Source organism: Cryptomeria japonica, chromosome 1, assembly GCF_030272615.1.
Source record: "Cryptomeria japonica chromosome 1, Sugi_1.0, whole genome shotgun sequence".
Taxonomy (NCBI): domain Eukaryota; kingdom Viridiplantae; phylum Streptophyta; class Pinopsida; order Cupressales; family Cupressaceae; genus Cryptomeria; species Cryptomeria japonica.
In genome coordinates, this window is record NC_081405.1 from 410241166 (window position 1) to 410313254 (window position 72089).

Genomic DNA, 72089 nt, shown 5'->3' on the forward strand with positions numbered 1-72089 from the left:
AAATCCAGGTTAGTTTTGAAGTCCTCGCATCCATGCTGAAGGATGTTAAAATGAAATAGGTGAAGATTCTAGATGCAATTTCTCGCGTCCAAGTCATCACAATTTCTACCTCGATGTTGAATGAAGCACAGATGAAAGCCATCCTTGCTAAATTTGAAGATTTCCAGAAATCCAATGAATACAAGAATCAAGAATGAAGTACCCCCTTTTGGAACCTTTTCTTCATGCAGTTGCATCAATAGATGTTGTCAATTTTTGTGCAGCTGCACATTTTCTTTATGTAGTAGTTATAGTAAAATGGGACTATGCAGTTGAATAAGTCAACTATGCTCACCTTTTTCTCAACTTCTTTTCCTATATAAGGAGGACGTCTTTTGTAAATATTTTATCTTTTTCATGCTTAGCAAAACTCTACAAAAATTTTATCCCAACTAAGACTTTGGGCTTTTTGTGGTGAAAATCCTATCAAACGAATAAAGAAAATAGTTTTGTTGATCACAAACTTTGTGTTGTATCAAGAAAATTGTTTATATAATTTAATATTCCTATGTCCATTGAATATATATTATCTTTACTTATTTGATATTTAAGATATTGCTATGTGGTTAGAGAGATCTCAAATATTGCAAAGTAGAATTTGTGCTTTTAGCATACTTGAGAAATCTACTGATAAATTAAGTAACTTGTGGTAAGCTTTGTATTGTTGCAGTTATTTGTAGTTTAATAGATTAGAAATCTATACTTGAAGACTTTGAGATTTAAGCTAAGTTTATAATTGTTTAATTTGTAGCGATCAGTGTGAATTAGTGTTACCTTAAAGGAGACTTTGTGCTACTTAATAGTAACTCTTGGTGTAGTTTATTAGATTAATAGTTCTTTTCTTTAAGTATCTGAAGAGGTAGAGAAATTGTAACTAGGTGAAGGGAGAATACATAAACTCTGAAAAAAAAGAGTTATATGCACAACACCAACCCACAAATTTAATTTCTTATTAATTAGAGGAGAAATTTCATATGGAACCTCCCCTTGATGAGAGGGGAGATTAATTTCTCAGCATAGCATTGTGTGAATTATATATTTTGTCATTAGTACGTTGGTGACAAAATATTCACCCAACAGTTTTTTGGCAACTTTGCTGGGGAGTGACATGCAACCAATTTGTCTTTTGGGTTGCAATGCGCTTCATTTTAATTTCCATATTGTTGTTTTTCTTCAAATCATAATATGGCTGATCAAAGTTACACTTGTGGGCAGCGATTAGCAAGAATTGTTGATCCTACTTTTGAAGTATTGTAGCAATTTAATTTTCCTTTTGTGACACCTCCATGGATATTTTCTCCTTTGTAGTGGACACAAAGTTTTCCTCCATCTGCACGGCAATCTCCCGTACCAAGTGAGGTGTCAAGTTTTCAAGTTTTAGTTGTTCCACTTGCAAATTATTTTGTAATACCACCCTATAATCTATTAAGGATGGCTGCTCCTAGACCTTGGGGTACTGCTTTTGGTCCTTTGAACTTGACCACACCTTTGCATGAACTTCCCAAAGGTACGTGGAAAAATTTACCCAAATTTTTGGGTGATGGTTCTCAACACCCGGATGAACACATTGCTGCCTTCTACATCATATGTGGAGTCCTAGGTGTTGAGCATGAAAATGTTTTGGTGAGACTATTCATTGAGACTTTGCATGGAGCTACTATTGATTGGTTCTATCATCTTACGAACGCTTGTATCACAAATTGGGCAACTCTCAGAACATTGTTTGAAGCAAGGTTCAAATCTGTCGAAGATGATCACACATTGCTAGCTCAGTTAATGCAAATGAAGAAATAACCCCAGGAAGCTACGCGTGAATTTGTCACAAATTTCAAAAGATTGCACAATCGATTCCAGTTGCTTCAAGACCCACTACTGGAAACTTGAAATGTTTTTTTATCAACGCTCAATTGCCATAAGTGAGTTTTCTTTTGTGAAGGAATAATCCTACAGATTTGGCCACTGCTAAACAAATGGCTATATCGGTTGAAGATGATCTTATCCTTGTGGGTAAGATAAGGAGAGACCCTAACAAAGTTAGGAGTAATCAAGTTGTCGATACATCTTTCTCTTTAACTAGTTCTACTGATCCCATGATATAGAAGCTAGCAAATGAGTTGTTGGCACTTAAGAAGCAAATTTCCTCACAAGGAAATACTTCTTATCATGATGTTCCAAGAAGGACTTATCCAAACAATGCTTCCAATTATGCAATGCGTAACCAGAATAAATTACCTCCTACTCCAAAGAGGCTTGCATTGGAAGCACCACCCCAAAGTTCAGCTACAGGGTATTATGAAGCTGAACAGAATGATTTCCCCCCCTTTTGGTGAATAAGATGCCAATTCACATCAAGAAGGTGATGCAGAGTTGGCTGGTGACTCTAATATCAGGTTTATGCAATATCAAGAAGATGATACACTAGATATGCATGATGGAGATGTCTTTGCAGTATTCACCCATTCGCAAGCAGAGGCAACTTAGCCACCTATCATTGCAAAGAGTGATGATTCTACTCAAATTAAGGACTCTCAATGTTTTCCAATTTCTATTGTGAAGCGTGGGACTCCCATACCAAATCCTGCAAAAAACAATGCTATCTCAATGGATGTCGTGAAGGATAAAAGTGTAAGTGATTCTTCAACTACTGTCAATTCTTCTACACATGCATCGAAGACTAGTGTACCAAATCTTTTAAATTCTCAAAATGAGAATCCAAATCCATCTTTGATGACGAATTCCTTTTAGTCATTTGATATTTTAGATCATGCTAAGAAAACCAAAATACAAATGTCTAAAGTTGAATTTTTGAGATCTAATCCAGATCAATTTGACCATTTTGTCAAATTTGTTAAAGAAAAAGATACTACCCCTAGTAATCTTCCTAAGTCAAATTCACTTCAAAACAACTTAGTAACTTCCCCTTCTCTTGTAGAGAAAATAGAACCATTCTACATCTCTTTGTTGATAAATGGTTATAAGCTTAGTAACTGTGTAATTGATTCTGGGGCATCTGATAATGTTATGCCTTAAGAAGTTGTTGATGCCCTTGGCTTAACTTTGACCAAAACATTTGGAAGGTGTTTCTCTATGGATAACAAGCAAGTTCCCTTGATTGGTCAAATCAGACACATAGTTTGCTTTTGCTTCATTCCCAAAAAAGAAAATTAAGATGATAGTAGTGGTAGCCGATGTACCGGCCTCCTATGGTCAATTGTTGGGAAGAAATTTTTGTAGAGATGTTGGGGGTGAGTTAAACATGGATATGACTAAGGCTCATATTCCTCTTAAAGGAGTTGTCCAAAGGTTACTTCCAGAAAAAGAATCAACATATACCGTTGTCAAGTCTGACGATCAGCGGGCCCAAATTCTTTTTGAATCATTGGGTATGGGTAATTATTTCATGCATGTTGATGATGGTTTAAAGGTGACTCCTAAGAGTGAAGGTGTCATTCCACTCAATAATGTTCCAGTTGATTGTGAAAGTAGTTGTGAAAGTAGTGTTATGGAATCAAAAAGATCTTCAACTTCATAACAAGCAATTCTCAATTTTGATATCGTCAGCATTGGTAGTCCAGATGATGTTTGGACACTAGATTTTGATGGTGGTTGTTCTTCTACCAGATCAGGAGCCAGTATTGTTATGGTTTCCCCTGAGGGTAATCTTTTCCCTTTTTCCTTCAAATTGCAGTTCGATAAAACAAATAAAAGTGTTGAGTATGAATCACTCCTTTCGGGAATGAATGTCACTCAGAAGAAGGGAATCAAGAACTTGCATGCTCGAGGAGATGCTGAGTTAATATTCTGTCAAGTTAGGAACATATATCAAATAAGGAGAAAAAGGTTGCGGCACTATTGCAACCTTGTATGGGATCTAATAGAGGCTTTTGATGCTTTTGATATATCTATGGTTTCCTATGAATTCAATGACAAGGCTAACTCATTAGCAATATCAGCAACTTCTTTGGTTCCTCACAAATATTTTTTCAGGCTCAACTTATGTTGTTGAGTTAGTTTTCCGACCAAGTGTTCCTAACAACTCTGATCATTGGCAAGTATTTAATGATGATCATCATGTAATAAATTTTTTGCAGACCACTGACAATTTTGATGATCTATACTTGAAGGTAGTCACTACCATTCAAAGGATGCAATTGAAAGTATTGATGTAGAAATGAGAGAAAAAAATCTGCAATTAAAAGGAAACAAGATCCCCAAGGGTCTAGTTTCGCTAGAAAATCTTTTTGACAAGCATGATCGCTATGTTAAGAAGCAACAAAGATCAGCTACAGGATCAATGGAATATGAACAAGTAAACATTGGGACTGAAGACAATCCAAAAATGATCAACATTAGAAAGTGTTGTTCACAAGGAGAAAGGAAAAATGATGAATACTAAGAGGGGGGGTGAATTAGTATGCCAAAAATCTTTGCACTTAAACACTTTGCAAGACTGACAGTAAACCGGTAAAACAATTTAGCAGACAAATCGGTTAACAAACATGCAAACCAAATAGCTAATAATGCATTCACCCACGGAAGCACAAACACCATAACACAAGATTTTTTGACATGGAAACCCAAATGGGAAAAACAACAGTGAGATGGAACTCATAAGTAACTATCTGCAGAATAGGAACCAGACCGGTTAAGGTCTTACAATGTTCTTTACCAGAACAGATCCTGTTAGGAATCTCAATCTCTGTTAGGAGATAAGTCTGATTAAAGACTACCTTGCTAGAGGATTTTAGATCCACAGATGTGAACCACCTTGTTAGAGGATTTACAAAAGGCTTTTGGGCCTACCTGGTTAAGGGCTATATACTTGTCAAAGATGTGAGTAATCAACAAGTGTTTGATCTAGCTAGTAGCATAGACTACTTGGTTAGATCCTTGGTAGCTCATTCCTAATGCACTCTAGCATTACTTGAATCTTCTACACATTCATATTCTCTCCAACTCCTCAGTCACCTTAAACCCTAGCAACAACATAAAATTTCACTATATCCACATCAACAACCTAAAACCCTGGACATGATGTCCTTTTAAAGGAATCTAATTGCATGTCGGTCCAATAGGATTACATAACAATTTCCTAGGTTCAATGAACTTGGACATACTTGGTACCATGACACAAAAAGCACCGTTAATGTGTCGACACCGTCAAACAATCAGTGGATGGTAACTCATCACAAAATGTTGGTTGGTAACTCATCACAAAGTATTACTGGTTCATACAAATTGTCGATTGCCGGTTTGACAAAAATGAAGACTGGTAAAAATGTGTTATGTCGCTTTAATCCCTCATACCACTTGGGTTCCACGAACCGCTTGGGGTCAATATGCCACTTCAGATCGGGAAACACATTCTACAAAACATCAATAGTCTAAAGACTATAATACAACATATCGGTTGGAACAACTACCGGTTGTGCTCTAACTCATACATATAAAGAGGATCTTAATGCAAGTGTGTGTCCATCAATGACAATCACAACATAAACATCAAAAATGCCAACAATCTCCCCCTTTGGCATTGATGGCAACACTTAGGAAAATAAAATTTTGACATCTAAGTGTTTTACAACAAAATCATGCCATTTGCAAAATTGCTCCCCCTAAGCATATACGCTATCCCTTTGACAATACAATGTATAACAATTTTGCATAAAGAGCATAAACATTGAGATATTTAGAGCATATAATCAAAATTTTGATTACCAGATACTTCTCCCAAATATAATTCTTCTTCCCCTTTGCCAACAATGACAAAGTACAACCCTGTTTCCATTTGATATTAGAATAATAAAAGTTTATGACAATAAGGAATGATACTTGTCAAAAACAGATTTAAAATCTTGCAAGAATTGTTTCATTGACAAAGACCAGGACTCAAGTAGGGAGATGGCTATTTCTTGCTCTGTCTACATCTAGGAGACTTGTTCTTCCATGGCATCAATTATTCTCATCTCCTGTGTAACTATTAAGGCATCCAGGTTCAGATAGCACTTCTGAAGAATTTGCAGTCATGGGAGTAGAACTTGTTGTAGCTCCTGCAAATCTCTAGACTGGGTGTTGATCTTTTGCTCCATTTTTGTTGACTGGATGTGAAACTAGTGAATGGTTTGCCCATAAGTTGTAAAGGAATCATAAGGTGGCTTGAATGTGCTCATGTAGGACTACAGGTCTATTTGAAGCTTTTGCTTCTAAGCTAGCACATCATCATAGAACAGATGGGGTTGGCAGATCTTGCTGAGTAGTAGATTCCCCTCATCTAGAGCATCCCTTATATCCTTTTGTTCTTTCTTTAGTTCAAACTGAAGCTCATTTAACTTCTTCACCAGAGCTATATTAAGAGCTTTTTGATGCTCCTTCTTGAAATTTGCCTTTGTTGCCTCTTCTAGGCTCTGCACCTGATCATCCACTACTATGCATAGGAGCTTTAGTTTGGCCAGTGGTGAATCAGTGTGGGGAATATTTGTACTAGGTATCAAACCAGTAAGAGTGTCTACAGCCGCTTCAATTAGATCCTGCTCCTTCTTCCTTCGAATAATTTCAAGGTGCTCTTGAGCAACCTTGATGCTCTGCATTAGCTCTGTTTCACTTGCAGACTAGAGATCGATAGGACTGGTGAGATCAGTTAGTTTGGCTTGACTCCTAGTTGCCTTCGGAGTCTCCATCTGGGTGCTCTTCTCCGCTTCTCCTACCTTGTCTTCTTCCACTTTCTTCTTCTACGCTTCTCTCCTCTTCTCCGCTTCCTTATCCTCCTCAGCCTTTTTCTTTTCTACTTCCTTCTTCTTCTCCTATTCCTTATCTTCCTCTTCCTTCTTCTTACTCTCTGCTTCCTTCTTTTTCTCTTGTTCCTTCTCTTCCTCTTCTTTCTTTTTATTTTCATCTTCTTGCTTCTTTCTCTCTTCTTCATCCCTCTTCTTCTTCTCCTCTTCGTCTTTCTTTTTCTTCTCCTCTTCATCCTTTTTCTTCTTCTCTTCTTCATCTTTCTTCTTCTTCTCCTCTTCATCTTTCTTTTCTTTCTCCTCTTCATCCTTTTTCCGCTTCTCTTCTTCATCCTTTTTCCTCTGCTCAACCTCTTCCTTTGCTACTTCCTGTCTATCCTCGGCTTGCTTATCAACCTATTTAGCCTATTGCTCCTATCTTGTTCCCTCAGATGGTGTTTCCTAGGTAACATCTTCTATGTCCATAACATCGACAGCAATGGTGTTGATCGGTTCAACAACTAGATTTCCTTCATCATCAAATACTTCATCCGGTTTGGATATAACTGGTTCTTTTTCAGCTTGCCGGTTAGCTAGACGCGCTTTGTGAGACTGGAAAATAGTTGTCATATAGTGATGAGTGTCTTTTTCAACATCATCAACTCTTCCTTTTAATAAACAGAGTCTTCTTCTTCTAGTGAAGAAGAGTCCTTTATTTTGGTCAATAACATCAAATAATTCAGAATTTGACAGGTAGGGAAAGTATTGTGGAAACACTTTCTCCCTAATTTCCTGTTCCTTTTCTATCGCAATGTGCCATCTATTATCTAATGACATATATAAAGAATCTGGTGTCTGAGATTTAATCTCTGATGGTGACCGGTCATTAGCACATAAATACTAAATTATTTCCTTTTCAACCGCTTCCTTTTCATCATCATTAAAGTCATCAAAACACTTAATTAAGTCATGTAGCACTTTTCTCCTAATATTCTTTATTGTTCTTTGACAATGTGTCAAAGGTTTATAGGAAGAGATGTCTATATTTACCGGTGCAGATGATGTTGGTTCATTCTTTGGCTTTCTCTTTGCTTGACGTGTTTTCTTTGGTTTTTCTCAGACATAGTTTCTTCTAAGTCTGGAGAGGTATTCCTTGTCTTCCTCTTTCTCTCGAACACTTTAGCTAGTGCTACTTTTGGTTTCTTCTTGGCTAGTGACCGCTTGCTCACTTTTGGAGTTACAGTAGTAACTAGTGTTGATGCTGCAGGCACTGCCTTTGCCTTCTTTACTACCGGTTCTTTTCCTTTCTTTGCTGGTGGTTCCTCAACTGGTGTCATCCTTTCTAGGTAGGTGCTGGTTCTCTTTGCTTGAGGATCAAGAGGTGAGGCAATAAGGGTAGAGGCATACCCTTCCAGCATATCGTATATCACCTCATAGCCCATTGGCTCCACTTCTTCTTGTCTAGGCTCAACAGCCTCCATTATGCATTGATCCACCTTGATGGTGAAATAGATATCATTCTCATATTTCTTGATGATGTCACCTGATATTCTCATTCTTTGGCTCATTTTTCTTCTGAACTCATCAAAATACTTGTTCAGAATATCAAGGTAATCAGTTCCAATTGCTTCAATGCTTTCCTTGATTTGCTTGGTCACCAGTTGGTCAGCAGACCACTGGACATCTCCTACTCCTGGAAAGTAGCCTTGGAAATAGAAGAACAACCCAACCAGTAGTTGCCCAAACTTGAACCTTAGTGCATTATCCTATTTGATCAACTTTAGATTCAATAGGAGTTGTCTCTGCATACCAGTGCACAGATCAAATGGTGCATCCTCCATTATCATTCGATAAGAAGCATTTACCATTGCAATAGATATATAGTTAATTCTACTGGCTAAGAATGTCTGGTATCCAATCACCATACATACATACTTCACCAGATCATCCTTGATAGAATTGACTGCCATGCCACGTGAGTCGTTCACTGAACCGGTGAGCTTGGACATTTCAGTTTTTCTTACTGTCCTTAGGGCTGGCACTTCCCCTATGTTGTAGAATCCAGTGACTGCATGAATTACCTGTAGAGTGATATCATGTTTTCTCTCTAGGTACATCTTATCACCATGGACTCTGCTCAAAACTATCCTTATATGATCCTCCATGAAATCTTCCAGGAAGTAAACACCATTATGGAGCTTCTTTTTCTCCAAAATATTAAACTCCAATTTGATCTTCTTATCCTTTCTTCAAAATAAACCTAACTGGGAGTGGATAGCTAGATACCCTAGGTCTTCAATTTTGCAATCTATATAGTCAGAAATTCCCTCTTCTACTATCACACCAGCCAGAACTTGTGATAGGGCATTATACTTAGACTTTCATTGAATAAAACTGGCTGACTCGACAGATGCACTAGAACTGGTATGAGATGCGGAAGCCATGATAGAAATTTTAAGAACTCAAGAAATACCTCTTGAAATATGTGAATTCAGGGCTTGTCGATTCTCCTTCACTTCACACTCTGATGGTTGCTGAATCACCGCTTTGTGTTCACCACTAGACTATTTGCAGTTTGAATTTGAATCTCCTTCGCAGTTTCTCAATTTCTCAAAATCTCTGCTTGAATCACCTCTTTGTCACTCTGCTCTTTGAAAAACTTCTCTTCGCTCAAAAAATGATAGTGAGAAATGATTTGAAAAATGCTTTTAAACATATTCCTCACCTACCATCATTAATGCTCCTCCATTAGGGCGTAAACCCTAATTTGCCTTTTTACCATTTCTGGTCTTCTGCCAAATGACAGGTATCACATATCGGTTAAGGTCTTTTACCAGTGTAAATCGGGTTCAAAACATTTCTCCATTTGCTCCCCCTAATATTTTCTGAAGCTTAGTTTGTTGGTTCTGTGATTTCCACAGTAGGTGCAGAAACTAGTTCCTCTTGTAACACCACTGGTTTCTCCTTCCAGATTTTGTTCATGTCTACTTGAATAGTGTCAACATCAATGTTACCTTCTGGAGTGACCAATATATCATCAAATATGCTCTTTCTTGATCTACAGAGTCTGGCAATGTGACCCGGTTTGTTGTAGTGATAGCAGACCAATCCAGGTGCTCTCCAAGGTCGATTGTTCATGTTTCCATTCTTCCTTTAGCATGTTGTAGTAGTGTGACCATGACCATGATAGATCATACAATTTTCTCTCCATCCGGTTGCCACTTGATAGCCACCGCTTCTTTGCTGATAATTGAAGGCATTAAACTGGTTGTGATTTCGGTTCACATAAGGTTCAGGACCAGCTCCTTGGGTCCTCTAAGGATATCTTCCAGTGTTATTCATAATAGACCTGCATTCAGATGCTCTATGCCCATACTTGTTGCATGCATAATAGTTACCATCAAATCTATAGGATCTAGGCTTATCATTTGGGAAATAAGGAAAATTGTTGTAAGCCTTACTCCTACAGACATTTGCAGTATGTCCTTCTTTAAGATAGTTAAAGAAAACAGGTTTAAACTTTTGCTTATGTTTATCCTTTGATGCCAGTTGTTTCTTTGATGTTCCAGCATTTTTACTAGAGGTCTCACCTTCCTCATGATCGGAATAACCAAGTCCATTGGTATTCTTGACCGGTTGGCAAATTCAAGCTTTTTCTCTAGCTTGACAGTGCTCTTGTTGAACTTAGCAAGTATTTCCTTTGACTCAGAGAGTTCTTTGGAAATAGTAGCATTTGTTTCCAACAAGTTTTCATTCTCAGAGATGGCAATATTTAGTTCTCCTTGCATGTCTTCCTTTTCCACTTTGCTTGCATGGATTTGAGTAGTTAGGGCACTGATCTCTTGTTTCATCTTGGAGATCTCATGATCTCTTTCTCTCACTAGATCTTCAACTTTCCTCCGGTTCTCAAGCTCTTGACAAATCTGGATATTCAGTCCTTCCAATTCCTTTCTCAGGTTGGAGTTTGATTCATTCAACTTATTTACTTTTGCAATTAGGGCTTCCATGTCTACTTCATCTGAAGAACTATTTTCAGATAGCTCCATCATCTTTTCTGCATGTTCTCTCCTTTTTACTTGAGATGCCTTGTATTTGACCATAAGATCATCATAGGATTTCTCAGACTAAGTAAGTCGATGAGTAAGCTCCCTCAAAGTGTATTCCCCCATATCTCTTTCCAAGTGGTTAAACTTATAGAAAGGTAGGCTTTGATACCAATTGATGAATACTAAGTTGGGGGGGTGAATTAGTATGCCAAAAATCTTTGCACTTAAACACTTTGCAAGACTGACAGTAAACCAATAAAACAATTTAGTAGACAAACTAGTTAACAAACATGCAAACCAAACAGATAATAATGCATTCACCCACAGAAGCACAAACACCATAACACAAGAGATTTTGACATTGAAACCCAAATGGAAAAAACCACAGTGAGATGGAACTCACAAGTAACTATCTACAGAATAGGAACTAGACCAGTTAAGGTCAGACCAGTTAAGGTCTTACAATGTTCTTTACCAGAATAGATCCTGTTAGGAATCTCAATCTTTGTTAGGAGATAAGTCTGATTAAAGACTACCTTGCTAGAGGATTTTAGATCCACAGATGTGAACCACCTTGTTAGAGGATTTACAAAAGGCTTTTGGGCCTACCCGGTTAAGGGCTATAGACTTGTCAAAGATGTGAGTAATCAACAAGTGTTTGATCTAGCTAGTAGCACAGACTGCTTGGTTAGATCCTTGGTAGCTTGTTCCTAATGCACTCTAGCATTACTTCAGTCTTCTACACATTCATATTCTCTCCAACTCCTCAATCACCTTAAACCCTAGCAATAACATAAACTTTCTCTATATCCACATCAACGACCTAAAACCCTAGACATGATGTCCTTATAAAGGAATCTGATTTCATGTCGGTCCAATAGGATTGCATAACAATTTCCTAGGTTCAATGAACCTGGACATACTTAGTACCACGACATAAAAAAACACCATTAATGTGTCGGCACTATCAAACAATCGGTGGATGGTAACTCATCACAAAATGTCAGTTGGTAACTCATCACAGAGTATTACCGGTTCATACAAAATGTCGGTTTCCAGTTTGACAAAAATGAAGACTGGTAAAAATGTGTTATGCTGCTTTAATCCCTCATACTGCTTGGGTTTCATGAACCGCTTGGGGTCAACATGTCACTTCAAACCAGGAAACACGTTCTGCAAAACATCAATACTCTAAAGACTATAATACAACATACCGGTTGGAACAAATACCGGTTGTTCTCTAACTCATACATATAAAGAGGATCTTAATGCAAGTGTGTGTTCATCAATGACAATCACAACATAAACATAAAAAATGCCAACAAAAAATTGTTGTATTATTGCAGTAGTATGTTGACGTCTTGGCATACTCCTATGAAGATCTAAAGTATTTTTGTCCCAAAGAGCTCTGCCATGACATCCCATTGAAACTAGGTATTATGCCTTTCCGTCAGAAGCAAAGGCAATACAACCCAAAGATCTCTGATACTATCTTTGCTGAAGTACAAAAGATGTTGAAAGCAAGGATAATCTTCCCCATCCACCATTCTTCTTGGATAGCCAATATTGTACTTGTACATAAGAAGAATGGCGAAATTCGGATATGTGTAGATTTCTGAAACTTGAATCAGGCATCCTTGAAGGATAATTATCCTTTACCTGTCATGGATCATGTCCTACAAGCTGTTACTGGAGCACAGATCATGTCCATGTTGGACATATTTTCAGGTTATAACCAAGTAGAAGTTCTGGAGCAAGATCAGCATAAGACCACATTTACTACACCTTGGGGTACCTTTGCATATCGCAGGATGCCTTTTGGATTAATAAATGTGGGAGCAACTTTCCAACGTGCAATGGACTTGGCCTTCCAAAATTTTCTTGGTAAGTTCATTGTGGTCTATTTGGATGATTTGACAGTTTATTCTGAGGAACGTCAAGATCATTTTTCCCACCTGCAATGAGTCTTAGAAAAATGTCGTTAGCATGGAATTTCTCTCAATCCCAAGAAATTTGTTTTAGGTGTCACTGAAGGCAAGTTGCTTGGGCATATTGTTTCAAAGGAAGGTATAAAAATTGATGTGGAAAGGGTAAAATCTATTCGTGACCTTTCCTTGCCAACAAGTAAGACTATTGTTCATTCTTTCTTTGGTAAATTAAATTTCCTGCGAAGATTCATTCCAGACTTTGTTGAACAGACTCGTCATATAGTTAATATGATGAAAGGTAATTCTCTCTTCAAATAGACTCTTGAAGGAAAGAAAGTTTTCCATCAGATCAAGGAAGCCATGGCAAATATTCTAGTTTTAGTATGCCCAGATTATACCAAAGAGTTTGTTATGTATAGCTATGCATCAGATCATACTTGTTTGGCTATACTAATGTAGAGAAATAATGAAGGTGTGGAATCACCTATTGCATTCATGAGCTATCCATTGAAGGCTCATGAGTTGAAATACTCAGAAATGGAGAAGCATGCTTTTGTCATGGTGAAAGCGGTTAAACATTTCAGGTTTTATATTCTGAATTTGCATGTCATTGCTCTTGTTCCTGATGTTGTTGTCAAGTTGATTCTGACATAACAAGAGTTTGGAACTAAAAGGGGCAACTGGGTTGCCAAGATTCAAGAATATGATATGGAAATCAAGCCCGCTAAGTTTGTTCATGGAAAAGGTCTATGTCAGTTGATAGATGACAACAAACTAATAGATCAAGTGGTGCTTGAAAACAAAGGTATTAATCAAGATCTTCCTCTTGTTCTATTTGTTAGCACTACTAATGAGTGGTATTCTGACCTGACATATCTCTTAACATATGGAACTTGTCCTGCACACCTATCAAGGAAAGAAAAGTGAACCTTAAATCTTAAAGTAGTGAATTTTGTCCTATGGGACAATGGTTTGTATAAGAAGGGTCTGGATGGCAATTTACTACGCTGTGTGGACAGACAACAACAAGTAAGATTGCTTCAAGCTTTTCATGATCTTGCTTGTGGAGGACATTTTTCTGCCCCTGTTACTACACACAAAATATTGCATGCTAGATATTACTGGCCAACATTGTTTAAAGATACATATAGTTGGGTTGGCAAGTGTGAGCAATGTCAACAATTTGTTGGTAAGACTAAATTAGTTGCACTCTCACTAAAGCCAGTAACAATTGAAGAGCCTTTCCAACAGTGGGGATTGGACTTTATTGGACCTGTCAATCCAACATCAAGTGTAGGTCATATATATATCCTCATAGCAATGGATTACTTCACCAAATGGGTGGAGGCAATCCCAACTAAGAAATCTACCTCAACGGTGGTTTGTCAATTCCTGAAGGAAAACATCATCTCAAGGTTTGGCGTCCCTCATAAGATAGTAGCTAATAATGCTTCATGTTTTTCATCTTATGAGATAATTAACTTTTTCTTTGATCACGGTATTACTCTTTCACACTCATCTGACTATTATCTGCAAGGAAATGGTCAGGCTGAGTCAAGCAACAAAAATTTGGTTACTATCATGAGGAAACTTGTTGATGAGAAACAACGGACTTGGCATAAATCTCTTTATGATGTGCTATGGGTGGATCATATAACTCCAAAAAGAGCAATTGATATGTCACCTTTTCAACCTTTTAATGCGTTGAATACCGAGATTCCAGTCACTACCAGCATTAAAGCTCGCCAAGGCCATTAAGGATGAAACATATCAAGATTCACTGGATAAATGGATTATGTTTCTTTCTCAGCTAGAAGAAATAAGAGTTAAAGTGGTAGATAGGATTGCTGCCCATCAAAGCCAAGTGAAGGCATTGTTTGATAGGAAAACAACTTCCCGTGAGTTTTCAATCAGTGATCAAGTCTTGTTATCGGAAAAGAGGAGGGAACCAAAGGGTTTGCATGGAAATTTTCACTCCTTATGGAGAGGTCCCTTCACTTTTCATGAAGTATGTGGCAAGCATAGCTACTTGCTTGCATATGCAGATGGTACCCTGTTCTCGCTACCTCATAGTGGATAACATTTGAAGCTCTTTACTCAATAGAGAGCAATGTAAAGGAATTTGTACTTTTTATAAAAATATGTATAGTCTTTTCTTTTTAGTCTTTTTGTCATCTGACTCCATAGCCCAATGGATACATGCACTCAGAGTTCTAGATTCTACAAGCTTCAAGTGGTGCAGCTTGTTCCCCAGTGAGAGCCAACTGTTGTCCTTGATTTCAGGACAGCCAAAATTATGAGGCAACCCTATGAAACTAGTCTGTTTCGTACCTTACGGTCTCTGGGAGAGCTTAATCAACTTCATCGATTAGTTCGTTTTGTTTCTTGTTTTCTATTTTTAATGTTTTTCTAGTTCCCTTAAGTTTGCAGTTCGGACTTTAAAGTCCGAACTGCAAGGTCTTTTCTTTATTAACTGCACATCAGACTTTAAAGTCCAATGTGTGTTTATCTTGGTCTAAACCTTCAGTTCGGACTTTAAAGTCCTACTTGTAGGTGGTCTTTGCCTGCACTTGAAAGTCCGACATGCAAAAGTTCCTAGCCTGCATGTCAGACTTTAAAGTCTGACATGCAACTGCGAGTTGTAATTAATGCCACATTAATTGATTAATTAGGGTTTTGTTTAATTTCTTTTTAAGTTATTTTTGCATTTTTTGTTCTTCATTGTGGTTTGTCTTCTTCTTCGTGCGCCCTCCTCTACTTTTTCTCATCGTGATTCAGATTTTCCTTGCTCCATTGTCAGATTTTTTTCCATCAACAGTGAAGCAAAAGAGGTAAGGTTTGTGTTTCTTTTGTCTTTCTAGGTTTCTCTTTTAGGTTTGCATTTTTGTTGTCCTTCTTTTTGTTCTTGTTTTTCTTTTTGGGTCTTGTTTTAAGAGGGAATCGAACTTTGTAGTCCAATTATCTCCCTTGTTTCAAAGGACAATCAGACTTCAAAACCTGATTCCCCTCTGAAGTCCCCCTTCTCCAACCGCATACCAGACTTTAAAATACAATGTGTAGCTGGATTGAAGAATCTCCCCATATCAGATTTAAAATTCTGATATGCGGGATCATAACCTTCGCATATCGGACTTTAAAATATGATATGTGGAGAAGGATAGGTTGATGTGTTGGGTTTTAAAACCCCACATGTTAACCAATTGTTTTTCCCTTTGTAAGCACATCGAACTTTAAAGTCTGATGTGCCTTTAATCCTTCCCAGGTTTCACATCGGACTTTAAAGTCTGATGTGCTTTTTTTCACCCCCAACACATCGGACTTTAAAGTTCGATGTGTTGATGACCCATCTCGGATTTGCACATCAAACATTAAAGTCTGATGTGCTAATCAAGGTATTTTTAATTTCACTTCAGACTTTAAAGTCCGATGTGCAATTTTTGTTTTCAAAAGAGCATGTCGGACTTTTTTCCCCGACCTACTGTTTTTGGCAGTTTTACTCCCAAGCCTGTTTTGAGTCCCATTTTTTGATCTGTTTCAGAAAATTGATTTTGATAAGGATCAATAGATAATCATTAGTGTTGAATGTAGTCATCATGAATGTCAAAGCTTCCTCACAACAAGCCCGGGTCATCTTTAGGTCAATTAGAATCTTCTCCAATTAAAGCATCATCAAGAAAGATGAAATACAAGTATGACAAGTACTTGAATCTGTATCTAGAGAGTTCAATAGACTCAAATATCAAGGAAATTAGAGACACTAAAATTGGTCATGTAAATATGCAAGAATTTGTTGACCGGGTTCAGAAGGCACCTGCTCATCTAACCAATTTAATCAAATCTGAGCTGCATAAGTATGCATCTTTCCCTCTTGTGGCTCATGATCCTGAATTTGTACTGGAAATAGTTGATCACTTTGATCCAAACACAAGGCAAGTAAAAGATAAAGATCACAATGTCATCATGACCCTAGACAATGTATTCTTCAATAGTGTTTTCAAAGGTTCATCAGTTGAAGAAGTAGCTGATATTTCTCAAGAGAATTCTCAAGAGTACTATGAGAAACATGAGGATAAATGCAAAAAGGTGATCAATACTATTTATCTCTCTGTTGTAAGGAGTTCCCTCACCTCACGATGACCTAAGTCCTTCCATAGGAGCAGTTTTAATGAGGAATATAACAACATGGTCACCATGTTATCCAGAGTGAGGGGGTTAAAAGACATTATTTTCAAAACTCGATGTCTTATTACATAAATATAATCAAAAAGGGGGCCACAAGAATCGATTGGGGAGAGTAGATCAGTGATGTGCTTTGTGCTCAATTGAAGGAGGTCAAGGTGACACTAAAGTTTTACTTGACCTTGTACCTAGTCTACGCAGCTGCTTCAATGAGGCAATATCTAGGCTTGTCTACCAAGGGTGACAAGAGAGTGGTGCCCATCTGGGAGTATTATGATCAACTTACCCTCAAGAATCAAGGTAACCACTATAGGAGAGTTAATGATGCTTTCTTTACTATGTGGAAATGTATGTTTGATAAGGGCCTTCAAAAGCAGAGATTATCAGAGGCCGCTTACAATAGGGTATCTCATTATGGCTATGATTTTCTTCAATTTCCTACATTTACCTACATCTGAATCGGATGTTTTTCAGGAGAGCCCTTTATTATACCAAGGTTCCCTTCAGCCAAGATCATTATTATGGAGTTGTGCAGGCAATTGATTACTATGCATAAGAAACAATCACAAGCATATAAGACTGGGCTGAAGTTTCTAGAATCAATTGGTAGGTACTCAGTACTAACCAACCCTAAAGACAAGAACATGGAAGAAGAAATGCAATAGAATACCATGCAAAGATTCAAGGCAAGAAACAATTTTGAATTTTGTGGCATAAAGAGAAAACTCAGGAAGAGTTATACTCATGTCTATAGGTTTGAGGATGTTTGGGTAGATTGTCAAAATCAGGACGACATAAGAAGGATGGATGTTAGTTGTCTTACTTTGGAACAAATTGAAAATTTGGATCTAGCTAAGATCCCAATGACCATGGAAGACACAAATGACATAGTGGACCCTGTTTATTATGAGAAGAAGATTGTTGACTCCCCACTTCCACTTGTGTAATGGTCAAAGAAAGAAAGCGAATCTATTACTCAGAGGATCTCTCCTATCTTAGAAAACACCAATGCTTGGTTGCTGAAAAAGAATCTCAGGATGAAACAACTTTCTGCTAGTTAAGGAGATGATGACAACAGTGATGGCCCATTAGGCAAGACAACTATAGCTAAAACAAGAACAAAGAGCAGGGCAGACCCAGAAAATCTGCATCACAAGAAGAAGTAGCAAAAGAGCCAGAACAACCGCTTGCTAGTGAAGTTGGAAAAGGAAAAGAGATTGAAGAAGGTGAAATTCCTCAACAAGAGGAAATACAGGCAAAAGAAGTATCACACCCAGCTGAAGTTGATGCCCTAATTACCTCACAAGTAATTGTCCACTCTATTGAATCTAACTTAGACTCTGACCAAGAGGATGAGGATTTTTGAGAAGATGGAGATCTAAGTATGGGCATGACGCAATCAGAGACCGTTGGTCAGTTTTTCACAATAACCAACTTCTCTAATTTAGATGATATCCCTTCATCTACTTTTGAATCCACAATGATGGATTTTAATGAAACCTTGGAAGATGCACTTGCAGAACAGGTTTTAGTAGACTTACCCATCACTACCACCACCACCATAGCAATTCCTCCATTGGTAAGTGTTGAAGTTACATTCATGGCACCCTTAATCTCCCATCTATAACTAAAGAGGTAGCAGCAACAAATGCCCTGCTAGATACCTCAATATCAGCACCATCAGTAACACTCACAACTACTCCAAGCTCTAGTCAACCTACTCCCAAAGCTTCAACTCAAAATCAACAAGCAGCTACTACTCCATTAGCCAATCTAGAGCTACCCCCTTTGATGGAAGTAGTGGCCCCTAAAAGGAAAAAATAGGTGATCTCTTCAGATGAGTTTGACTTTTAACTTTTGGTTCCTCCAAAGCCTAAGGGAACAAAAAATCGAAAGATGGTATCTCGGGTCGTAGTAGACCCGGCTTCTAAGAGAAAATGTGTTGAAGTTATGGTGCCATCATTAGACAAGTACAAATGCAACATAAGATCTGAAGATTATACCATGCAGGTCATAGAGCTCGAGGTGGAAACACATGAGAGTGTGAAATTGGATTCACAGACAGCCTTTAATTCCTTGTTGAGAAGATTGGATTAGGAGAGGGATGAGAAAAATAACTTGAAGTAGAAGTGTGAATAGCTGACCAACGTTCTTCTAAAGGTAACACAATCTTCTCAAGAGGTTGAACCCATAGGATCCTCAAGAAGATTTAATGGGTGGGAGCTAAAGGCCGAGTGATGGATGAGTGGATTTCACGACTAAGGTCAGAAGGCTCTCATCTTCTGAGCTCAACATTGGGACTATTGTCAGATTATGAAGTGATCCTAAGTCACATGAAAGGACTGAAAACCTCTTTATCACAGGAGATTGAGGAAGTTGTGAAAAGTAATACCTTGTGGAGAAAAATGGAGGACTTCAAGATAGATGTAATTGTTGAGAATAAGGTAATTCCCACAAGGGAGAAGTACATCCAGATCTTATCTTTATTATCTCATAAGAAAGAGACAATGAAGTTAATGATAACGGAGCTAGACCTGGAGAAAAAAGAAGGTGATGACAAGGTTGACCTCATTTTTGCCAAAGTTGGTGATCTCCCTTGCTATTTATATGATGGCAATCAAAATCTCGTCACTGTAGAAGTTGTCACACAGGAATTCCTTTCCTTGATGGATCAATGTGTGGGACAAGATTTCTCACTTGATACATTTGATAAACTTTTAGAAATCCAGGTTAGTTTTGAAGTCCTCGCATTCATGCTGAAGGATGTTAAAAAGAAACAGGTGAAGATTCAAGATGCAATTTCCCACGTACAAGTCATCACAAGTGCTACCTCAATGCCGAATGAAGCAGAGATGAAAGCCATCCTTGCTAAATTCAAAGATTTCCAAAAATCCAATGAAGAAGAGAATCAAGAATGAAGTACCCCCTTTTGGCACCTTTTCTTCATGCAGTTGCACCAATAGATGTTGTCAATTTTTGTGCAGTTGGATGTTTTCTTTATGTAGTATTTTTAGTAAAATGGGACTATGCAGTTGAATAATTCAATTGTGCCCACCTTTTTCTCAACTTCTTTTCCTATAAAAGGAGGACCTCTTTTGTAAATATTTTATCTTTTTCATGCTTAGCAAAACTCTGCAGATTTTTTATCCCAACTAAGACTTTGGGATTTTTGTGGTGAAAATCCTATCAAATGAATAAAGAAAACAATTTTGTTGATCACAAACTTTGTGTTGTATCAATAAAATCATTTATATAATTTAATGTTCCTATGTCCATTGAATATATATTATCTTTACTTCTTTGATCTTTAAGATATTGCTACGTGGTTAGAGAGCTCTCAAATCTTGCAAAGTAGACTTTGTGCTCTTAGCATACTTGAGAACTCTGTTGATAAATTAAGTAACTTGTGGTAAGCTTTGTATTGTTGCGGTTCTTTGTAGTTTAATGGATTAGAAATCTATACTTGAAGACTTTGAGCTTTAAGCTAAGTTTCTAATTGTTTAATTTGTAACGATCAGTGTGAATTAGTGTTACCTTAAAGGAGACTTTGTGCTACTTAATAGTATCTCTTGGTGTAGTTTATTAGATTAATAGTTCTTTTCTTTAAGTATCTGAAGAGGTAGAGAAATTATAACTAGGTGAAGGGAGAATACATAAACTCTGAAAAAGAGAGTTATATGCCCAACACCAACCCACAAATTTAATTTCTTATTAATTAGAGGAGAAATTTCATACGGAACCTCCCCTTGATGAGAGGAGAGATTAATTTCTTAGCATAGCATTGTGTGAATTATATATTTAGTCATTAGTACGCAGGTGACAAAATATTCACCCAACAAAACTATCCTCCATTATCAATCACAATGGATGAAGGTATCCCATACCTGCAAATAATATAGTTTAGGATGAACAAGGCGACTTGTTTACTGGTTTCTTTGATGAGCGAAACCACCTCAATCCACTTGGTGAAATACTTTGTGGCCATTATAATGAATTTATGTCCATTAGATGATGAAAGATATATCTGACCAATGAGATCAAAGGCCCATTGCTAAAAAGGCCAGTGTGTAATGAATGGGATGAGATCCCTTGTTGGGGTATATATGAGATTTCTATGGAGCTAACATTTCTCATAGGTCTTAGCAAAATTGATGGCATCTTTTTCCATGCCTGGCCAGTAGTAGCTAGCCCGTAGTAGTTTCTAAGCTAAAGTAAGACCGTTCAAATGAGATCCATGAATACCTTCATGGACTTCCAATAATGCACATCTAGATTCTTCAGTTTCTAGACATCTAAGCAATGTACCATCCAAACCTTGTCTAAATAAATCGTTAGCTATAATAACATACCATGAAGCGTTTCAAGTTAGGTTTCTTTTCTCATTACGAGTAAGGTTTTTGGGGATAATTTGGTCACGTAGATAGGAGTAGATGTGGTTGTATCAGGATGAGTCATGTCCAATAATAGAACAAACTATTTGGGTCTCAGGGGAATCATAGGCCAGGTAATGTAACTCTTCCACCAGGAATTCAAAGCAAAAATTGGACTCTTGTAACTTAGGTATAGACGCCAAGGTGGCCATAGCGTCGGCTCCTCTGTTTGTGGATCTAGGAATCTGTTGCAATGATACAAAAGAAAAGTACTTCTTAAGATCATCAACCATTCTCTTATAAGGCATCAGTTACTCATCTCAAGTATGATATGTATTGTTAATTTGGTTAACTACTAGCTAAGAATCTCCATAGATATTCAATTCAGCAACCTTCCATTCAATGGCTAGCTTCATTCCATTTACCAAAGCTTCATATTCTACAATGTTGTTTGTGTAGGGGAATAGAATCTTATAAGACTTTGGGATTGAATACTTCTGAAGAGTAATAAACAATATTCCAGCACCAGAACCATTTTGGGTAAAGGACCCATCAAAGAACATCTTCTAGGTTTGTTGAGTAAGGTGCATTATTGATTCATCTAGAAACTCTATATGTAGCGGTTGAGTGTCCTGAAGTGGAGCTTCAGCAAGTTGATCAGCAATTACCTATCCTTTTACGGCTTTACGTTCCACATATTCAATGTCAAACTTTGTAAGGATCATGACCCATTTCGCTAATCTTCCTGTAAGTGTTGCTTTATTGAGAAGATATTTTAGTGGATCAATTTTGGCCACCAGCTTGACTGAATGTGCTAGCATGCAGTGTCTCAGTTTTTGTGATGCAAAGACTAACGCCAAGCATTCTTTTTCTATTATAGTGTAGTTCATTTCATAAGACACCAATGTCCTACTAATGTAATAAATAGCTCATTCCTTTTTGTTGTCATCTTGTTGTGCCAGAAGTGCCCCCAGTGATGAATCAGTTACTGATATATATAAGATTAGTGGTTTACCCTGAATTGGTGGCATCAATATCGGTGGATTTGATAGGTACTCTTTGATTTGTTGAAGATGTTGTTCACACTGCTGATCCCAATTGTATATTACTCCTTTTCTCAATACCTTTGTGAAAGGTTGAGCTTTGTCTACTAGCTGAGAAATGAAGTGTCTGATAGATTGGAGATGTCCTTGTAGACTTCTCATGTGACTGATGTTCTTCAGAGGTGGCATTTCCATTATGGCTTGGACCTTCTCAGGATCAACCTTGATTCCCTTCTTTGAAATGATGTAGCCAAGTAGTTTACCAGATGTCACTCTGAATGCACACTTCTTTGGATTTAATTAGAGTTTGAACTTTTCCATTCTATCTAGTATAGGACCTAACTCTTGAATATGCATTGATCTCTTCATAGTCTTCACTAAGGTGTCATCAACATAATCTTCCATATTCTTATGCATCATATCATGAAAAATGGTAGTAACTACACTTTGATAGGTTGTTCCTGCATTGTTTAGCCCAAATGGCATGACGTTCCAACAAAAGGTTCCCCATGCATAGTTGAATGTTGTCTTTTCTTTCTCTGTAGGAGCTATTTTGATTTGGTTGTAGCTAGAGATTCTGTCCATTAGTGAATACATCTCATATCCGGCAGTCATGTCGACTATCATGTCAATGTTAAGTAATGGAAGGTCATCCTTTAGACACACTTTGTTAAGATCTCTGAAGTATGTGCAAACTCTGATAGATTTGTCTGCCTTCAACACAGGTACTATGTTTCAAATCCATTCGGCATAATCTATAGCTCTAATGAATCCAACTTTGAGCAGTTTTTCTAGTTCAGCCTTGACTAATAGTGCTACATGCGGGTGTATCTTACGAAGTTTTTGCTTAACTAATTTTACTCCTGGTGTGATTGAAAGCCGGTGCATGATAAGATCAGGATCCAAGCCTGGCATATCAGAGTACGTCCATGCAAAGTTTATTTTCTTTTCTGAGAATAGTCGAGTGAAATCCTTCAATTCTTCTGTTGATAGTGATTGAGCTACATAAATGATGTGTGGTGTCTCCTAACTCCCAATGTTCACTAGCTGAGTTGGCTCGATCAATATGGAAGCCCTCTCCTAGAAATGACTTAGTAGTATATCAAGTATCTCACCTTCAGGCGCCTCAGAGAGGTTTTCACCTTCAGGTATGTCCTTTATTTTCTCTTTTTTAGATTCTGACACTGCCACAATGTGCTTTTTGCCATCAGATCTTTTATTTTTATTTTTCTTGTTTTTGCGACTAAGATACTTGATATCCACTTCAGTCATATTTTAACTCTGTTCACTAGTGGAAGAGTCCATAGGTTCGACTACATTGAGATAATAGGCTAACGTATAGTCATTTCCAAAAATAGGTATATTCATGGGTTGGTTTTGTAAAGTACAGTCAATCAATTTGGGATGTACTAAGGATAAATTTTGGATAGGTTCAAGAGCGTTCACGATATTGTTATCACAGCAGTGGATTGAAAAGTCAAGTTCTAGAAGAATACCTTGCGTACGTGTCTCAAGACCAGGATGAGTCAGATCATGATTATTAAAGTTCACATTAATATTTAATTGATCTAATCCAATAGATATACTTGTAACGTCATTCACTACACCAAACTGGACATCATATCATGGTTGAACAACGATAATATCAGTAGACAAATTTTCAATGTTTGTATCAGATGATTTTGAATTTGAGGCTGAGTAGATATTGTCCTGAATAAGACTATCATTAGAGTCATCGGATAAAGTTTATGAGTCTTCTTCAAGTGATTTAGTAAGTGTATGTATGGTATCAACACCAACATCTTTAATACTGCAAGTTCCTTCATGTTGTGGTTCATTTGTCATTTGTATCTGACACACCTATTGACATGATCTTGATGTTTTTGTGATTTGTTGTCATCTACTCCACTCAGCTTCTTTTGAACTAATAACGGGTTCTTGTTCTATAGCTTCCAACTCTTCTTATGTAGTGCTATACCTAATTTGTTCTATTTTAGGATAGGGGTACATAGATGAGAAGCTTTCTAGTATTCTTCCTTCTTTAAGTCCTTGTTCATAATTTGCTTGTCTCTTTTGTCTAATTTCTTGTATTTCTTTCTCTAGTTTTATGTGCATCAGCTCTTGAGTATCATCTATGACACTGCTAGACTCTTCTGGAGTTTCTATAGTAGATGTGTCTAAGAGGTGGTTAGGACCCCATTCATACTCGTTTGAGTCAGTCTTTGAATTGTCTACTTGCTTCCTACTAGTATATGTGACTAGAACTTTTAGTGGTGCAAACAATTATCTAATTCTTACTACTTCATCTCTTATATCTTATGGGACCTCAACTTCTTGTATTATTGTAGCTAACACCATCGAAGCTTGAGCACTAACTATTTCTTCTTTCTTGACTGATGATTCCTCTTTCTCTTTTCTACACTCTGCTTTTGTTTGTTGAGTGTCTACTTCCTGTAATGTTGAAGGCGATATCCTTTACTACCACTTAGACTTAGAAACATGTTTTTGGTCTGATGTCTTTTTCCGATTGTATCCTAGTCCAGCCTTATCATTTGTGGATTTTGTTTGCAGCTGAATTGGTTCAGTAATACCTTTCTTCTATTTTCCCAGAGGACCAGTACCTGGATATCCCATGCATTGAATCATTTTGTAGCCAGGACCATATTGGTTTAAGGAAATCTCATAATGTCATACCTCCTTGTTTTGACTATCTTCCTTAAAGAGACAGTTAAGAACAACATCCTCGTCTATTTCATCTGCCAAGGAGGTAGAGGATTGTACAAAGAGACCATCACACATGGTATTCAGAGCTAAAGTTTGTGTTCTCATAGCCTTTGATGGCTTACCCAACTATTTTGGTGATGGAGGGAGAGAAACTAATGAAAGTATCGGTTCTATCTTGTAGCCATCCATGCCGGTATTTGTAATCTTAAATCTCTTTTCTAATTCGTTCATCAGTGTTTCTAGATCTTCATTTGTAGAGGCTGCCCTATTATGAGGCACAAAAGTATCTACACCTTTTGTCAATGCATTATAGATGACATTTGTATCAGCAGGAATACTAACTTTTGTTCCAATATAGGGGAATTTTAAGCATTGATGGTATGTTGATGGTACTGCCTTCATTTCATGAATCCATGGCCTACCTAGTAAGATATTGTATGACAAAGGAATATCAAGTACCTAGAAAAGGACATCTCTCTCTACCAATCCCACTCTGATTTGTAATGATACCAGTCCTTTGGAGGTCCTTTCTTCTTCATTGTAGGCTTTTATTGTTATTTTCTTGCTGGGATCAATGACATTTTCAAAGAATCCTAGTTGTGTAGGCAGACTATAAGTATAGATATTCAACCTCGTGCCTCCATCTATCAAAACACATTTGACTCTATGTTTATGAATCATGGCTTCAATATGCAATGTCTGGTTATGTGGATGATTTAGTGAGTTTTCATCTTCTTCAGAGAAGGTCAGATAGTGAGGTGAAGTCAGATGACCCACCATAGACTGAAACCGATCAATGTCTAAATCTTTTGGAATGTTAGTGGTGAGCAATTCTTTTTCGAGAATTTCTTTATGAGCAGACTAGAGTTTTAGCAATTCAAAAATTGAGATTTGAGCATTTGTCCTCTTCAACTATCCAACAACACTATATCTAGAAGATGATGGTGAAGTTAACCTTTTAAATTTGTCCAAGGTTGATTCTTTTTGTTTGTTTGATTGGGCTGGTGGGTTCAATGTTGCTTGAGCTAGGTTGGAAGAGATAGCTCCTTGAAGAGTGACTTTCTTCTGAGAATGGGTCAAAGCTCTTGTATATTGTGATTCATTTGGTTTATCTTGGACTATAATCACATTGCAATATTCTGATTGGGAAGGCTCAATCATGTTAATGATGTTGTCATTGCTGGTATAAGTATAATTTACGTTGGCACCACCTTTGGTTTTTGAAAAATCACCTTGTTTGTAAATAGGCAAAGGGTCCTTAAATGCTATTTGATCAACATTGGTTAGGTGATTCCCAACAACAACTTTATCAGCGTCTATGAGATCTTGAATCTCATGTTTTAACTTCATGCAATTGTTTATGTTATGACCTTTATTCCGATGAAAGTCATAGTATTCATTTTCTCTCCACCATCTTGGTTTGACTTCTGGATCATATGGTTTGGAGTTATCTGGTAGTGTTATCAAGTTGTTTTCCAATAGAGTTTTGAAAGCGGATTCATATGATTCTTCAAGAGGAGTAAAATCACATTTAGGTTTAGAGAGCCAAGGCTTTTCTTTGAACCATTCTTTTGTTTTCTTTGGTGGATTTTTTGTTGCAGCCTCAGCAGCTTTAAGTGCTTGTGTACCACTAGCCAAGTTGAATATTGTGGGCTTTGAGTTAGTTTTAACAGTATCTACCACTCCATCATTAACAACATTCATGTTGTTGTCTTTGCCAAATTTCCAATACTTGTTCTTCTCTTTAGAGCTAGATCTTGGTTGTGTTTCTTTCCAAGGTGAGATATCTCCCTTCTTTATGAGCACATCTTCCATTCGAATGGCATTATCTACCATTTTGTTAAATAATGGGTTTATTTGCATTTGTACACTATACTTCAGTTTGGGGACCAAGTTAATGACAAATATATCCATTTTCTCAGAGTCTCGGATAGGTCGAGAATACCTAGAAAACATCTTTCTCTAGCATTGGAGGAAAGTAAGAAGAGGCTCCCTTGTTTTTTGTTTAATATTGCAAAGCTTGATCATAGTCATAAGATGTCGAATGTTGTATGAGTACTATTGTAAAAATAGTTGGATTAGTTCTTCCAAAAATTTTATTCCTTTGGGTAGACTTGAGAACCATTCCATTGCTTGACCCCCTAAACTCCTTGGGAAAAGGTGCATGAGATACGTTTGATCATGCATGAACTCCATACAGGCAGCACAAAACTCTCTGACATGATCTTGAGGATTTGAGGTACCATCATATTTTTCAAATTTTGGGATCTCAACTCATGAAGGAAAGGGAGGCATGTATAGATTTTTGTCAAATGGAAAAGGACATATTGTTTCCAAAGTATTGTTTTGGGGACTTATCCTTATTCTTCAATTATGTGACCTCCATCTGTAAGGCTTGTAATTGTTTGTGTACCATGAGTATAGGTGATTCTTTCTTTTTAGTAACAAGTGTCTGAACATCATATCCAGTAGGAAGTTTAGCACCTTGTTTTGCTAGTTCTAAGAAATAGTCTTCCTTCTCTTGAGCTAGGATAACTTTCATCATTTTTCTAAAGTCTTTGTCCTTTTGATAGTCAAGGATATCTTTTTCTGGAGGTTCTGTGTCTTTGTCAACCTCACTTGATGAGGAATCATTGTCAATTTTGGGAATGTTATTATCGTCCTTGTTTACGTCATTGTGTTCTATCTCATACATAGTGGGAGATTTAGGCTCATAAAAAATTGGTCCGCCTGATGATGATGGTATGTTAGTGAGTGGATCCTTCATGTAGAATGGATTATCTTGATATTTGAATGGTTTTTCTTTGCCTTTGGCTTCTTTCTTACGAGAACTCCTGGTTTGTGTAGGCATTTTTATGGATTAGTGTGACCTAAAGTTGTTTGTGATGCAGAGGTCAAGATCAATTTTAGAGCTAGTTGTTCTATTACAATATTGTTTGAGAGAAACAACTGAGATTTGGTCTGGTTTTAGGAAAGATCTATCATGTATAAGACGTCTATCTAAGTTGATTCTAAGAGTAGTGTAAGATTCAATCTGGTTTCAGGAATGATCTATCCTGTGTAAGACGTTATCTAAGTGACTTAAATTTGATAGGTAGTTGATTGAACCAACTGAAAGATGATCAACCAAATCGTGCAACGCAAATGGAAGAGGTACACTGTCTTGATCTGTTTTATGTTTAGGATGATGATAACCAAGATTATGCTCGCTATAGACTTTTTTTAGGCAAGTTTGACTATTCTGTTATGACAAAACCAGAGACTCGTATGACAGGTTTTTCTAAGTCAGATGATAATTTAGGAGCTACAAGATGACAATATTTATGTTTCGTACAAGTTTCTACCTCATACCGTATGACAGAGGGGTATACACAGGATGACAAAAGACTTAGGGCAATCCTGTTTCGTATGACACAGGACATAGAGCCAGATGATAGATGAAATGACTCATACAACATAAGATCTAACACAGGATGACAAATGACAAAACTCATATGAGATAGGACATGATTTAGGATGATAAATAAGTAGACTCGTACGACTGTTCACAGGGCAGAGACTTAAAATTCTGAGTTTTTTTGATTGCTGAGTATGACCAATTCTAAGATGGTCTGATTTTTTACTAGGATATACTAGTTCTGACATAGATAGAGTTTCAACTTAGGATGGACTACTTCTGACACGGATAGAGTTTTGACTTAGGATGGAATAATTCTGACATGGATAGAGTTTTGACTTAGGATGGACTACTTCTGAAATGGACAGAGTTTTGACTTAGGATGGACTAATTCTAACACAGATAGAGTTTTGACTTAGGATGGACTAGTTCTGACATGGATAGAGTTTTGACTTAGGATGGACTAATTCTGACACGGACAAAGTTTTTAATTACTAAGTTGTTTCTTGTCTTCTCCAATTTTGGTATTTCAGTTTTTGTTCTAGGGATGACAACACAAAAGACACATAGTATAAGTAGTAACTCCAATCACAGCATGCAAACCCTAAGGAATTTGGTGAGGAAAGAAAACCTTTGCTTGTAGACTCAGGTACACACCCAATAGCTAATCAGAATATAGCCACTGAGTCTCACGCAATGGATTCTCAACACCGTATTATCTGACTCCAAACACTAACGGGGGCACAAAATGACAAGTATCTTGGGAGAGTTTCTATCTCTCTTGCACAAAGATTATCCCCCTTTTGGAGATGAACTGAGTAGCTTCTAATTTTAATTGGAACTAGTAAGGGATCCATTTAGCGCATCGAGGTATAAACTCAATTAAGAGGTCTCCTAGCCTTGAAATCCAAGGTTTAATATACTCGAAGGTACGGAGGAGAGCTATTCCCGAGCACTGCCATTGACTTGATTTTCATCAAATCATGTTTATTTTATAGTGGGTTGAAGTACTTCGCATTTATCCATTCCCACTTAGGTCATTCCCCTCACACTGGCTATAACGACTTTAAGAGTTTTTCAACCCCTTGGGAGGGCAGGCCTGCTAAAGATGTACAAATCTCAAACAAAGAAAAAGCCTCAAGGGTCTAGATTTCTGATTGTCTAGAAAAAGACAAGAGCATACTCTCCTACCTCTCAGAATTTTCTAAAAACATGAAATATAGATTTGTTCTTTAACTAGATAGCAATTTAGGTGCCTAAAAATGAATTGAAAGAATACCTGATGTTTGGTTGATTTTCCTTAGGCAACCTGCAAAGACAACAAATTAGTAGTCATATTGTCTTTGTGCAACAAGCATATTCTTTGGCAAGTGTTCTGCAAAAATTGATTAGGCTGTGAAAAATTTAGAGATAGACCGATAAACAGTCAGGGTCAGTCATCAAAATAATCAATTTGAACAGAAAACCAAAATCATGAAAGTTGCCTTTTTAACCAGAAAATACAGAGTCGTACAACAGAGTTTTAGCTCGTATGATACATGATTCCACCGAATACGAGATAGGATTCTAGTTCACACGACACCTGCAGTTTGTTGTTTCATCCTATGGGAAATGATGTACGGATGAAAATCTAAAATCTAGAAAATAACAAAAAACAAAGCAGTCAGTCTTGGAGGCCAAAAAAATGTAGTCTTCTGCCCCACGGTGGGTGCCAGATGTTGGCATTATAATAAGTTTGTTGGTATGATGATATTGAGAAGGTTGTTGGAGATTGATGATATAATTGATAAAGGATGATTACTGTCTTAATAATATTATTTTGTCATTGATGTCAAGCAATTGATTTTTTGATTTAGTATGATGTTGCCATTTCTTAAAGAGTATGTTTTGATGAGTATAAAGATGTCGGTAAGTGACACTAAAAGAATGTGAAAATGAGGGGGATTAATAAGTTATTCAATGGGAAACTATTACTGAGTTAGATAGTGATGAGATTATGATATTTTGATTGTTTTGATATCTTATATATGTGTATTCAAAGACTGAATAAGAAGGAGAAAATATTTCATGCAATAGAGTGAGTAAAGGTTTGATACTATTCTATTTTATTGAGCAAGGAGCCAGTCGGTAAATTCCAAGATTATCGTGTCGGTTAAAGAAGGAAGAAGTCACTGAGTGTCATCAACAAGCAAATCTACCAAGACAGTAACCGAGACGAATACAGAATGTCTACCGAGTAAAGTTCAGAATTAACTGAGTATCAACCGAGCAGTAACAGGATGCATTGGATGAATAAATACATTATTAAATGAAGGATGCCAATGAGTTGGAGATTTATAGAAGATTGGAATGTCATGCAAGAAGTTTGTTAAGGATCAACAATAATGAAAATTCAAGAGTTAGATCTACAACACAGATTGAACTGTCATAACCGAACACAAGTACCAAGGAAGGAATACAAGTTTCAAGGCAAGATAAAACGTTTTCTTAGTTCGAAGGATTCAATGAACCTAGTCAAGTTTGAAGATCTGATGGCTAATATTAATCATGGGAAATGTGATTAAGGAGATTAAGCAATTAGGAATTGCTTATAAATAAGGAAAGTTGATGAACAAAGTATGCGAGCAAATAGAAGAATAGTGATGTTGTTGAAGTGATTACAGAGTACAGAAGATTGAAGATCTAATTGAAGAAAAGAGTGAGAAGCCTAGCAAGGAAGAAGATAAGTCTTATGACAAGATTATTTTGAGCACATAGAGTCTGCTATAACATTTCAGATGTGAAGTTGCAGATACATTTTATTACTGTTATTTATTTTTGTAAGTGACAGGAAATCTCTTAACCGAGTGGACCTAATAGTCTTATTTGTAAATCCTCTAGCAAGGTAACATTCTAATTGAGTGTTTGAAATCCTTTGACAAGGTCACTTCTAACAAAGTGCAAGATTTTGATAGATCTGAGGGAAATCCCTTGACCGGGTCACATCTAGCAATGTGTTTATGTAATCTTTAATAGGATTGGCTTTTAACCGAGCATACTCTAGAAGAGTATATTTTCTTCATGGGTCTAAAATCCCACAATGGTTTTTCCCTATTTGGGTTTCCACATTAAATCTGGTGTTAAATGTGTTTTGATGTTTCAAGTTTATCAATTTATGAGTTTGAATGATTTTCAGTCATAGTTGCATATCAAGTAAGTTCTACCGAGGTTGAATCTGAAGAAGAGGATGAATTGTGAGTTTATCTGATTCACCCCCCCTCTCATTAAACTAACACCAGAGATGTGTGTGTGAAAAAGGGTTTGTAGCTGCAAGCACAACACTTTGATTAAGTCATTACATGTATGGTTAGTAAATAATAATCAATCAATAATAAACCTTAACAAAGTGACTAATTGCCTTCTAAAAGATGTGAGTATAAGATTGCTCTCAGATTTTTTATAAGCAATACCAGTGACTAGACTACACCAAGATGAAGGATTTAATCTATATGCTATTAACTATATGGATGCATGATGGATGAATAATTCAAGCAATAATCAATTCAAGCAATATGGGTGAGTAAAACTAAATATGGATGCAAATAATCTAAAAAGAACAGAGATCCTCAATGACTCCAGAGCGAAATTAGCGTGATAATAATCTCCAAGCATGTTCTCAAAAATCTCTGGGGTGAATTGAAATGAGAGCTAAAGATTGAATTTATAGAGAATTCTCAAGAGAGATGATGAAAAAAGTTCAATTTAGGATTAATTGAAAATAATTGAGAAATCGGGTTTAGTTAACCTTGAGATAGATTCAAATTATATTTTATTTGAAATGCATTCAAATTAGAAGTCCAAGTTGCATTAGAAATAATAATAAATTAATTCCATAAATTTGTGATAAAAATAGATAATTCTTTTATTTATTCAAGAAAATAGTCTTTTCAATGCAACTAAACTTCTTTTTATAGAAAAGCTTTTAGTTCCAATTTTAGAGAATAATTCATAATTCAATTAATTGTTTTTCTAATTTCAAGTTCTAAATTTAGAAAAAGAAATAATATCTCAAGTTTGATTTCTCTCTCAATTCAATTCTTTTATTTTATTTTCAATTCAACTCTTGCTTTGTGATTAATTCTTCTTTTGTAATAAATTAATTCCTTTTGCATGATTAAATGAAATATTTATTAATTAATTAAATATGCAAGGATATTTAATAAATTAAAATAGGATAATTGATCAAAATGATATTCTTGGAAATGATTCAATTAATTAAATAAATATTTAATTAATATTGAGTAATTGATTTGCCATGTGATATTTGATGATTAAAGAATTAATAATGTGCTCAAGGTTGATTTAATTGCCTTTGGTTAGGACCTTGGTGATGTTGTCGAGATTAGGGTCCCATGGTTTAGATGACCATTTTTAAGGTATTACAAATTTGTCCTAGGATATGAACGATACAAGGGTCATTGCAGACAAGATAATCAATATTGTATATAACAAGGAAGGAACTCTGCTTTGTCTGGTGTGTTGGCATGCAGGCAACATTCAGGTCATCCTGGCTCTTTATGCTTTGATGCTTATGTTCGCTTGCTATATTAAAAAGGACGTGACATTCAGGTCATCCTGGCTCTTTGTGCTTTGATGCTTATTTTTATTCCTACATTTTCGCTCAGTGATGATAAAAAGAAAATTAAAATCCAATGACTCAATTTTAGGTTGTATTCATTCTTAATTTTGTGCATTACAAGTGATTTTAGCATAATACAATCTCTCTCTTTTTTCTTTAAATGAGAGCCTGACTTTGAAAGAATCATCATTTCTTCGCCAAGTGGTCAACTGAATTTTTCGACACGATTGAGTTCCTAAGCATTGAAATCTAAAATCTTACATGAGATGTTAGCTACATTCATGAGTATATCATATATAGATCCATAAGTTCATTAAGCATTCATATTATTGCATGAAAATATATATATATATATACATTAACATCATTAGCTCATCATTTTTATCATTTATTGCATATGAAAAAGAAACAAAAACATCCATATTCATCTGCATTACATACATGCTGAAAAGAAATGCATTCATTTAGAACATCACGTATAAAAATACATATAGAAGGATATCTCATATAACTCAACACAAGAACAATGAGATCAAATCATGTGTCATATATATCTCATCAAAATATCAATGTCAAAGGGGTACAAATGATACAAATTGTCATAAATAATGTTTATCGGGGCAAGAATCATATAGACTACAAAAATGGGGTATACAACATAATACAAAGCCTATAAAAATCTTGCTCTAGACCTCTCCCTCATTGCCTGGTGGAAGAGGAGGTACATGCAAAATATAAAACTATTGAGGTGCCTGTGCTCCCTCTAATCTAGCCATATACTGTGAGTAAGGAGCCACCTGTCTATCTACCAATACTGTTGCACTGTATGCTGCCACATAATATGTTTCTCGACTAGACTGATGCAAAACCTCATGTTGGGAGGTAACTAGCTCTACTCTCAATCTTTGTGCCTCTTGATCACGCTCTGATCTCAATTTGTGAATCTCCTAGTCAATCTTTGTAACCTGCGTTTGCGCTACTACTAGCTACATCTGGAGATTCCTCACCTTCCCTCTTAGTATACAAATCATATTCGTTAACATCTATCCCCGAGGTATCTCCTCATCTCCTCCCTCAACGGACTCATCCCTCCACTATCTCACCTATCGAGGGGGATTTCTCTCACCCATCTCCCCCTCACCACCACTATCACCTCTAGCCTATGCACCCTGAGCTCCACCTCCCTCTCCTCCAACTACACCCAATGAACCACTCTCTCCCCTCTTCCACTACTGACCAATCACTAGTGCCCTACTATTGCTCACGCTAGGATCACCTTTGGCCTGCCTAGGTGGATCTACTCTCTGTCTGTGTACCTGATCCTATCTCTATGCCTAAGTTGGTACATCCTCTCCACACTTACCAATATGAGGTACTCGCTATCCTTAATCTGTAAACTGTGGGAATGGATATCTCAAGGACTCATCCCTGTACTCTGGGGTCACCCTGCATCAACAATGTCCTCTAAATAATCCCAGTGTTATGGCCAGAGGTCTATCATCTCCTATACTGCTAGGGATTAAGATAACTTTAGCCCCCATCCCTTCCTCTCCTCATCCCCAAACCAAGCGTAAGTAGTAAACTCTTGTGAAATAGCCTACACTCACTCATACTACCTCATCACCTGGCTAACAACAAACCATTCAATAACTATTTGTGATCTCCTAATGAGTGGGCCTATCATAAACATCAATCTTCGCTCACCCCTCCAGTCATCCCACTCCTCTAAACCCCTGTAAGGCCTCAAGAAAACTGTAATCCAACTGTCGTCTCCAGAAACCTGTCTTCCCCAAGTGGGGTTGCATTAAGTAACCTGAATATCGACACACGATGTGTTGATGTCCCTCTCTCGAATCATCGACCACTAACATGCACACTAGGATATGCTCCCATGCCCATATATGTAGAATAATAATCTCGACATCCATGCTCTTCACATCTTAGTATGCTTTCTTGTGCATCTCATAATGCATGTGTGCTAGCAAGCAAGATCCCTAACCTAATCTCCTCAGCTGAGCAACTAACATCTTCAAAATCCTCCCCCAGCCACACAAGAATCCCTACTAACCTCTATCTAGCATAATAAAGCATCCTATCAATCCAGCCAACACACAAGCAACGAGAAATCTCCCTCCATATCTACTCATTAGGTCATCCCATGAAATGGATCGGACTATCAGACTATCATCCTGGAAAACCCTGCATAATGTTGTAATGCCTACCTAAGGAGATGAATCATAATCCACTCTACCACCTGAAAATGGAATACTCATAATCCTGTATATGTCCTCAAGAGTGATCATCATCTCCCTGGTAGGCAGGTGAAACATGTTATGCTCTGATTGAAATCTCTCGACTAATGCACTCTATAATCCATGATTCACACAAATATCTGGCATTTGCAACAAGTGTCCAAAACCACATCCCACAATATGAGCCCTCTCCACATCTAAGAGCTATCAAACTAATCTCATGGTAGGCAGATAGGTACACCAAAACTATATGTCCGATAAGCTAACCTGCAAAATTAAACATAAACTCGTCAGTATGCCATACAAATTGAGTTAGAAAGTTGTCGAAAGTTCCCATGAATCCAACTAATCAATCATGATAATCAAAATTTCAAGTTTTGATGCTAAAAAATTTTCACTATTTTTGAAACAAGTAAACACATAGGGGAAACAACTCGTACGAGTTAAGATTTTGAACAATATGAGTAAACTCTATGAGTAACTATCGCAAACAATATGACTAAACAGACACTGATGAAATGTCTCATACGACATAAGGGTATCTATAGAATGACAAAACAAATGACTTTATACGAGTAAACATTATTTAACAGTTACTCGTATGACAAACCCTACTTGGCAGTACGACAAAACGACAAGACACGAGCTAAAATGAAATTAAAACAAGAAAATCATTAAAAAAATTACAAAATCAGAAATTTAACAAGCTAAAGATTGATCACTTACCGCAGGGGGATAGTTCCTAGGTTGATTATGTCATCTTTGCAGCTCGAATCGATGGGTATGCTCAGGAATTGCCATTTTGATCCAAATAAGGTTTTTGAATTTTTAAACTTTGAAAAGTGAAAATGAAATGAAAATGACCCTTTTCACTCCGTATATAGAAAACCCTAATTTTTTAACTTGCTCCGATGGACGTGAAAATTATACCCTTGACTAAATCGACCATCCTAAGTCCATTTTTGGGATCGAAATTAAAATCTGAGATCATTTTTCTAGTCAAAATCTCACAATGTTAACCACTTGGTGCTTTCATCTTTAGATCACTTTTTCTCATCATTTTTTGCTCAAATCAATTATTATTTCAACTTAAATCTCCAATACATCTTCATACTCAAATTATCATCGTTAAATATTTTTATCCTTTCAATTGCCTAAAATCATTGTAACCTCACCATCTTTCAATTTCACTCCCGAGGGGGCATGATCATTACATCATCATTATCAACAATTGCATCATCAAAAGTCAAGTTTTTTTTCTCAAATCTTCATCTAAAGTCGAGCAGAAAATATTTTTAATCAAAGATTAATCAAACAAAACCTTATTTTTCTTCAAAATCAAATCAATCTCTTGGGGCATATCAGTTTCATCATATCAAATCAAGATGATATTGTCTTCATTTGAATCGCGCTTAATTCAAGTCAGTGTTCAGTTTCATCACTTCAAATCAAGCTAAACATTCTATTTTGCTAATCGGTTCTTGTTCAATCAAGTTTGGAATTGGTTTCATCTCTTCGCTCAATCTAGTTCAATCAAGTTCTAGATCGATTCTCGTTTCTTGATCCATCAAGTTCAATATCGGTATCTCACTCTTTGTCGGTCCTAGTTCAATCAAGTTCGAGATCGGTGTCGCCTTAATCAATTTGTTTAGTTCCATCGCTTCAAATCAAGCTGAACATCTCACTCTTCATCATTTTGTGATCCATCAAGTTCAAAACTGATAATCTATTTGACAATAAATTTTCTTTGAATCAATGTGTTGCTCGCACATCAATTCAAAGAGGGGCAAATGTAATACCCCTAAAAATGGTCATCTAAACCATGGGCCCCTAATCTTGACTACATCACCAAGGCCTTGACCAAAGGTAATTAAATCAATCTGGAACACCTAATTAATTAATTCTCAGTCATCAATGTCACATGGCAAATAAATCATTCTATACTAATTAAATAATCATTTAATTAATTAAACATTTCAAGTAAATCATTTTAATCAATTATCTTATTTATTTAATTAAATATCCTAGCATATTTAATTAATAAATAGATTTGTCATTAAATCATTAAAAAAAGAAATTAATTTGGAAAAAAGGAATTAATTTGAAAAAGAATTAAAATTGAGAAAAGAAATCAAAATGGAAATAAATTGAAAAATCTAAGAAAAGAAATTAAATGAATTATATGTCTGTAGCGTCCTAAAATTGTGACACTTGCAATTTCGACTGCATTTCGGTCTTCACGATGGCGACGCAACACGCAACCTGAATGGAGACCCCGAAACCTGATTATGACACCAAAAACTGCATTTTTCTTGCACCTTGGCCTGAATCTCCTTTGCACCCTGCTGTCCTGGGAGATGGGACCAGAGCGCCCAGCGCCCTGGTCCTTCAGGACCAGGGTGCCCAGCGCCCTGGTCCCTGGGTCCTATTTTGGGCCCGATCTCCTATGGGGTCTCGGGTCTTTTTGTTTGCAATTTGGAAATTAACTTTCCTGGTCGGCCTAAGGTCGGGAAAATCAGTCTATCAGCCCTAATTGACAAGTATATAAACTACATTTTCCTCTCTCATTTGGATGGATGGAAAGTAGATGGAAAAAAAGGCGATTCAAGCATTCAAGCATTCAAGCATTCCTTCTAAGTCTCCATTCAAGGCTAAGTGTTGCATTCAAGACAAGGATTCAACCATTGAAGAGGAGATCACTTACTACATGCAACATACAACAATACAACAAACAACATCTATACCTTTGCACATAAGGATACAAACATCCTTACAACAAGGTATTAGTACTTGTTTTACATTACATACATTTACATTTACAGCACTTGCTCATTTCTTGGTTAATTCCAAAACTGGGGTTTGACCTAAAGGCAAACCCCTAATCCCTAACCCCCCAATCGTCTTCGCTTTTCTATGTGTAGGTTGCAGGTACGCGGCTGAAATTGAAGATCTGGAATCCTTGTGCAGAGATGAACAGATCCCCCTTCATTTCGCGGATTTTTTGGAGGACCGTGGCACCGGGTGCCATCGTCCTGACAACTTTTGCTCAAATTTGCAGGACAGCACCGTATCGACATTTTACTGCTAATTCCAGGTCCGCAGCTTCATACTATATCCCTATCTCAGTTTATAAGTGAATCTTTCTCACTTTCTATGCATTCCTAGCTTAATTCTTCTATCAACATTCTTTACAAAAGAGGGTAGCCTTGCTTTATTAACCCTTGAAACTCATTTAGCATCCAATCTTGCCTTGTGTGGGATTGGATCTCGTGGGTTTCAACCCCTCTTTTGAATGTAAAGTATCTCCCCTACGTGAAAACCATCAACCCTAGCGGCCTCCCTTCTCTCTCCTCGGAGTTGGAAGAGGGGAGAGCAACTAGGGTTCGATCGCGATTTTCCGCTTTACATTTTTGGTGAACCCGACGTGAACATCCTTTCTGATTATTCATGGTTAGATCTAAAAAATTGATTCCTTGATTACATTTCCATGTTTGATCTTTTGCAAAATTTTAGAGGTGATTGCATAAAAACCCTAAAATTTCTTTTTAGTAATTGAACTTGTGAAATATTTAATTGTTAATGCTTACTTCAGATCTGCCCTTCTGTTACAAATCATCAATTCATATTTGTGCTTTAATTTTGAAAATTAAGTGGTTAAGTGTCAAAACCCTAATTTTTGAAACCCTCTTGATTCAACCTTTGTCTGACAATTTCACTGATCAAAACTTCTCCAAATCAGCTGTAACTTTGGATTCCGCAATAAAATCACAATATCTTTCATCCCTAAAAATTTGGAAAAAAGTTGCGAGGACTGTGTGCACTCCGAGCGCCATCGTCCTTGACATTTTTTCTAAAATTTCGGGAGCAAGATCTTACTATATTTTCCTGCTAAAATCCAGAATTTTGGCTGATTTTATCAAATCTAACACTTTCAAAATTACAGTCAAAGTTGGTCTTGTGATTGCTTGGTTTAAGGCTCCTAATCATTCAAAAATCATTGAAATTGAAATTTTGTGTCAAAATTGTGTTCTTACTGCCCTAAATCTGAAAAGTGTGTTTGCATTCATTCAAAATTTCAGTGCTTTATTCAAATTCTTGCAATTTGTGACTTTTGAAATTAAATGCTTAATTACAACAACTTTAATTTCCGCTTTCAAAATTGAATTTTTCGTGAAATTGAGTCAATTTTTAAATTTCAAAATTTGCATTGCTTTTGACATTCCCTCTAAAATCATAAAATTCAAAATTCCAATTTCCCTCTCTTTTTCAAAAATTCAAATTTTGCATTTTTCGACAATCTTGGTAGGGTTCAATTTTGAGATTGCAACTTTAATTTGGCCTATCTACAGATCGTAAAATCACTCAATTTTTTCAGATTAGCTCTAAAATCATCATAACTTTCATCCCTGCAAATTTCGAAAAAAGTTGCCAGGACCATGTGCACTCCGAGCGCCACGGACTCGGACATTTTTTCCAAAATTTCGGGAGACTGTCGTGATTGCATTTAATAGCTTAAATCTAGAAGATTGGCTGGTTTTACTGAAAATTTCTACCTCTAAATTCAAAATATTTTCTCCCTTTCTAGTGCATGAGTTTTACAACAATAAGCCCTACTTCCACTATTCCCATTAGACGAAGCCTTAGAATTAAGTCTTTCCGAGGTTTAACCACCGAGGAGATGGAACCTAATTTGAATAGCCTTTTTAACGAGGACATGGGAAATTCCTCTAATCCTCCTAATGATGAAGAAGCTCTCCATGAGGTTTCTATAGAACAACTTTCGAAATTGGATAACCAATTTGACTATTTTCACGAATGGATGTCTCATGAATACCCCGATAGTCAAGCTCTTCCTTTAATTGAGGGTCTAAAATGCATGCTTCAAAGTGATAAGAATGGAATTGATATTTTGCGTGGTATTGCACACATCGTGGATTCAAATGTGATGCCTATAAAGAGTTGTGCCAAAACTTTAGGTTATACACAACCTCCTACACAAATCAATCATTCTATTCCTTTGACAACTTCTATTGCTAGCATACCTACCTTTACATCAAACATAATGACCACTTCTATACAAGACATTCCCCCTGTGATCACTAGTCATGGGAGCAATCCTCCCTCTTCAATTAACCCTCTTCCTTCATTCAATCCAACTTCTTCATTCATTCCTTCAATGAGTGTTCCTATTTCATCTCCACAAATGAACATGACGCAAGGGGGCAATTCGTTTAACCATTCCATTCCTCCTTGTAGTATTCCTCCTGTCCAATCATCTCCTATGACTAATTATCATAGAGTCCCACCACCTTACTCTTTGCCTTCTTTCAATAACATAACACCTCCATCTCAATCTAACACATCTAATATGAATTCTTCGACTGAAGCGACCATTAACAATCTTGCACAAATTGTCTCTTCTTTACAGCAACAAATTGCCTTTATGAATCAATCTAAGTTTAGTGTGCCCACATTCGATGTTGCGAGCCCACTTTCTCTTGACATTGTTCGAGCTATCCCTCCTAAACATGTTGAAATCCCGCATTTGGAGCTTTATAATGGTAAAGGTGATCCTCTAACACATGTTAAGACTTTTCAAACAATATGTACCCATTTTGCTTATGACCCAAGGTTGCTTGCAAAACTGTTTACTAGAACATTAAGAGACAAAGCCCTACAATGGTATTGCTCGTTGCCTTCTTATTCTATTACTTCTTTCGAACAACTTGCAAATGCTTTCATTCAACAATTTCAAAACAATATAAGTCTGAAAGTTACTTTGATTGATTTAATGCATTGTAAACAAGGTGTTAAAGAAAAAGTGACTGATTTCATTGGTAGATATAAGCATTTGTATGCTCAAATTTCTTTTCCAGTACCTGACAATGATATTCAAAGAATCTTTATTTCTAATTTACAAAAAGATATTCGAGACAAACTTCTATTTTCTGAGTTTACTTCTTTCCAACAGTTGTGTGCAACTCTTCACAATTATCAACTGACTGTGAGTCAAATGGAACAATCACATCCTATGGCTCCGAGTGATAAGGGTGATAGCAGTCAACAACTATTTGGGAAGTTTAAACCAAACAGAGATTCCATCAAATTCAATGAAAACATCATCAATAACAATGTGAATGCAGCATCAGGTGTGCCTCCTATTTCTAAGTTTTTCAAGAAAGAAAGAAAGTATACTCCTTTGAATGAATCATTGCATAGTATTATGAATAAGTTATTGGAACAAAATGTGCTTACTCTTCCTCCTGTACGACAAATTGACCCTGCAAAGATTACTTCACCTTATTTTGATAACAAAGCTTTTTGTCAATTTCATCGTCAGCCTGGGCATGATACTGAAAAATGTTTTTCTTTAAAGGGTAAAATTCAAGATTTGATTGATAATAATACTATTTCTGTTTCTGGAGTGAATGATAAAGGCAATACATCTGTAGCTCCTCCTAACCAAAATCTTCAAATTTTTACTGATCCATTACCTTCTCATACCTCTAATGCGATTGAGACTAATGATTCTTCTTTATCATCTGATGGTCTTGTGTCTATGACTCTGAATGTGATTAACTTTGTAGAGCAGCAAGAAAATCCTAAAGAACCTTCCATCACATTTGATTCTAGTGAAACCATTAGGGCACCTGATGGTCCTTTATACATAGTTGCAAAAGTCAAGAATACACCTTGCCATGGAGTGCTTATTGATCCTTCATGCATGGTTAATGTTATTACTGAAGAATTTCTTTTTACTTTGCAATTGAATCAAGTGATCTATGACAAAATAGATGTGGTTGTGAAATTATTTGATGCATTTTCTTCTCCTACGATTGGTTCTATTACATTGCCTATTGAGGTCCATAACAAATCTCTTGATGTGAACTTTGCTATTATTCCTTCATCTGAACAATTTCGTGTGAAGCTTGGCTATCCTTGGCTATCTTCCATGAAAGCTATTGCTTCTCCTATTCATAAGTGTTTGAAATTTCCCCATAATGGTGAAGTTGTTACTGTCAATCATAGTCTCTTTAAACCAGCTGAAAGAACTTCTAGCGTTCCTATTGATTATTTTTGGCCTAAACAATTCCAATCTCTTTCTCCGCGAAATGATCATCTTTTCAAATCTTATCAAAAGTGGAAAACAGATATGATCCTATCTTTAAGTGAACCTAGAACACCTAAACTTGACATTCCTATCATTCTTGAGAAGGAAGTTCTTCCTTTGAAAGATAAAACTAATGTCTTTCCTCAAGAAGATTCCCAACCCATTCCTATGGATGTGACTATGTCTATGCCGAATAAACCTTCTAAAAGTAGACCTATACCTCCTCGTCATGATGGATTTGGTCTTCTTCCTAAACCAAAAATTCCTCCTTTATATGGAGCAGTTCCTCCTCCTTCCTTCTATAGAGAGAAGAGACCTTCCTCTTCTCCTATTATCCAGCCTAAGAGACCACAACCTAAACACCCAAGTGATAAGGATGAGAACATTCCTCCTCCTCAATCCTCTCCACTTCCTACTAAAACTAGACGTAATCGTTCTGCACGTGAACGCCAATGAAAGCGTCATCTTAGGGCTCAAGCAGCCGCTTCTCAAACTTTGCAATCTCCAAAAACACCTTCAACAAGCATTATTCCATTTTCTCCTCAGTCGGACATTGAGCCTAAATCTCCTAAACATAAGATGCATGATGGTCTTGATCCTATGCGAGTTAAAGATCCTATTTTTATAAGTCTTGATGATGCTATAGATGAAAATGTTATTGCTACTTCTCTTGCTTATGACAGTGAATATGAACTTGTTGATATTGATAACCATTTATCTAATGAATTTTCTAAAGCACTTATCCTAGCTCCTAGACAAGAACGACGTGGCTTGGAACATGAACATAGCCCTTGTTTGGATCTTGTGATAGCTCCATCTGCTGTGTTGGATGTTCTTCCTCTAGCATGTTCCCTACCTTCCCGAAATATTGATCAGCAAGATCGGGGGGTAGATGACGTGCTAGACTAGTTACATTAGCATAGCAGATTCTCTCCCCCTCTCTTTTGTTACTTCTTCTATATGTTATTCTCATTCTTCTATTTGTTGTCCTTAGTGTTGTCTACTTGAGGACGATGCAAAGCATTGAGATCTCTTTTGGTCTCTCTCATGTTGACTCAAAAGACACATGTGTTCCCTTCTTCTAGGTGACCTTCCTTGATTGGGGAATGAAGAACAATTATGCATACATACATATGATATATATACATGACTTATCATACAGCATACTGACCCCGAGGAAAGCAAAGTCACCTCGTGCTTTGTGTTTTGTATCTATTATCCTTGGGTTTATCTCACACTTGGGGGCTAAATCTTTGTGATAACATGCTCCTTTCCTTATGTGTATCACTACGTTAAAATAATCACCCCCATTGAGGCGTGTGCGATCGCTTTAACGTAGGGGGGCATACACCCTGTCTATCCCTTCAAGATACTTGAAAATTTCTTGGCGAACTTAGCTTTGCCTTGAAAATTTTTGGTATTCCTTTTGCATGACTCATAGTGAGGGAACCTTACTACTGACAGTCATGGTTCTCCCTTGTGATCTTCCCTTTTACTTTGTCAATCGAAGTCGTAAGATCCTTAGTCCACTGGGGGCATGGTGTGTCTTGCCTCCTTGACGTGGTGAAAGTCTTTCAATGTTGTTTCCTTGTACTTTACCGGAAGTATGAGCATACATACTCCCACTAAAGTGGGGGCTAAATGTAGCATCCTAAAATTGTGACACTTGCAATTTCGACTGCATTTCGGTCTTCACGATGGCGACGCAAAACGCAACCTGAATGGAGACCCTGAAACTTGATTATGACACCAAAAACTGGATTTTTCTTGCACCCTGGCTTGAATCTCCTTTGCACCCTGTTGTCCCGGGAGATGGGACCAGAGCGCCCAGCGCCTTGGTCCCCCAGGACCATGGCGCCCAGCGCCCTGGTCCCTGGGTCCTATTTTGGGCCCGGTCTCCTATGGGGTCTCGGGTCTTTTTGTTTGCAATTTGGAAATTAACTTTCCTGGTCGGCCTAAGGTTGGGAAAATCAGTCTATCAGCCCTAATTGACAAGTATATAAACTACATTTTCCTCTCTCATTTGGATGGATGGAAATTAGATGGAAAAAAAGGCGATTCAAGATTCAAGCATTCAAGCATTCAAGCATTCAAGCATTCCTTGTAAGTCTCCATTCAAGGCTAAGTGTTGCATTCAAGACAAGGATTCAACCATTGAAGAGGAGATCACTTACTACATGCAACATACAACAATACAACAAACAACAACATCTATACCTTCGCACATAAGGATACAAACATCCTTACAACAAGGTATTAGTACTTGTTTTACATTACATACATTTACATTTACAGCACTTGCTCATTTCTTGGTTAATTCCAAAACCGGGGTTTGACCTAACCCCCCAATCATCTTCGCTTTTCTGTGTGTAGGTTGCAGGTATGCGGTTGAAATTGAAGATCTGGAATCCTTGTGTAGAGACGAACAGATCCCCCTTCGTTTCGCGGATTTTTCGGAGGACCGTGGCGCCGGGCGCCATCGTCCTGACAACTTTTGCTCAAATTTGTAGGACAGCACCGTATCGACATTTTACTGCTAATTCTAGGTCCGCAGCTTCATACTATATCCCTATCTTAGTTTATAAGCGAATCTTTCTCACTTTCTATGCATTCCTAGCTTAATTCTTCTATCAACATTCTTTACAAAAGAGGGTAGCCTTGCTTTCTTAACCCTTGAAACTCATTTAGCATCCAATCTTGCCTTGTGTGGGATTGGATCTCGTGGGTTTCAACCCCTCTTTTGAATGTAAAGTATCTCCCCTACATGAAAACCATCAACCCTAGCGGCCTCCCTTCTCTCTCCTCGGAGTTGGAAGAGGGGAGAGCAACTAGGGTTCGATCACGATTTTCCGCTTTACAATGTCAAAATTTAATAAAATATGAAATAAATCAATTTTTTTGATTTTATCTTAAATTTATTTCAATTTCCTTTAAAGCTAAGAAAAGCAGCCAATCACATCAATTCACCTGGATTGTGCTTCCTCTTGGAGAATCTCTGTCATTCATAATTGATCGATCTTGACCATTGGTCTCTCTTTGGATTTTCTATAAATTCAAGCTCTCATCTCTCATAAAATTACCCTGGAGATTATTGTTATTATGTTGTTTTTGCTCTAGGTCTATTGAGAATATTGCATTAGCTTAATTATATTGCTTGAATCATGTTAGTTTGATTAAAATCATATAGATGGATAAATTGCTTAAATCATGTTAGCTTAATATTGCATCTCTTGCATCCATTTAGCTTAATTTCATACTCATATAGATTAAATCCTTCATTTAGGTGTCATTTAGTCATTGGTGTTGCATACAAAAATCTGGGAGAAAAACTAAACTCACATCTACTAGAAAGCAATAGGCTGCTTTGTAATGGTTTCATTATTTACTAATTATTGATTTACTAACCATGCATATAATAACTTAATTAAAGTGTTGTGTATTCAGATACAAATCCACTTTTCACACACACATTATTTTTTGATACTTTGTAATCATTTAATAAGGTTAATATAGTCAGGCCATCACCAACCACTATGCTTTGATTCATTAATATTTTAATTGAACAACTGTTGGGCTTTCAAGCCAATTCAATTCGTAACAAGCTATGTATCTTACATAATTATTATCAGACTTATAATGTAGCCAATGCTTCCACCTTGCAAGTGGATTCCTAAAGGGATGAGAGAAATTAACTATCACTCAAACAATAGAGATTTTATGCATTAAATTGAATTTCAAATCCACATTATGGAGCACAATATGGGACTTGATTCAAAGCATTGGATTGACAACTAATTATTGATTATGGAATTGTATGATTGTTATTGGAGTCTAACTTATTAAGAATAGATATCCTACTCATTCGAGGGGTTACACTCTCACAAAGAAATTATGGAATTGTATTATTGTTATTGGAGTCTAACTTATGAAGAATAGATACCCTACTGATTTGAGGGGTTACACTCTCACAAAGAAATTAGTTTTGGTTAATATTTTTAGAATTATTGGTAAAGGATTTAGTCATGGTAGTCATGCTTGGAAACTAACAAGAGAAGAGCATTGCAAATCTTGATAGCTTGTGCAAATGAAGAAATATAGACCTTCAATTTTAACCACAACTGTGAAAAATAGGCATGTGAATTGTTAATTCTTAACGAGATCTTATATGCATTATTGTTCTAAAAGAATGTTTATCTTAGTGTTAAATACAATTTAATAGAATTATTCGCAATATGTCATTGGCAATATGAGAATCCTATTGTATTTACTTTTTGAAATAAAAAAAATATAGGTCACGACTATACTAGGTAGCATGAATTTATAAATGACTTCCTTGTAATCATACTCAAGGTTAAATACAAAATATATGAGTAATTTTTAATTCTACTTCTTGTATTCTTACAAGAATATTTCTATAGAGTCTTTTGAGACTCAGAATGGAACTTTCATGTAAAACAACGAGTCTTTGCTTTCTTGAAGATGTGACTATCTTTCTTAAGGAATCTCTACAAGAATCTTTCCATGAAGTCTATTGATATTTAGAAGGGAACTATTATGTATATAGTAAGTATTGAGACATTATTATAATATCAAAGGAGTCTATCAATGCATATCATTCTTAAAACCAAGAATTAATAGTCTTTTTCAAAAGTACTTAGAACCTTATTGCAAGAGGGATTAAAACCTCTTGGTCATGCTTAAAACTATTAAATAAGAGTACAATAAATTTTCCCCTATATGTAAGCATGTAGAGTGCACATACAACAAGTATAAGAATGCATGTCAAGGAAGAGGTTGACTTAATTATTACTATACTTACCAAGTCACATTTCATGCAGGAATGGTCAATAGACTAGTGAGCCTAAATTGAAAGGGAATTTCGCTAATAGAAACTACAATATTCTAAACTCTTTAATTAGGTTTTTATGTGATATAATTAGGTCAGTATTCCATGATGCAATGGTAAGAGATACCAACCTTAAGTAATGAGACTATCTTGTGTAGTCATGGATGGAGGGTCCAGGAAGGACTGTCCAATCATGCAACATAGAGTTCAACACAAGAAAATGCTCATCAAACATGAAGATCATTCATTTTATCATCAAGAATATTACATACATCACATGCCTTCATAAGAAAAATTTCTATAGGCTCACATGCTTGTCATAAGGCATTACATGATATTACAATGGGCTCGCTAGCTTGATCATAGTCTCGTCAACTAGTGGATTGAAAAATCTAATTATAATTATTTGACTTGTTTCCTACTATTTAGTTTATTCATGATTGATTACAAAATGTACTTGTATATGTGCCTCCAACTCAAGAAAAGGTCCATGTCACCCTCAAGGGTCACAAACCCAAGGAATGATGAAATGTGTAGATCAACCCCAAAATGTAATAATCCACAGAAGATGATAACATGTTGTATACCATGGGAAAGGCTACCCTAGGACACAAAATGCCTTTAATGGTATTCTTCTTAGATTTTCATGCTATGGGATGTCTTTGGGTGTACAAAATTCTCTAACAAAGATATTGATTGCTACTATAGGGAGCAATAACTTAGCGATGACAAATACAAACCACAATATTTTTGGATATGATGTAGATGACCTTGTGCTAAGTGTAAATCCAAATATAAAAGGTGTGGAAGGACAATATGATAAAATATGGAAGAATGTGTTGAGATAGCTACAGACTGAATCTAAGGCATTACATGATATTACAATGGGCTCACTATCTTGATCATAGTCCTATGCATTGGTGGATTAAAAAATCTAGTTATAATGATTTGACTTATTGCCTACTACATAGCTACTTCATGATTGATTACAAAATGTTCTTGTATATGTTTCTCCAACTCGAGAAAAGGTTAGTATCAGCCTCAAGGGTCACAAACCCAAGGAATGATGAAACATGTAGGTCAGCCCCAAAACATAATACTCCATGAAAGATGATAATGTGTTTTAGATCACGAGAAAGGTTACCCTAGAACCCAAAATACTTTGAGTAGCCTTCTTCTTAGATTTACACGCTATGATATGTCTTTGTGTGTACAAAATGCTTTGACAAAGAGATTGAATGCTACTTTAGGGAATGATAACTTATAAATGAAATATTACAAATCACAAGATTTTTAGATATGATGTAGATGACCTCATGTTGAGTGCAAATCCAGATCTATGAGGTGTGGAAGGACAATATAGTGAAATATGAAAGAATGTTTTGTGATAGCTACATACTGGATGCAAGAAAATTAATTGTTTTTGGTTGATGCAAGATTCCTCTACTATCAGGGATGCTCCTAAATCAGATGTCTGGGGTTGAAAAGAAAGTGAGCCTCTCACTTTGTTGAGGCTAGAGGAAAACTAATTAAATATACCTTAGCCTATGGAATCCATGTTAAATCTTTTGTTAGTATACCTTTCCACTTCACTAGATACTCCTGATATTGTTTGTTCTAGTACTTCCAAGTCTGGTATCCAAGATCTGCTCAACCTCCTCCAATGGTTGATGTGGTAACTAATCTTCCAAACAAAATTCAATATTAGTGTCATCCAACTATCCTCCATTATACTCATAGATGTCAACAATATTGAAAATAGGTGATATACCAATTGCTTATGGTAACTCTAATTCAAATGTGTTTCTCTAATCAAACTTCCTAAGAATCTTAAATGGTCTATACTTTCTCATCTTCAACTTGTTATATGTGCCTACTAAAAATCTTTCCTTCCTGAGATATCTCATAACCTCATCCCCAATAATAAATTCCTTATGTCTCATTTTCTCATTTTCATGCTTCTTATACTTATTATTCATATCCTCTAGATGTTTTTGGACATTTTTATTTATTGTCTCCATGTATATTGAAAATTCTTTTGCTTTTGCACTTCTTTTATTCTCTGTGTCGATGTCTCTAACATTTGCAACTTATCTAGGATGTACTTCAATCACAATCTCAAATGGTGTCATCCTTATGGTCCACTTCATTGAGTTGTATGCAAATTATAATTGTAGTAGAACAATATCCCAATTTATTTCTTTGTCTCCTTATAAACATCTTTACAAGTTACCCAAACTTCTAGTCTCTACTATATGTCCATCAGTCTATGGATGGTATGCTAAATTAAACTTTAGGTCTATCATCATCTTCTTCCATAAGGTTCTCTAAAAGTATCCAATGAAGTTTGTATCTTGGTATGAAATTATGCTCTTTGGTAATACATGCAATCTAACAATCTCTTTAAAAAATAGGTCTACAATATGTATTGCACCTTTGGTCTTCTTACAAGGAATGAAATGTGTCATCTTAGAAAATCTATACACTACTACCAATATTGAATTATGTCCTCTTTGTGTCCTTGGTAACCCCAATATGAAATCCATGTTGATGTCTTCCCAAGGTTATCTTGGTACTATCAAAGGTTTGTATAATCCAGTATTCTAATTGTTCCCCTTTGCAACTTGGAAATGTGTGCAACTCTAAACATAACTTTTTTATTATACATCTGCAGCTGAAAATAGCACTCTCTCACCAAAGCAATTGCCTTGTCAATACCAAAATTCCCTGATAATCTTCCATTGTGCTTTTCCTTGATCAAATTATCCCTCATTGAACTCATTGGAATACATAACTAATTTCCCTTGAACAACATTTCTTTCTTTATAAATTAATCCAACCGCTAGGTTTCTATCTACCACTATTGGTTCCTTACATGCTTTCCATGCCTCTAAAAAATCAATATCATCTTCATACAAGTGCTTAAGGGTGAACCCACAATAGTGGGTTACACTTTTTTGGACAAAATAAATTGACTCTAAATAAAAGTTCTTCAAAACCCAATACTTCGACTCGCATCTCTATCAACAAGTTTCTCCTCTAGCTTAATGCAACTACAACTTTATTTGACTTACCACTCCTATGCTTCAACACAAATGTGTAACTATATAAGAATTCAATCCACTTCATATGTCTCTAGTTCAACTTGCTATGACTATTCAAATACTTAAAAGCTTGATTATCAATGTACACCAAAAATTCCTTAGGCAGCAAGTAATGTCTCCAATTCTTCAAGGCTTGAATTATAGAATAGAATTCCTAATCATAGATTGAATATGTTTTACTGGCATCATTCAATTTCTCACTAAAATAAGTTACTAGACTCCCTTCTTGACTCAACACTACTCCTATTGCATTTCCACTAGTGTAACAATAAACTTTATACTTTGTCAAAATTAGATAAAGCTAGCACTGGTTGTTTTGTTACCTTTTTTTTTAACAATTCAAAACTGCTTTATGCTTTGGATGTCTACTTGAAGTCTCTTCTATCTGCCCTCATTTACACAGTCATTGGTTTTGTAAATACTACTAAATTTTTTTATGAACTCTATATAGAAAGTGACCAACCCATGAAAATATCTTACCCAACATTTACCAATGTAGGTCATTCAACAATTTCTCTAACCTTATTTGGATCCATCTCCAATCCTTCTAAATAAATGACAAACCCCAAATATACCAATTATGTCTTCATTAAGCTACACTTCTTGATGTTTATCAAAAACTTCTCTTCCCACAACCTTTGAAATACTTGTCAAATATGCCACAAATGCTTCTCGTTAGTCTTACTAAAATCAAAATATCATCTAAGTAGACAATGACAAACTTACCCAATAATTGCTACAAGACCTTATTCATCAATCTCATGAAATTTATTAGTGCATTAGTCAATCCAAAAGGAATTACCAACCATTCATACAATCGCTCATTTGTCTTAAATGCAATTTTCCATTCATCTCTTTCTTTGGTGGTAACTTCTCTTTAGGTCAATCTTTGTGAAATAGTTTGCTCCACTTAAGTAGTCCATAATATTATCCATCCTTGACAATGTGAATATATACTTTATCATGATCTTGTTGATTTCTCTTGAGTTATTACACATCCTCCACTCTCCATAATTATTTGGTGCAAGTAAAATAGGTATCACACATGGGCTTAAACTTTCTTTGATCAATCCCTTTCTTAGCAACTCCTATATTTGTCTATTCAGCTCTGCATTTTCTGTTAGTATCATTCTATGTGCCACTTTATTTTGAAAAAATTCTCCAAGTATGAGATCTATATGATGATTGATGTACATATTGGTGGTATTCCATCTAAAATATTCCCTAATATGATGTCCTAATACTCTATTACTTCTCTCTACATTGGTTCTTCCTTCTTTATGATGGGATTCTCTGCTTTCAGATTGTCACACTTTTTTGGAATCAATACAAAACACATGTTTTCATGTCTCAGACCTCCTAAATACTTTCTTCCATCTAACAAAATATTTTGGTGTAACCACACACTTCACTCTTATCCTCTTCTTCCACCAAAAGGTATCAATATATGTCTCTTTTCATTTGATGTCACAATGTATGTATTTATTCTTCCATCATGAATTTCCTTCCTATCATATTTTCATGTCCTTCCCAACAATATATGACATACATCCATTGACATAACATGACACAATGCTTAATCATGATAATATCTTATATGAAACTTCACCCAATGTTGTTCACTTACTAGTAATTTGTGTTCATCCAGAATTCATGCTATCTTGTTGGATGTTAGATGTTTCAACCTCTTCAACTTTGTCACCATCTCCTCTGAAACTAAATTATTTATGCTACCACTAGATCAATAATGACTTTGCAACATTTACCTCTAGATTTGCACCTTGTTCTCAATAAACTCTTTCTTTGCAATGGCTCATCAGTTGTTTCTTCTCGTAACAAAACTCTCCTTATCACCAATGATTCACCTTTCTCTAGTTTTCCCACTAAACTAGGTGATCTAATCGGTTTTTCTTCCACATATGTTGTCCTTGCATTTTTCCTAGTTCTCTTACTAGTACTCCCTTGATCATACTCAAATTCTCTATACCCTTTACATCCACACTTGAAGCAAGTTCCTCTAAATGGTCCTCTCTTAGATCTACTCCCATGTCTCTAGTATCCATCATTGTAGAAGTAATTATAGCCTCCTCTATAATTGCAATATGAATTTATATTATCTCTTCCTCTAGGGTATGAATTGTCTTCTTTCCTTTCACAATTGTAGGACTTGTCTTATTTGTTATGCTTTTCATAATATTTCCCTTCTTTGGATCATATTCTACCTCTCTAAAATCTTTTCCTTTTTGTTCTCTGTCTCTACTCAAACTTCTTATTCAATTTTTTCTACACCTCTAGGGTAAATTGGTATGCTTCCTCAATTGTTGTTATCTTAACTAGACTCAATTCTTCTTGAATATTTGTTCTCAGCCAATTGATTTAATACACAACCTTCTCTTTGCTTGCTTCACTATATCCAACCCTAACTATCAATTTGTCAAATTCCTCAGAGTACTCCATAGATTTCTCCTTTTGTCTTAGGTTTTATTATCTCTTTAGTAGTTTAAGCTCATAATCAACAAGTACGAATTGTTTCTTTAATTTTGTCAAAATCCTATCCCATTTTGTGATTTTCTCATTTCCTCTCCTATTCATATCCAATTAGACATCTTTCCACCATAAATCAACATGACCTATCAACTTAGTTTCTGCAAATATCACCCTTTTTGGATCTTCAATTTCTTCATACTCAAAGTCTCTTCCATATCATTTATCTAATCGATCAATTCCCTAGCGTTTAAGTTTCTTACATAATTATGAATTTAAATTCTAGATCTTTTTTTAATCTTTAAATTAAATTTAATCATCTTTATTTGATCAAATTCTACTTGATCTTCTCCAAAATTGTCTTCAATTAGATTTTGATCTAACTCATCATCACTCTCGCCCCCTTGTCTAGGGTTTAGACCTCTCCTTCTATCTTCTTCTACAACATCCAATAAGGCTCTCATTTCTCTCATCATATATATCATTTCATCCATTATCTCATTGACATTCACCACAACAGGTATTCTCCTTGGGGGCATCTCTTCCTTGGATTCGATGCAATCACCTCAATTCAACGATCTGGCTACAAAGTCTCAACTACCTCACAATTGATGATCTGCTAAAAACACTTGCAGTCTACCTCAAGTTGACAATTTTTTCACCACAAGGAATGTTTCTACTCGACGAGGACTCAAAAATCTCTTTAATACCACTTGGTGCAGTCAAAGATGAAGGGTCTATGAAGGTTTTCCAACTATGCAACATATAGTTCAACACAACAAAAATAACACAAGCAAATGCTAAGCAAACATGAAGATCATTGATTTCATCATAAAAAACATTACATACATCATATTCCTTCATAATCTAAATAGTTATTGGCTCATAATCCTATCGCAGGGCATTCCATGATATTACAATGAGCTCACTGGCTTGATCACAGTCTCATAGACTAGCGGATTAAAAAATATAATTCTAATGATCTAACTTATTGCCTATTACTAAGTTGCTTCATGATTGATTACAAAAATATTCCTGAATATATTTCACTAGCTCAAGAAAATGTTCACGTCAGCGTCAAGGGTCACAAACACAAGGAATGATAAAATGTGTAGGTAGGCCCCAAAACATAATACTCCAAAAAAGATGATAATATGTTGCAGACCATAGGAAAGGTTTCCCTAGGACCCAAAATACCTTGAATGATGTTCTTCTTAGATCCAAATGCTACAAGAATAGTGTGCAAGTGAGATGTTTCCATGGGTATAGAATACTCTAATGGAGAGATTGACTACCACTTCAAGGAGTGATAACTTCGCGATGACTAATGCAAATCACAAAATTTTTGGATATGATATAGATGACCTCATATTGACTATAAATCCAAATCTATAAGGTGTGTAAGGACAATACAGTGAAATACAGAAGAATGTGCCAAGACAACTATAGAATAAATGCAAGTAAAAATATTGTTTTTGGTTGATGCAAGATTTCTCTAAAACCAGGGATGCTCATGCGCCATTATCTTAGAACCCAACCTGACTCAAACACCTATATAAGAAGATAAATTCAATTTTAGTAATGGTTTGTATTTGATTATGAATGTGCAATCTAATTAGAGCTTGTTAGAAATATGCAACTATCAGGGACAAAATGCAACAAGAGAATGTCCCTAAGTATCTTGTCAACCTATATAATTGGTCAATGTAACCACTAAGGGTTTTCAAATCTCAAGTCATGTAGGGGTGGGTGGACAGATCACTGCATGTATGACATGCTTAGCAAGTAAAAACTAAAAACTTTGGTCAAGGTGGCATAGATATCTACTTGTGACAATCAGTTCACTATGACTAGAGACATAACCTAGTAAGTGGGTCATACAAGTTAGTAGGGGTTTATAGTGTGTTGTCAACTAGAGTTGTGTAGGTATCTAAATACCAGGATCATATTGAAACTAGACCTAATCTTGTGTCTACACCCTCATGAAGGGTAGGGCCACTCTTGAGAGGGAGGTGAGTGGGGGACCAACACATATGTGGTTGGAGGAAAAGCACCCTAACGATGCTCTCCATCATGTAGAATATGTTGATACTTTATTGGTCATATATACAAATAAAAAAAACCACTATAGACTCTTAACCCTACTATGTCTTTCACATGATTATGTTAGAAAAATTTAATATGAATAAGTAGTGACTTATATATATTCTTTTAATTTCATGTTCTCATTTTAGTTAATTCATATGCTATATATGTCAATCATGATAGTTCATGTTTTCAACAAAAAAATGATTATGCAAATTTAGTTAGCATTATCTTATTTGTATAGTAAGCTTTTATTTATTCTTTTCTTTTTAGTTTGAAAGTTATTGTTGCAATATTAACATCACCATTATTGACCAGCTTTGATACAAAAGCAACATAAGGAGTATTTATTGGAATCAGTTGTTCTTGAGCATATAATGCATTTGCAAAAGTCTAAAAGTGTCTACCTTAAGTTTCTGAGATCTGTTGCTCAAAGAAAAAATTTCTACGGTCAGTTACATTATTATTGTTCATGGTATCATATTCTACCATTATCCTATTCTCGTGTGTAGCTTAGAAGTTAAGGAGGAATATACATGAAGTATATCATACTCAATTTTTTGAGGATTTTCATAAGAGGACATGAATATAGAAGTGACAAAGAGTGTTAACATTGTGTTCATTGGTTTACTATGATGTTTGGGTGGATGCACCAAAGATAGGAAATGTGTGCTAGTTAGAGGATGTGTCCAAAGGTACAACAAGACTAGTTAAGTTCATGACATAGTGCATTCTTATTCTTGTGTTAACATATTTTATTTTGGGCCAAGATGACTACAAATTATAGGTTTTTTATAAGAAGTATTCATTCTTGGCCAACTTGATGAGTTATAGATAATGTTATAAGTTTCTAAGTTTACATACACATGATAATATTATTGAGAAATGGACATTGATCAATTTCATATAAAGATGTATATATATTTCATGTTGTGAAGGTGGTGAATGAATATGTGTGGTAAAGCATGCATGTGAAAATTTTGTATCTTGTCTATCCTATGTGCATTGTAGAGTAGATTAGATTAATAGATAATTGAATTAAATATATGTATAGCATAATTGTAAAGATCCTCATATCAAATTATTTTGTTGTTCATATATCTTCATTGTAATTAAGGTTGGAGCCTCTTGAATTGAATTGGTGCTCAATGGCTATGTTAGTGCTTAGTTAGAGGGGATTGGTGTCTCTTGTCGATTAGTTCCTGTAAATCAAATTATGAAGGGATTGGTGTCTTGTTCTTTGGTTGTAATTGCAATGGCTTGATTTCTACAAAATTTGTGTACAAGTGGAAAATTAGCATGTCAATTATACTAAATAAGGCAACCACTAAAACCTTAAATCTAACAACAACTCCAATTGCAATGCAATGGAGTAATTAAAAATGAAATCAAGAAAACAACACAAAATATTGAAACAAATAAACCCATGTTTACTCTAATGCACTTGGTCTCCATTATTCTCCTTATTCTTGTGTCAAAGTTGCACTTGATGGAAACCTACAAGATAGATGCACCAGAATTATGAAGATAGTGGTTGTTGACAAAGGGGGATTGATGTTTAATTTATAGATTTTCAAAAATTGGAATTGATGATTGAGATTGACATGAAAAAAAAGGTCAATCAACGATTGAGATTCCATGAGGCTGGTTGGTGAGAGACAATCACTCAATATGATCAAATATGATTGAGATAATAACTCACTTGACTGACTAGTTAAGAGATTTAATTGGGAGTTGAATTGAGTTGACTAAGTTTTAAAAAAAAGGTGATTTTAAAAATAGGGGAAGTGACTAACTATTTAAAAAGTGATTGTTGATTCACTAGTTAGAATTGAGTGTCAATGTTAGTCAGCAATTTCCACATGTGATGTAGGAAATTTGAAATGAAATGTCATTTGGAGAGAATTTAGATTTTCAAAAAAATGAAATTAAATTGGAACTAGAGGAAAATGAATTTGGATTGCTGGAAAGAAATTAATTTCATTTTAAATGAAGGTTAGATGGGATTAAATAAATTTATAAAATTTATTTAATCAAGAGGACACCATTAGATAATTAAATAATTTAAAGAAATTATTTAATTATGAGAAGGTAGAAATTGAATTTAATTAAATAATTCAAAGATTGTTTAAATGCGTTAGCTTAACCTATTGATGGTAAGGGTGAGATTTCATCTTCTGAATCTCGATTGATTGAATCTCCTACCCTAGGTATTATTTCAAGATGTTGTCTATATGAACCTCTTCAAACAGGTCTTATTGCTATTGATTCTATTATCACTATAAGACACGGTCAATGGGAATTGATTAATGGGGATAGGCAGACTGGTAAGACAATAGTAGCTACAAATATGATTATAAATTAAAAAAAATAAAGAGTAATATGTGTTTATGTCGCTATTGACCAAAACGCTTCTTCCATAGCTTAGGTAGTTAATACCTTCGAAGAGCATGACACAATGGATTATACCATTGTGGTAGTGGAAACTACAGATTCTCTCGCTACATTACAATATCTTGCTCCTTATATAGGAGCAACTTTAGCCGAATACTTTATGTATAAAGAACAACATACATTAATCATTTATGATGATCTTTCCAAACAAGCACAAGCTTATCAACAAATGTATCTTCTATTAAGAAGACCACCTGGTCAAGAAGCTTATCCAAGAGATGTTTTCTATTTACATTATCATTTGTTAGAAAGATAAGCTAAATTAAATTCTTAGTTAGGTGGAGGGAGTTTGACTACTTTACCAATAGTGGAGACTCAAGCTAGAGATGTCTCAACTTATATTTCCACTAACATAATTTCCATTACCGATGGACAAATCTTCGTATCAACTGATCTATTCAATGAAGGAATTCAACCTACCATTAATGTTGATCCTTTTGTATCTAGAGTAGGATCCATAGCTCAGATGGAAGCTATGAAATAAGTAGATGGAAAATTAAAATTAGAATTATCTCAACTTGCAGAGTTTAAAGTGGATAATTAAAAATTAATTAAATAATAAGTTGATTAATGTTGGAAGGAGATGATTAATTGATTAAATGATTAAAAATTAAAGAGATTATGAAGATGATGAAGACTATTAATTTAGAAGAATAAAGTTATATTAATCAAATAATTAAAAGTATTTAATTAAGAAAGAGGAATAATTAGTAGAATTGAAGTTCGTAGGCACGAGACAATTTTAAGTGCCTACAAGTTCTATTGTAGCACTTGTACCTATAGGAGGTTCGGGGAATACACCAATAGGATATTAAGTAAAACTTAAATATATTTTAACATGGCATAAATAGTTATATAATAATTAAAATCTATATATGTTTTAATATATTGTTGGAGAATCATTCTCCATGTGCAACATTGAATCATTTTCATAGCAACACCCCTTTAAATTATTAGATAGTATTAAAGTAAAAAGTTATAGCTACTAGAGCATTATTATTTTAAACTTACTTAAAATTTAAATTTAAGTGGTGAACAAATTTATAAATAAATAAATATAATAAAAATTATATGTAATAGTGTAGATATCATAGAGTGGAAAGTAACATATGTGATAGTCTTAGAGATTAATATAAATAGTAGACAAATCAAGTAAAATACATAGAAATTGAAGGGTTTATTTTATTATTAATCTACGATGATAATAATAATAAAGCAATATAATATAATTTATTAATATTATAATACATATATACAAATTATATAATATATTTTGAAATTTAATTACACTATTGTTTTTTTTTTTTGCTATGTATTATTACACAATTGTTTTTTATTAAGGTAAAAATAGGTTTTGAAGGGACCCCGAAACCCTTTACAAAAGGAACTTAAAAGATATAGCATTTAAGAAACCAAAAGGAACAAACCAACGAAAAGCCAGCAAAAAACCATAGAAAACCAAGTAAAGCCCCAAAAATCCAACAAAAACCAGCCATACCCGAGAGAGGAAACTAATTGATATTTTTCAGGGAATTAGCTAGGGTATTGCTAATCCCATACAAGTATTTGATATTTTCCCTAAGATTAGGGATATTCTTAGCAGAAACAATCGCAACTTTCTTGAAACTTGCCCTGGTCCTCTTTGCAGCAACACCTAGAGTAGCTTCCCCACTGCCAATCTCGATAGTTTCTTCATCCATGTCAAGGTCCACAACTAGTTTAGGAGAGTTGGAATTATCAAGGACCTTAGCAATATCCTCAAGGTTTTTAGTGACAGCTGACAGTATATTTGGGATAATGCCCAGCAATTTTTTTTATCACCGCATTCCCTTCTTCCAGCGATTTAACCTTCTCCTCCATATCCTACTTCCATTTTATCTGATCCCTGTCATAATCCTTCCTTTTCTCATGTGTCTATTTCCCATTTTTTTCCAGGTTCTTAAAAAGTTCATATGTCCATCTGTCATAATCCAATCTAGCCTCAGTGAGTTTTTTAAGGTTATCCAGGAATAACCCTTTACTAGCACTTTCCTTAGTCATATCTTGCTCAGGTTCCTTGTTCTCCTCCCTCTCAAAATTCACATCTTTATCCTCATTATCCTTGTCTTCCATATCCGCCATAGGTTTGATGTTGTAATTGCCAGGGCTAGCACTATGGATTGGGTTGTCATTATCAGACTCATTCTTACCACCTTCATCCTCTACACCCACCTCCTCATCTTTCCAATTGTCTTCACCATCTCAATCATCTATATCCATTTCACTGTCATCTTTACTAGTTTCCTCTGTATCATTCTTTTCTTCATGGGTTTCCATCCCAGAGGCACTCTTAACTTTTTTGCTTGAGGTCGCCTTCTCCTTGCTGAAATCACCTCCTTCCAGTTTTCTCTTGGCTTTCCCTGGAGAGGTGGATAACCTCTTATTTTCTAGCAAGGCAGGGGTTTTACAGTGCTCATAAATGAGTAGAAAAATCCCACAATGGAGAACCGGGTTTTAGGGATTCTTACTGTGTTTGTTGAGGGACCTTGAAAGGGATCTAAAAAGGTAGTAGGGCAGGGAAACCCTTTTGTCTTGTCTAAAATGGTTTAAAAGAACAAAGTGATAAGTGTGGGCCCTGGAAAAGTGGCCCTCAACAGTAATTTATTCTATTATGGCATTCAAAACCCAGCCCCATATTTTCTTTATTTTGGAGGCTTCATAGTAACCCCTTGTGGCTTTGCCAATTTTAGCCCTCTCTTTTTCCTTACGTGGGAAAAGATTAACCGCATTGTTGGAAACTTTGAGGTCTCTAAAAAAATTGAGCCCTGAGTGGGGCATACCAGTCATAATAGCTATAAGTCCTACATCCAATTTGAACTTTACCCCATAGATTTTAAAGGACCCATTACACTAATTTTTAGAAATTTTGGAAATAGCAAGATTTACCCTACCTTTGTCGTAATCCACCAGCTTCTCCATAAAGCTTGTGAGGGACCCTTTTTCTAGCTTTTCCCATACTTTCGGCATTGCCTTCCATATTGACGTATTGTCTAGTTCCTCCCTCCTTAATTCTCCTCCCATTTTTGAATTCGAACTTTCAGCTCTGTTTCTCTGCAAACTCAACACTTCTTTCCCGTAGTTACTCAAAATTTTGAAAAGAATGACCCACAAAGTGTTCAAAGTAATATTAAAATTGGTAGGGATTCTGCCACTTTGCCAGGTAATCATTACCTTTCCATCAAAGCATAAATTATTCATATGCCCTATCATGATTATGTGGTCCTTCTCTCCCTATAAATCTGTCCTTTCTAAGGCTCTCTTTAATATTCATATTAATATCTTCCCCATGCCACATCATTTGAGAATTAGAATTAACTCCTAGGTTTGCCAGACAGTCTGCCACCATATTTTGAATAATTATTTCTTTAAAATTGGCGATGATTTCCCTAGCTTTCAAAATAATGTTTTCAATTGACCATGATGGCTCAGACTCCCCCTTCAAACACTTGATAATATTAAGTGAGTCTCCCTCAAGCCATACTTTATCATGATTAAGGTTCTTAGCTATAATTAGGGTATTCAGAGCAGTTGAGGCTTTGGCAAAATGACTAGTTTGACTCCCCAAAGGACCAGCCACCACCATAATGCAACTACCAGCAAAATTCCTAACAATTCCCCCATATCCAGCTTTACCCAGGTTCCCCTTAGAGGCCCCATCAAAGTTAGCCTTAATCCATCCCTAAGGAGGAAAACACCAAACTAGACCTTCTCTTCCCTTCTCCTTACTAGGTATGATAGTAGAGAGGTTCCACCTATCATTGAAGTCATCTTTAGTAGCAGGTCCATTATCAATACCATAGATACATTCAAAAATACTCCTATAAATTTTATCCACCACCACTTCAGGAATGGCACTTTTATCCCTAAAAATCATGTTGCACTCTTTCCATATATTCCATATAACATTCGGGAGAGTAAGTTTCCAAGTCTCCACAATATTTGGATTGGAATTAGGGCAATGCCATTGCTGCCAAGATTCCCCTAGGGAATTCAGAAAAACCCAGCTCAAATTCCACCTGCTTAAGATGATTTTCTAGATTTCCTAACTAAATGTGCACTGATTAAGAATATGGCAAGCAGTCTCTTCTTCCCTGCAACAAAGAGAACATCTATTAGGAAAAAAAAAACCTCTCTTTTAAAGTTTGTCCAAAGTTAAAACCTTGTTTTGGATGAAAATCCAAAAAAAGATATTAACCTTAGGAACTAACTTCTTGTTCTAGACTTTAGCCCAAATAGGAATTTCTTCCACAACTTCATTTTGGATAGCCACAGCTCAGGACACAAAATATTTCCCATCCTAGGTTTCCCTCCATATCAATCTGTCTTCTTTGTTGTCCCTAGGAACTTTAGTAGAGAGAAAAATCTGAAGGAATTTTAGCTCCGGACACTGCTGGCTAAAATCAATCCATTTCCCATTTCTCTAGTAGTCTCTAACCAACTCCCCAAACCTACTTTTGAACCAATCTTTCCAGTCATTAAGGATTGGAAGTTCCTCGAGAGGTTTATCCATTATCCACCTATCTTCCCAAAATCTTATACTCCTGCCATCCCCCAGATTCCATATTCGACTAGCAGTGGCCCAACTTTTAGCCGATTGGACTGCATTCCATATAGCATAACCTTCAACAATAAAGTATTCATTTAAAAATTCTTCCTCAGAAGATTGCATATGAATATATTTATTTTTCCAAATTAAATTCCATTCTCTTTCCTCCCCTTTCATTCTCTGAATTTGTTTAGCAAGTAAAGCCTTATTCATAGAACTTATATTCCTTAAGCCTAGCCCCCCTAATGCCTTAGGAGAATAGATTTCATTCTAGGCAATAAGGGGAATTCTATTTTTAACTTCCACCCCTGACCAAAGAAACTTTTTTTGGATTCTTTCAATTGCTTCCGCAAACTTTCTGGGGATTTTGAACAAACTGAGAGCATAAATAGGCAAGTTTTGGAGACTGGCTTTTAGCAGAGTTACTTTGCCCGCTTGACTTAGGACTACCCCTTTCCAACCAGCCAATTTTGAGTTAAATCTATCCACCAACTTATTCCAGAAATTATCCGTAGGCTTAATACATAGAGGAAGCCCCAAATAAGAAGAGGGAAGCTCAGCTATTTTACAGCCAAGAATTCTTTCAATCCTTAATTGTCTTTGAACAGGGGTATTGATAAAGAACAAAGAGCTCTTATCCAATTTAATTTTTTGACCAGAGGCAAATTCATAAATATTCAACACATTCTTCATATTTTTAGCTTCCCTAATGGTAGCTTCCCCCATAGTGATAGAATCATCAACAAATTGTTCATGAGTACAAGTGAAATTGGATGAAGATGGTTTCAGTCCTCTAAGATTACCTTCTTATACATTTTTAAAAATAAATCTATCCAGACTTTCAGTTAAAATAGTAAACAAGATAGGGGAAATGGGGTCCCCTTGTCTAAGACCTCTAGAACTTTTGAAGAAACTTGAAGGGGATCCATTTACAATAATAGTAGAAGAGAAAGTTTCAATAAGTTGAGAGAAAAGTTGAATAACTTTTTCACCAAAACCAAACACTTTCATAAACCTTAAGAGAAACTGCTAGTTCACTCTATCATAAGCTTTAGCCATATCTAACTTCAGAAAAAAAAAAAAAAAAAAAAAACCCTGATTATTGGCCACTTTCAGAGAATGGATATTTTCATGAATAGATATAATGGAGTCTAGAATCTGTCTACCTGGGACAAAACCATTATGTTGGACAGAGATTATTCTTGGAAGAATTTCCAGCAGTCTGGAAGTAAGAACCTTTGATAAGATCTTGTAAAAAAAGTTACAAAGACTAATAGGTCTAAACTTATTGAGAGAGTCCACTCCTGGGATCTTCAGAATTAGGACAATGAAGGTAGCATTTAGTTCTTTTAAAAGCCTTCTAGAGCCAAAGAATTCTTTAATACCTTTACAAATGTCAGTGTCTACAATGTGCCAAAAAAATTGGAAGAAGAACATTGGAAAACTATCTAGACCAGGAGACTTATCACCCTAAAAGGAAAAAAACCGCCTTTTTGATTTCCTGATTAGAGGGAATTCGGGATAAATAGTTATTGTCTTCCACAGTCAGGGTAGAAGGAATAGCTTGCAACATGATGTTTTGATTACTGGTATCCAGGTTATCCACTTCTCCCAGAAGAGTGCCAAAATACTCCAGAGCTTCCTTTCTAATATCATTGTCCTCTGTTAAAATCCCTTTATTATAGGATAAACTGGATATCATGTTAGCCACCCTATGCTTAAGAGTGGTTAAGTGAAAAAATTGGGTATTTTTATCACCTTCCTTCAAGTACAAGGCTCTAGATCTTTGTCTCCATAATGTCTCTTCATTAGAAATAATGGTGTGGTATTTAGACAACAGACCATTTTCCACAGCCCTCAGTTCATCAGATAGCCCATTCTCTTGGATTCTATTCTGAACATCTTTTATTTCATTTTTTTTGAATTTTACTCTTGAAGATATCCCCAAAAATCTCTTTGTTCCAGATTTTGATTTTAGCCTTTATAATATTGAGCTTTTTAACTATTCTAAAGAGAGTCATACCCTCAACCTCAGAATTCCACCAATCAGCAACACATGCTTCCAAGGAAGGATGGGATAACCACACTTTTTCAAATCTAAAAGGGAAGTTTCTCTTAGCTGAAAAAGAATTGGAAGTACAAGAGATTGGATAATGATTTGAACCAATTTTGATAACAAATGCAAGAGAACAACTATATTTGGCTAACCATTTAGGAGAAATTAAGGTTCTATCTAACTTTACTTGAATCAAGTCAGCTCTGGTTCTTCTATTAGTCCAAGCATAGTTAATCCCTTGAAGATCCACATCCATAAGAGCTTGATTATTAATGAACTCCATAAGGTCTTGTTTTCCATCCAGCTGCAAGGGGAGACCAACCATCTTCTCTTCCTCTTTTAGCAGAGTATTGAAATCTTCCATTATTATCCAACTTTGATCAGCAAACTTAAGTCTATCTTCAGCAAGGCTTCTCCAATATTTAGCTCTCCCAGTTTTGGTATAAGGCACATAGACATTAGTTAACACCCATACAAAGTTATCCTTGATATGCTCAAGTTGCACAGAGTTCCTATTAAAAGCAGAGATGATTTCCTTACCTTTAATGGTTTTTTGGTTCCAAAAAATCGCAGTTCCTCCAGAAGCTCCCTCCGAGCTAGATCCTATAACTCCATTATTATTAAAAATTCTAATCTTTTCCACTTTATCCTTACACATCTTGGTTTCTTGAACAAGGACCACATCCGGTTTATGATCTCTTATGATGTTTCGTAACACATCCTACTTATGAGGGGCATTTATCCCTCTGATATTCTAGGAGATTATCTTCATATTTTAACCAAAGATAGGGCCGACTCGATGGAACACTGTGTTCCATCAGCACAATTCTTCCAGCTTTCCTGTTCCCTCTAATGTTTTAGAGATGGTCTCCCCTACTTTTTGTTTTGACTTCCAACATCTGCCTTTTTTCTTATTCTTTCTTCTAGTTGAGATACCTCCATTGGGTTCCTCCTTATTCGATTTACCCTCTTGCATACCAAGAATCCTAAGATTTCCTTCCAGGATATCCATTACCACCCTATGAGATGGGGTTTTACATTGGAGAGGCTTTAGGCTTCCATTGGTTAGAAGCAATAGGGGCTCAATATCAGAAGGGTTAAATTCTTAAGCTTAATTGAAGTTTTCCTCAATTGATTTTGAGAAAGAAGAAATAGGCACAGCTTCTTTGGGACTTACCTCTTCCTTCTCCTGACTGACAGAACCAACCTCCTAGTCCTCTGGATCATTTTTGTTGTTTAACTCTCTTCCTTGCTCCCCTTCTTTAGTACTCTTTGTTTGGTTATTAGAGTAGACACAATCTTGATTTTCATTATTACTATTCTCACCCTTCTTAACCTGATTTTCTGGTTCCATTACTTCCTTATTTGGATCATACTCAACTAATGGGTCTCCTTTTTTCTCAATCGTTTGTCATTTCTTTTTATAATTCACATTGCTGTCGGTCTTGCTTTCCTTACTCTTCTTAAGTAGACATGATTTTGTGCAATGCCCCAATTTTTTGCAATGGAAATAGGCAAACGGGAGCGATTCATATTCAATAGCTTGGGTCCATTTCCCTAGTTTAGAAATAATCTCTATTGATTGGGGCATATCTGTCATTTGATTAACATTTACACAAATGCAAGAAAAGACTAACCTTGATTTAGCAGTCGTCATTGGGTCAATCAAAAGAAGTTCTTTAAAAGAGTTTGCAATACCCTTAAAGGCTTCCTCATTCTAGAATTCCAGCAGAAGACCCGGGAGGCGTGTCTAGACAGGCATCGATACAAAGAAGGATTCATCAAGGGATATAGGTTAGGGACCCATTTCTGAAGAGCCAAAGTTGACTTGCCGGACATCCATGGACCTTCACATAGAGCCTTATTCATATCTTCTTCAAAGTTAAAAGAAAAGGAAAAAAAACCCCTGGGCAGCACTGCCACATCCACTTGACCTTTTAAAACCCATTTCCTCCTTATGAAATTCCTAACAATATCAATGTTAGGCCTAAAGCCAACAAATCGGTCAACTAAAGTCATAGTTAAACCAACGACAGTCAGATCTACCAATTTGTTCAGAACAGAAATAGCAACCAACCCTGAAGCTAGATCAGAGATATTTGTAACTTCTGGAAGCCCTGATTTAGCTAGCGGCATCACTCCAAAAAGTGAAGACCATTTTTTTCCTTTATCTCTATCATGTGGGTCCCTAGTTTTGGAATCTTTGTCCTCCACTGATTTACATATATCCTTGTCCTCTTCTGTACCTTGAGACACATGTCCGCTTGCCTAATTGCCAGTTCTGACCCCAAGGATACTACCTTCCCTAGGAAATCTGCCTTCCCCAGGAAATCTGCCATTCCCAAATTTGAAATTTGGGATTCCCGCTCGCCGGTCTCCTTGTCGCTCCATTATTCCCTCAATAGGTTTTTGTTTCTGTTAGAGATTTTTCTATATTATTACACTATTGTTAATGATGCTATTATATTTTAATTAATACTACATTATTATATTTTTATTATGATACACATATAAAAATTAATATATTATATTTTAATATTATTATATTAGCAATTATTATTATTATTATTATCGGTAAATAATATGTGTATTTATATTTATAGAAATAAGAAATAGCAAGGAAATCCATACAAAAGGCATAGAATGAGTCTTCCATCAATGGCTAAAACCATAGATCATCTAGAAGTTCAACACAAAATGCTACTTACTAGCAAACTATTTGTGTACTTCTACCACAATGTTAAGAAACATTGTCCAACCTATACATAGATAGTTAATAAATTAGAAATATCCATCCTAAAATAGTCTAAACTACTCCAATTCAAATACAAAACAAATAATTTATTAGTCTTGAGCTTGTCCTTCTATCTTCTTGTAAGTGAACTAGTAATTCTCCTTAAAAATAATTTGCTTCCTAACATTCTCAGTGTCCTTTGGGCCCATAGCTTGTGTTGGAATCAATGAACACTGAGAGGTTGGGGGAGGGGGGTGAATAAGCATTCTACAATTAACAACTTTCTTAAACTAATTTTGTAACCATCAGATGCAAATGAATAAAAGCAAAGTGCAGAACCAAAATGCAAACAAGCACAAAACCATAACATCAAAATTTTTACATGGAAACTCGGGAAGGGAAAAACCATAGTGGGACTGGAACCTACAATACTATAATACTATGATCAATAGTATGATAATATTACAAGAGGAGAATGCACATGCATTTAGGCACACTTCCTAGAGCTCACTCCTTAATTACAAAAGGGGGCTACAACCCAAAGGAAGGCTCACTATCTTACAAAAATTACAAATGATTACAAGAATGATTGAACTAAAGAATAGCATCTACTAATGCCAAATAGCAGTTCTGGTTAAGTGCAAAAGGTCTTCTTCAACGGTTATGTCTCTCTGCTTTATTTTATTGCTCTGTCATTTACTGAAGCATAAAAACCTGCAATCACACACACAAAAATTCACACAATCATTCATACAGTATTCTCTCTCTCGCATACAATCACATCACACTCAAATGAATTGGTCTCATATATCTGCATCAACAAAATAGATCAATTTTCATGTTAGCTTCCAAAACTGCATAACATGCAACATGAAACATGTAACCATAGGTTGACTAGATCCAATTACCAATCTGTATGCAAACCTAAACAAATTGACAATAAGCTTCCCACATGTTGGCTTGACACCTCAAACTCAAAAAAAAACATTGATACCATCCCAAAGATTTTGCACAACACGTTACACCAAAATAACTTTGTTCTTCCTTAATTATCAATTATCAAATCTTCTATCTTGCATGAGAATCAATACTGGAGACTAGAATTATGAAATAAGTTGCCTCTAATATCTAATCATCTAACTCTTTCACCAAAACCAAAACCATGCAACAAAAATGGAATTATGAACAATATAGCCATACTTTGTCGTATACTCTATTCTACCTTCCAGACTTAAGCATAAATGAATATCAAACTTCTGGTAGGATAAATCTGCATATACCAAATGCGATATCCGATTTGAGTTGCCATCAATGACAATCTTAGAACAATCTTCAAGCATTAATCTCCACCAGTATAGTTTCTCTTTCCAACAATCTCCCCCTTTGGCATTGATAGATACACTTGATGAAAAAGTGACATTGTAACTGTAGAACTCCAAAACTCAACAACTCAATAAGCTCCCCCTGAGAATATATGTCATTTTTCATTCCTCTTTGTCCCCCTTTGACAACAATGCCAAAGATAGGTATCTTCCAAAATTTATGTACAAAGGTAGACTCAATATCTTACATGAATTTAAAGATGTCTGCAAAAATGGTCTTCAGGGACTACAGGTGATCATCCCAACCTTTCTTCAAATTCTCCAAAATGTTGATTAGAGAACTAAAAAGATAAACATTCATCACTTCTCCTCTAAGATCTATCAGAACACTCTTATTGAGAGCATTCATAGCATCCTACTGACTGCTTAGCAAGGTGTCCAACTGGGGAGTTATTAAATTCTTGAGTTCTCCCACTCTCCCAACTACTCTTTCTTTTTCTTGATTCAGGCTCTTGATTTTTTCAAGTATAACCATCACCTGAGCTTCATAGTTACTAGCAAAAACTGATTGAGGGGCATAGGATTGAGAAATACCGACTAACTGCCCTTCACATTCCTTAATCTTCTTATCTATCTCAATTATAAAAGGAAAAAGAAGACATGATGTGTATATCTTACTGCCTTCATCTAATGCCTCCTGAATAGCCTTCAAACCGAAGATCAAACTAATTGTATTGCCTTCAACCATTTTCAAAATTTTCCATAGCCGCATGGCATTGAATTGTTTAAGGACCTTTACATTATCCTCTTTCTCCGAAGATACAAAATGAGAATCAACTACCTTCAGCATACTCCTCAACTTTCCAGAGAGTGATTCTGTAGTGTCTTGCTTAAAAGATGGCAAAATTTTCTCCAATGTGTATCTATAGCCATAGATATCAATTCTTTGTCTTTAGAATGATATTTCAATAAGTCCTCACTCCTATTGGCCTGTGCAAGTGCTGCAAGCTTAAGTGCTTGAACCAGAGATAGAGAATTAAGATGAATAGGCCCTTTGGTGAGATCTATGTTTGTGATAATATATTTCCCTTTGGTCATAGTGTCTCTTGCCGCTAAGATGAATAGGCCCTTTGGTGAGATCTATGTCTGTGATAATCTATTTCCCTTTGTTCATAGTGTCTCTTGCTATTGGAACTTGTTCAATCTTATCTCCATCCTTGTCCTTCTCTTCCTTCTCTGCTTCTTCATCTTTCCTAGCATCCTCTCCCTTTTCATTTCCAACATCCTCAACTGCCTTCTCAGATTCAATATTTATCACCAAAGGAGTTTGATTAGCTTTATCGAAGTCAATAACCTTTTGAGTATCATCTCCAACTGTATCTTGCTCATTGTCTACACATCCAAAGCAAAGGTATCATCCTATACATGTACTTCCAGAGGGGTGTCAACTTTTCCTGGATTAACTTCATATTTGTTTTCTTCCTGAACTTCTTTCAAATTGTTTATGTCTCTTTAGCCACTTCATCTACTTTTTTGAGCATGATATTGTTAACTCTCTTTTTGCTTCTAAATAGGTTCTTCACAATCTTAAGTAATATGTCAACTCCACTCTTTGAAATCATAGAACACAAATTAACTAATACATACTCTTTTATTCTTTCATCCTCTAAACTAGTTGTATGTCTTATGGCATCCAAAATTTCATACAAACCCTTTAGAATCATAGATGATAATTCTATCAAGGCTTTGATATATGCATTCATATATTGTACAACAACTTCCTCTATTGCTTTTTGATCATTTTCATCACAATTCTCATAATATATAGATATATTCTTCAGATTTCCTTCTTTCACTTCTTCATCAATTATCTCACTTAATGAAATGGGGGGCACAATAGTGTAAGTACCTTCTAGCTTTCCAGACTTCAGAGCTTCATCAAGCTTAGACTTAGGCTTCCTGCTAGGATGAGGTCTTATAGATTGTTTAGCTACAACTTTCGGCTTTTTGCTTGGCTAACCTTCACCGGATGGTGGCTTCCTGACCACCCTAGTAGAGGTAGTAGTCTTCTTCACTTCCCTCACTGCTTCATCAGATTTTGTCTCTTCATCTGTAGTGGCTGCCACATAGACTCTCTTAGGCTTCCCTTTCTTCCTCTTCTCTACTTCATCAGATGATTTGGTTTGAGGATTAGGTGGAGGGGACATTCTTTTGAGCATCAGAGGAAGGTGTTGACTTTGTTTGCCTTGGCTTCAGAGGAGTCACCGGTTTAGTCTTCTTTAGTTGAACCATGTCCTCCTCTTTTAGGATGTTCTTCTCTCTAGCCCTGTGAACAACTTCCCTAGTTATTCCCATATTCTCAGTGAGTTGTTCAACTTCTTTCTTAACTCTCTTATGCATATCGGGTTTAGTAAATTTAGAATGCAAGCTTAAACTTTTCTCCTTATAGGTGTCAAATCTCTCTTCCTTCTCATCCACCGGCTTTCTCAAAAATATGTTGAGCATGCCAAGAGTATTAGCATTAGCTTCATACCCCATGGGCATGATCCATATTGTTCTAGGCTCAATAGCTTCCATTAGAAATTGATCAATCTCCACCATGAAGCATATGGTGTCCTCATACTTCTCTACAATCTCCTTTGGTATCCTTTCTCTACTCTACATCATACCTTGGAATGACTTAAAATATCCCCATAGAACAACTTTTGGTGCTTGTGCGTCACCCAATCCTTGCAAAGCTTCCTTGATCTGCACAACCATTGGTTTATCATATGAACATTGAATTTTGCCTATACAAGGAATCTCGTTCATAAAATAGAAGGCCAAATAGACAAATCAAAGTGCCAAACTTAAAAAAATGCTTCTTATCCTGCTTAATTTTCTTCAAATTGGTCATTAATTCACTCAGTAGTACTTTGCACAAGTCATACAACTTGTTTTCCTTCAGAATTTGATATGTTGCATAAATAGTTGCACCAGAGAGTGAGTCAATCCTACTAGATTGATATATCTTGTAGCCTATTACCATGGATGTGAATCTCACATCATATTCTATGATATCACTTATTTTCATCAATTTGCTATCATGTTGAGAATCGGTTACCTCTGTTACTATTGTTTTCTTTACATTTCTCAGACCAGGGACTTCATTGGTTTCATTCAAACATGTTACCACCTAGATAGCATTCTTGGTAAACTTGTATGGTTTGTCAAGCCATATGAATTAATCATGTACTCTGCTCAGAATATACCTAACCCATTTAGGTTCATCAAAAATCAGAAAGTTTATGAACTGAATGAAACCCTTATCCTGCAAAGATTTGAAATCAAGTTTAAGATTGCCCATACTATCTATCATGTGCTTGGTGTAAAGAGATAACATTTTTTCATTTCCAAGATCCTCAATATTGCAGTGGATAATATTATAATACTGTAATTAAGAGTATGATAATATTAGAAGAGGGGAATGCACATGCATTCAGGCACACTGCCTAGAGCTCACTCCTTAACTACAAACGAGGGCCACAACCTGGAGGAAGGCTCACAACCTTACAAAGATTATCAATGATTACAAGAATGAGTGAATTGAAGAATAGCATCTACTAATGCCAAATAGAAGTTCTGGTTAAGCACAAAAGGTATTCTTCAACTTTTTTGTCTCTCTACTCTGTTTTGTTGCTCTGTCATATCTTGAAGAACAAAAACCTTCAATCACACACACAAAACTTCACACAATCAATCATACAATCTTCTCTCTCTCACATACTATCACATCACACTCTAATGAATTGGTCTTATATATCCACATCAACAAAATAGATCAATTTCCATGTCAGCTTCTAAAAATTGCATAACACGGAACATGAAAAATGTAACCATAGGTCATCTCAATCTGATTACCAATCCATATGCGGACCTAAAAAATTGACAATAAGATTCCCTCATGTTGCCTTGACCACCTCTAACTCAAAATAAATCACTGAAACCATCTCAAAGATTTTG

The 72089-nt window shown here is 35.9% G+C and overlaps 1 pseudogene; it reads left to right on the forward strand.

The window, feature by feature from the left end:
• Positions 1 to 3295: 3295 nt before the first annotated feature.
• LOC131066344 (ATP synthase subunit alpha, chloroplastic-like) lies at positions 3296 to 57934 on the forward strand (annotated as a pseudogene).
• Positions 57935 to 72089: the final 14155 nt, after the last annotated feature.